At 45.8% G+C, this 70,613-nt stretch overlaps 4 protein-coding genes across 9 annotated transcripts; 3 read left to right on the forward strand and 1 right to left on the reverse strand.

Moving 5' to 3' along the window:
• Nucleotides 1-5,690: 5,690 nt before the first annotated feature.
• On the forward strand, nt 5,691-11,187 carry LOC136531571 (UDP-glucose 4-epimerase 1-like). Its single transcript, XM_066524223.1, has 9 exons — nt 5,691-6,025; nt 7,759-7,808; nt 8,884-9,019; nt 9,689-9,790; nt 9,890-10,117; nt 10,227-10,311; nt 10,433-10,515; nt 10,598-10,689; nt 10,804-11,187. Exons 1-9 carry the CDS (start codon nt 5,831-5,833, stop codon nt 10,898-10,900), a joined length of 1,068 nt encoding a protein of 355 aa, XP_066380320.1. The 5' UTR covers nt 5,691-5,830; the 3' UTR covers nt 10,901-11,187.
• A 1,889-nt stretch (nt 11,188-13,076) lies between these two features.
• LOC136531582 (UDP-glucose 4-epimerase 1-like) lies at nt 13,077-21,147 on the forward strand. Of its 4 annotated transcripts, none has more exons than XR_010778062.1 (5): nt 13,077-13,517; nt 19,558-20,095; nt 20,217-20,299; nt 20,383-20,474; nt 20,566-21,147. XR_010778062.1 is itself a non-coding variant. In XM_066524249.1 (5 exons), the coding sequence occupies exons 2-5, from the start codon at nt 20,065-20,067 to the stop codon at nt 20,609-20,611; spliced, it is 252 nt and encodes an 83-aa protein (XP_066380346.1). In that variant the 5' UTR covers nt 13,078-13,517; nt 20,011-20,064; the 3' UTR covers nt 20,612-21,046. The 4 variants fall into 4 exon arrangements, 3 of the variants coding, with proteins under 3 accessions (XP_066380346.1, XP_066380337.1, XP_066380330.1); XM_066524249.1 differs by having other exon boundaries at nt 13,078-13,517; nt 20,011-20,095; nt 20,566-21,046; XM_066524240.1 differs by having other exon boundaries at nt 13,079-19,691; nt 20,011-20,095; nt 20,566-21,044.
• Nucleotides 21,148-32,318: 11,171 nt separating this feature from the next.
• Nucleotides 32,319-34,779, forward strand: LOC136539931 (inactive beta-amylase 9-like). The gene is made up of 2 exons (XM_066531912.1): nt 32,319-33,487; nt 33,600-34,779. Exons 1-2 carry the CDS (start codon nt 32,801-32,803, stop codon nt 34,473-34,475), a joined length of 1,563 nt encoding a protein of 520 aa, XP_066388009.1. The 5' UTR covers nt 32,319-32,800; the 3' UTR covers nt 34,476-34,779.
• A 289-nt stretch (nt 34,780-35,068) lies between these two features.
• Nucleotides 35,069-40,559, reverse strand: LOC136531600 (tubby-like F-box protein 6). Of its 3 annotated transcripts, none has more exons than XM_066524268.1 (8): nt 40,392-40,559; nt 40,013-40,267; nt 39,454-39,869; nt 37,809-37,896; nt 37,597-37,726; nt 37,026-37,205; nt 36,304-36,767; nt 35,069-35,459 (listed from the first exon to the last, which is right to left on the reverse strand). In XM_066524268.1, the coding sequence occupies exons 3-7, from the start codon at nt 39,790-39,792 to the stop codon at nt 36,305-36,307; spliced, it is 1,200 nt and encodes a 399-aa protein (XP_066380365.1). In that variant the 5' UTR covers nt 39,793-39,869; nt 40,013-40,267; nt 40,392-40,559; the 3' UTR covers nt 35,069-35,459; nt 36,304. The 3 variants fall into 3 exon arrangements, with proteins under 3 accessions (XP_066380365.1, XP_066380359.1, XP_066380356.1); XM_066524262.1 differs by having other exon boundaries at nt 36,299-36,767; nt 39,454-39,891; nt 40,392-40,558; XM_066524259.1 differs by having other exon boundaries at nt 36,299-36,767; nt 40,392-40,557.
• Nucleotides 40,560-70,613: the final 30,054 nt, after the last annotated feature.

Raw genomic sequence — 70,613 nt, forward strand, 5'->3', positions numbered from 1 at the left:
TTTCATCGGCGATGGCCGGTGCATTCACCTACAAGGTCCTGGTTGGGATTAAGGGCGTTCCTGCCCATGCCCTCAGCGAGGATGTGGCTGCGCACCTCCTTGGGTCTTCCTGCACCCAGGTCGAGATCGCCACGGCCGATGCTGACGGGGTTGACGACGACGACGCGCGTGAACTATTCGTCGCTGCCTGGTGCCTTCACCCACTCTTGGTGCCGGAGCAGAATCTCCTTGTCATCCCGGAACCGCGGGAGCCACATGACCCGGGCATTCTGTTTCTCCGGGAACACGTGATCATTCACTCCGAGCTGCCCATCCTGCATTACCTCGCTCGGATGCGTGTCGTCGAATATCAGGATTGGGACCCTTCAAGCTCCTCTGATGATGGTGGCTTCCCGGGCGCTGACGACTCCGATGACTGCGGTGACAGTAATTACAATGGATATCACCCTGGTCTGGAGGATGGCCCATCGCATACTCGGCCGTTTGGCCCGGCCACCTTCCGCCCGGGTGGGAGGGACGACCCGTCGCTGGGGCGTGGCTCTGGTCCGGCGTTCTGGCCGCGATGCCATGCCACCGGAGTTGCGAACGACGTACGCGCATGCATAAGTGGTTCACAGTGGGTCCCTCATCCGCAAGGGCTTCTGCATGAGGGCCAATCGTGGCTCGGGGGCAGGGCATGGTCCTGGTGCGAGACGCGTCGCTTCGGTGCTGGTCCCCGGGTGCGCGCGATAGTGGATGTCGTGTCGCCGCGGAAGCAAGACCGAGAAAAGTTTGCAACTGTTGTTGTTGGTGCTCAGATGTCAGGCACGCCTATGGGCGCTGGCAGCCCTGACACGCGGTCATTGGTTTGGGAAGTTGACTTCCAGGCCAGGGATGCAGACAACCCCATTCACCTTGGGGTAGAGGAGGATCCGATGCTGATTGAGGCCGGGATTGTGACGAGGCCTTCTATGATGGCTTGCCATGGGTCGTTCTCTTCGCCGGAGCTGGCACCTGTGCGTCTGGCCCAGCCCATGTTGGCGAGTCGTTTTATTGCTGATCACTTCGATTGCAGCCCGGGCGTTCGCGTGGGTACCAGTGGGCTCCTTCCCTTGGTGGGGCCGGAAGATGCCGATGGCTCCGAGCAGGACGATTGCAGCTTGGGCGTTCGCGTGGGTAGCAGTGGGCTCCTTGCCTTGCTTGGGCCGGATGATGCCGACGCATCTGAGCAGGACGTCGCTGCGACTGTCGCGTCACCGGTTACCACCGCAGACAAATCCGGGCATGTCGCCTAGGCCGGGACTGCTACACCCGCCGTCGTCGATACTACTCCCCCCGCTGAACAAGCAGAGCCGTGCGTGGAGGCGGAGCCTGACGAAGCCGCCGTTCAGAAAGAGCTCGAGGACATGATCTGCGTCCCCTTGCAGTCCCCCCTCATTCGCAGCAGGCCACGCCTTCGTTGTTCCCGCACACCGATCTCCGTTGGCTCCCTGCGCCGCAGCGGCCGGCTTGCGGCAAAGCCGCGGGCGGCGAACGCCACCAGGCAAGCACAAATTGTGCTACTTAAGAAGCTCGGGGTGCATGTGGATACCAGCGCACCAGACCTGGAGATCGAGCGGAAGTTCAAGGCCACGTTCCGTGGGGGCAACATGTTGGCCAACAAGCAGCAGGCACTGCAGATCCTTTTTAACAGCGACTTCGACCCAATGGCCATGGGCCTTGACATGGCTGAGTTGGATGCTGTTGAGACGTAGTCTCCGGCGTCCTATGTTTCTACCGTCGCACAACTGTTTCTTTATGCCGTCTTTGCCCACATGCTTCGTCTGGAACGTGCGCGGACTAAACGGTCGCGCACGCCGCAATGTCGTGAGGGAATTCTTGGTCCAGGAAAGGGCCACCCTCGTCTATATCCAGGAGACGAAGATCTCCGTCATGTGTAACTCCATAGCTAATGAAACGCTAGGAACCGCCTTCGACTACGAGCCGGTTATGCAATGGTGGCTGCGTTGCAGAAAACTGGTCCCTAAGGCCGCTCGCCGTGGTTTCGACTCCCTCTTCTTTCTCATCGGATGGTTGATTTGGAAGGAGAGAAACGCAAGGACTTTCGGCAGGGATACTACATCGCCGGCAGGGCTGCAGGTGGTCATTCAGGAGGAGATACACGCCTGGTGCTTGGCTGGCTACAAGCACCTAAGGACCCTGATGGCGGCGACTTGATCCCAGAGTAGCTCTTCTTTGTCGCAAAATTCATGATTGTGTAATCACACTCGCGTGTTCTGCTTTACTTGTGTAGCTTCTGGCTTCGGTAACCTTGGATTACCGTGGCCATAAGGATCGTAACAAAACTCCTTTCTGCTTAATGAAAAACGTGCTTCGGCACGATCGCTAAAAAAAAGTTGCTACAACACACACAGAAGCTAAAATTAAAGTTGAATGGAGCTCCACCAAACAGGACATAATGCAACCGTCTTTCATTTAAATTGATTCAATCTCCTTTTAATTTTATAGAGAATTAATTATGTACTGCACTAGCATTTATTATTTAGAATTCATACGATTTAAGGTTAGATCAAGTTTAATTAAATGTAACAAAAACAATTAATTTACTATTATTGGTATGAGAACAACGTATTATATGGTATGAGCACCGTAGAACGTATTATATATTCGTTGCAGTGTATAGATATATATTTTCTATAGTATGGATATAACATTAGTAGGACCCATTCGGTCTGGCCGTCCAAGAGAGAGGAGGAAAGATTGATCCATCCATCGATGGAAGCTACGCGTGCAGGTGCAGGTCGGCGTCTACTCTCCAAAAACGAAGACCAAACCTCACACGCCTCTCTCACCCATCTCAATCCATTCCATGCCCTGCGCCTGCGGCATCGTACGAGAATATATATATGCTGAACGATGAATATTGATGATAAGGTTGAACTGAAGGCCAGGTATCTGTTTCCTTTGTTCTGTTCTGCTGTCGTCTGACGCAGCGATAGACCACCACCGGATGAGTGAGAGATACTCCTACACGGATCGCCATACCTGCTACTGGGCACGACCGGCCGGAGAGGTCAATTCCAGACATCCACATCGTCTTATCTCATTTACGCAGTACGTGTGTCACTCTAACGCTGACTCATCCGTCCACAGCGGCATGAAGTCATTTCGTTCAACGGCGGTTGCTAGCAAAAACAGTCGTACTACTTCTCTTATTCAGGGTAGCTGTCATCAGTCTAATATATACACAACGGTTTTCATAAATTTCTTAATGGTCGGCTGGGGCCGGTAACTGTGGGGTCCTTGTTTACTTACGCGGAGCAAGGCGGGTGGCCCGACGGTTGTGCGCGTGTTGTGCTGTCCGCTACTACTACTAGCGCATGCAGGAGTACTGCCAAAGCTGTAGTAATTAACCGATGATGCCGATGGGTTCGAGAGCGAGTCCGAGACCGGGACTTAGCATGCTCGCGTTGCGTCCCATTAATTCCGATCATCAGCTTATCAAAAAAATAAAGATATTCCGATCATCAGACAGCATGATCCTCCCTCCTCCCATCGCTTTCATCCGGATCCATCGACGCCGACTCCTTTCTCTCCACCCTTGATTTCTCTCGGGGTCTTCCCGGGCCCTGCTGCCTCGCCGTCCATCCAAAATCCAAAAATGGCTGATCTTATCTTGTTACTGCCCCACCCGATCCTTTGGTTTCAGTTCACCTTGAGCAGGTCACCACTGATCTGTTCGCTGATTGGTTTCTAGACTAATTTGAATTGGCTGATGCTGATTTATTATGAGAGAAAAATAATATTGACTGATTGATTTGGGCAGGTTAAAACCAAGCGAACAGGTTGGATGATGTCAAGCTAACTCAATCCGCCGCTACCTGGATGCCGGCCATGGGTTGGGGGTTAGTACTCCTACCTGTCCTATCCAGATGAACCACGTGGCCGATATCCATGCACATGCTACTCATCACGCTGTCAGGACCATGTATGTACTATGTTAGATTTTTACATTAGAGACGCGGCTAGATAATCATTAGTGACGCGAAAAAAAACTAAGTCACTTATATTACATCTCTGATGCGAAAAAAACTAAGACACTTATATTACATCTCTCATGTGAAGCCAAAAGTGTTTTTCTATCTCCCTCTAATTTATTCATACTTCGATGAAACTTTATTATTGTTGCTAGGAAAGAGGCATCTTTTCAAATAGAGACAATACGAACACACATGAATACACACCTTATATCTTTGAACGTCTTAAAGAAACTAGTTTAGTAAATCTCCATATTGGCAAAGCAATCACAAGTGTCTACGTCCTCCATTATGTAATATAGTGCATTCAGTTATTTAAAATTTGTTTTGAAATGTTAAAGGTTTCAGATAACAAAAAAATAATGTTCACTAAATAGAAATGTTTAATTCAATACTTGCCATGTTTGTGTATAAGAGAATTGAGAGTCTACCGTTTAATCATGGGGAATAGAATTGGATTTCCATAAATTAGAAAATTAAGTGAGAGATACATGCGTGTGTACCTCATTATTGACCCATAGGTGCGGTGGGATAGTTGTTTTTCTTTAGATGTACGTGAAGGTGTGATACTTGGACTATGCATGGTTCGCGATCAAAATGGTAAGTTGCTATATACATGGCTGCACTCAATTGGTAAGGGTGTGCATTTAGCAAGTGAGATGAATTTTATATAATAGGAGGTGTTATCAAATAATGCAAGGATAACAAAAAGGCCTAGTTGTTGTTGTATATATATACTAGCTAGAATAAAGCCATATTTGGACCTCATTGTAGTCGTGTAGATAGTGAAATAGAGTATGGATCTCATTAATATAATATAATGACTATTGCCATTGTATAGAGAGAATCTCCATCGTAAAGGGCTGCATAGAGAGTTGAACTCTAAAACTTCATTATAGAATCCAATGTTTGGATCTCATTACCATTTTTCCATCTTATTTTTATTTTTCTTATAGAGATCCAAAAAGGGCTAAATAATAGTGTTACGGGGGCAATTAAGGGGTGGCATTGGCAAGTTATTACACAGTGGATTTATATGTATTTGTTACTACCTTTGTTTTTTATTTACATATTATACTAGATTTAAGTCAAACATTTATATCTTTGACAATAAGTTTTTTAAAAAAAAATTATATAGGTTAATGACAAATTTATATTTTTAGATTCACTATAAAATATACTTCCATAATATATACTTTAAAATTGTTGTAAAACAATAAGGATTTTTTAAATGGATGGTCAAATATAATAATATTTGACTTAAGACATATCTAATATGACATGTAAAAAAAGAAATGGAGGGAGTAGCTGCGAAAATGAAATCCTCATAATGATATAAATTATTCATGTGTATCGTAGGTGGTAGCATTAATGAATGATTATTAATAATTAATATGGAAGCAAATCCCGTTTCCAAACGGGTGGATTGTGGTGGTGAATTGCTGGGATGATATGGCTGACTTTGATGCGGCAGCGTGGATGTACGTACGTACACTTGGACGGGTGGGATCGCCCGGGTTGGCGTGGCAGCGCGCATCGAATCGGGGGAAAATCGCGGGCGACGGGGAGAAAAATCTGCGCGGCTTGGCGGACTCCCGAATCCTCGCGCGCGGCCCTCGGCCCTCGGCCCAGGCCCTCAAGGTCCGGGCGAGCGGCTATATATGAGATGGAGACGAGCCGGGGCGGTTTGCCAAGCAAAAACACGGCAGTTCTAGTCGATCTCGATCGCAGGCGCAGGCAGTGCACACACAACTCGTTCTCTCCTCTCTCTCTCTCTCTCTTGCATCCTCGACGGGCGATCCGAAGGGGGGACGATGGTGTCCGCTGTGCTCCGGACCATCCTGGTGACGGGCGGCGCCGGGTACATCGGCAGCCACACGGTGCTGCAGCTGCTGCAGCAGGGCTTCCGCGTCGTCGTCGTCGACAACCTCGACAACGCGTCCGAGGTCTCCCTCGTCCGCGTCGCCGAGCTCGCCGGCCACAACGGCGCCAACCTCGTCTTCCACAAGGTGCGCACACTCTACGCGTGATTGATTGCTTCCTAACCTGCCGGAGTGCCAGTTTCGCTTGTTTAATTTCTTCCTACTGAGATTTTAGTTAGCCTTTTTTCTCTCTCTCCTGACTTGCTGAAGTTCCATTGTTGGGATCGTCGCCTCGATAGAAATTTTGGGGTTTGATTCTGATGATGGAATTTTATATTATTTGTTTAATCATTTTTCTTTTCCACAAACTAGTAACGGAAATTCCTCAGTCGTACTTAACTTGTTTTTTTTTTGTTTCGTTTCCATTCATTATTTTATTTCCTACTAAAATCCAAACGAATCAATGGACAAAAAGGGGCAGGTATTGATTTGTGGGGAGGTTTCTTTCCTGCTTGACATGGCCCATGCCCTCCCACGGCGGTTAAGGACCATTTCCTTCTACGTCTAGTCTATAAAGTTAGAACTACTATAGTTGTAGTAGTACCCATCTAGCTCTAGCTGTCCATGATCACACACCAGTACACCGCCCATCATCCTGTCCACGTATCAGCAAGGCGAGTCTTCAGAGGGGCATTCCATTCCCATACCCTGGAACTGGAAAACATGGTTGCTTCACCGCGTCGACGCCGTTTCCTTTGGTTCCCGTGGCAATCTGGACGGCAAAGACCATGTTTGGCGGCTCATATAAGCCAGCTTATCAGCGTACAGTATTTTTTCTCTTTTAACAAATAACCGTATAAATCAGCATAAGCAACTTTCTTGCTTCGTATCTCTTTTCCTTCGATTCCTTTCTTCTACACTCAATAAATGATGATAAACAAAACAGAACGCGTCGTCGAGCCGGCCTCGCCTCCTTCTGCTCTGCTTCTGTGCCTGTGCGGAGATCCGTTGGTCGGGTCAACCATTAGCCTACTTCCACTCCCACGGCCTGTGCGCGCAGCCAAACCTGAATTGAACCTGACCTGCCTAACTCCAATCATCCATTTCCGTTCCGTTCCATTGTTGAATGGTGCGTGATTAGCGCCGAATTATATTGACCCCAAATTTAATACACATCCCATCTCGCCTATTCTGCACCTGCATATTCATTCGTCAGATCGAAAGAGCACTGTACTATCAGCCTGTTCGGCAGCATGTATCTGACTTATAAGCCTTGGCTTGGCTTATAAGCCAGCCAACAGTATTTTTCTCTCACACCCATGACTTATAAACCAATCCAGCCAAAACGAATAGGCTAACATATGTACTACCTCCGTTTGGAAAAGAATACAATTATAGGTTGCGTGCCATAAAAAGTGGTCGATGTTTGATCAAGTTTTTATAAATAATATTCACATTTATGGCATTAAATTAAATTAATTTATTATGAAAATTCATTTCGTAATTAATCTAATTGTATTTATTTAATATCATAAATATAGATACTTTTTTACTTAAGTACTAAAACACGATACTGTGCTAGAATTATATATTTTTTAGGACGGCTTTAAATTAATTTATTATAAAAATTCATTTCGTAATTAATCTAATAATATTTATTTGGTATTATAAACCTAGATATTTTTTTACTTAAGTACGAAAACGTGATACTATACTAGAATTATATTTTCTTTTTTTTGCGATTGAATTATATATTCTTTTAGGACGGAGGTAGCGTATCCCATCTGTTTGTTTCTGCATACTTTTTTATTGTGTCTGTTCCTGCATTACGCAAGCAACTTAAACTGGCCTTCTAATTAATACTGTTTCTGCCTCTGCAGGTTGACCTTCGCGACAGGCACGCTTTGGAGGAAATCTTCTCGTCCCACAGGTAACCAACAACGCCATTCCTTTCCCTTTCCGAATCCCAAATGGTCGAACCAATCGCATGGCAGGGACCCAGTTCAATCTACCTTCACTTTATAGTACCTTGTTTGTTATACATTTTATGGGTGGCCTCTCAAATGTTCCAGCAGCATACTACACAACGACAGCTGCTAAATAAAGTACCCTCCAAACTAAACTAGTACTTAGCAGCTATGATGAGTCCAGTCGTGGTTGCCAACAATTACCACTAATGATGTGCAGTAGTACGCCTCTACTTTATTTATTCGTAGCAGATAACAATGTACCATATACCACCTCTGCTGTTTGTAGTATTATATACTATCACCATGACATGCATAACCTGTACTTTGTCGGAGCCTGCCAATCAAACTAACTGTCGATGTACCTGCCTGCCGTATCACCATGACATGCATAACCTAGGCCTTGTTTAGATGCATCCCAAATTCCAAGTTTTTTCACTCTCTCTCCATCACATCAATTTTTAGCCGCTTGCATGGAGTATTAAATGTAGGTAAAAAAAATAACTAATTACACACTTTAGTTGGAAATCACGAGATGAATCTTTTGAGCCTAGTTGGTCCACGATTGGACAATATTTGTCAAATAAGACGAAAGTGGTACTATTCATCGGGTTGAAATTTTTTCGCAATCTAAACGAGGCCCTATACTTTGTTGAAGAGGTGTCAAATGATTGGATTCAGTTCAATTGACTTGAATTGATTCCTGGCAAGCTGTTTCCGGAATCTGCCGCTCTTCTTTATTCAGTTTAATTGACTTGAATTATTGCCGAAATTGGCATGATGTTAGTTTTAATTTACTAATTCGGTTTTAATCACCGAATCTGCCGCTTTGCTTGCATTTCTAGAAAGCAAGCTGTCTCTAGTGCTTGTGCTGCATGTATATCTTGATTACCACAGCTCACCTTAGCTAAGCTGTCTGCCTATCTGTGATGTTCACTTTCTCGGCGCCGCCAGGGCGCTTGTTGTTGGTCACTAAAATATTTGACAGTTTCCCTTTGCTCCTGACTAACACACGACCACTTCGAACTGTGGCTGCAGGTTTGAGGCTGTCATTCACTTTGCTGGGCTCAAAGCTGTTGGCGAGAGCGTGCACAAGCCCCTGCTTTACTATGACAACAACCTCATCGGCACCATCACTCTTCTCGAGGTGATGGCTGCAAATGGCTGCAAGAAGGTAACAGACATACATGCCTCTTTTTTCATACGAAGCCATCTTCTCTGGCCCTGCGTGTTTGGGCACTCATGTTTGCTTGCTTTACAACTTGTTTCTGTTGGCGTCGCCTACTTTGCATTGCGCATCTGCATGCCCCCAGCTGGGGCTCACAGGATACCGGTGTCCTAGTTTGCTTCTGGACCAGGTGCCACTGTCCCTTTTTCGTTGTCTGCCAGCCAACTTGTAAATTTGTGTCACGGAGGTGCCATGCATGCTGTCCGTGACAAAATCTTCAATGCGATGGTTCCAGATTCTGCTGCTTGTGTCTCGGCCATCCATCCGTCTAGAGTTTTCTGTTCAGTAGTCCCAGCTTGCTGTGGTGATCGCTTGAGCTTATTCAGAACTACTTTTTCAACCGCCATGGAACAGTGTTTTTCTCTCACAACATTTCAGCATAAGCCAAATTTCAGCATCAGCGAACAAGGCGATTTATTCTGGTACGGTACGGGCTAGGAACTGAAAAATGACCATCCTCGGCCATCCATGCATTCTTGTTTAATATAGTACCTCAGCACTCATTTCAGCTTAGAATCCATTATCTCGCATTAATACAGCAGGAGCCCGAGTAACGTATGCATCACCATCAGTGTGTCTGGAAAGCTAACTGAACATGTTTCCTTGTCATTACAGCTGGTGTTTTCATCATCTGCAACTGTCTATGGGTGGCCCAAGGAAGTGCCATGCACCGAAGAATTCCCGCTTTGCGCCACCAATCCCTATGGGCGGACCAAGGTTCCTTTTTTTTCTTATAAAAGTTTCTTGGTCCAATACTGCCTTTTGTTCAATGATCATCTATAAATTACATAAAATGTATGATATACCGTGCTGCAGCTTGTGATCGAAGACATCTGCCGCGATGTTCACCGTTCGGACCCTGATTGGAAGATCATACTGCTCAGGTACTTCAATCCTGTTGGTGCTCATCCAAGCGGATACATCGGTGAAGATCCCTGCGGTGTCCCAAACAACCTGATGCCCTATGTTCAGCAAGTCGCTGTTGGGAGGTTACCTCACCTCACAGTATATGGAACAGACTACAACACAAAGGATGGAACTGGGGTACGTACTCTATTGCTTGTGCTGCTCTGTTATTGTCTAATGGTAGGTAGTCCAGTCCAGAAACTCAGGTCGTTACTGATCTATATGTTACTTCTAAAAAAACTGCTAGGTGCGTGATTACATCCATGTTGTTGACCTGGCTGATGGCCATATAGCAGCCCTGAGGAAGCTCTATGAAGACTCCGACAAAATAGGTTGGTTGCCTATTGTTGATTCTAAACTTCGTGGACAACTCAGCTGTCGTATATTCAAGCAATCAGCTGAAGCTGGCTAATGATGCGATGCTCATCTATTGTTTGGTTGTAATGCATGTAGGGTGTGAAGTATACAACCTGGGGACAGGGAAGGGGACATCGGTGTTGGAAATGGTGGCTGCATTCGAGAAGGTTTCTGCGAAGGTAAAATTAACTTCACTTACTTTAACCATCATGCACGCATATATCTTTGCCAACTGATTCTGACTGGCTGAATTCTGTACAGAAAATCCCTCTGGTGTTTGCCGGGCGAAGACCTGGAGACGCAGAGATCGTCTATGCCGCAACTGCCAAGGCAGAGAAAGAGCTCAAATGGAAGTAAGTATGCTGTTAGCTATGGCTTGTATGCTGCTGGTGCAGTTTGACGGATTCCGCGTGACATTCTCCCGATCCAATCCTTATTTATAACGAAAACAATATGAAAACTTGCAGGGCAAAGTACGGGATCGAGGAGATGTGCAGAGATCTGTGGAATTGGGCAAGCAAAAACCCATACGGCTATGCTGGATCAAGCGACAACGGCAAATGACTCACCCATGCATCCATCCTGCAGTAGTAGCAAGCAGCAAATTGAGCAGCAGCAGCCTATACTACCATAATTAATAACTCATCATATGTAATAGTCATCTAATTAGGGGATGCTGCGATGGGCCTCTTTTCTTCAATGTATAGAGGGAGGAGTAGGGGGTTCCATCTCATCTATCCATCTTGTTATTCTTTTTTTATCATTCCTGTACGATTATTAGGCCAGCCTGATATAACTCCATGGTTGGTTGCTAGAAAAGGAATAAACTCCAGGCATACCTAATTATTATAGATATATACACCGTGACTGTCTTAATTTATGATACTAGACTGTTGACTTGATCGGTTGATGAGACCTACACGTGCTGTGGTGCGCTCTGGTTCTGCATGATCGCTCAGCTCAGAGCTACTGTAAAACAAGACTATGGAGTGTTCGGCTTGGATTAAAAAACTGTTCATACTTGAAAACACTATTTATACTAGAATGTTGTAAGAAAAACACTGCTCCAGCTGGAAAAATAAGCCGAACAAACCGGCTTAAAGTGCAGCCGAACAAGTGAAGGATCGTGAAACTCTCCTAAACCTATATTAAGACTCAAGAATACTCGCCTAACTCCATCCTTGGAATAGAAACGAACATCTGAAACCCTAATTCGCAAATGTTTCTCCACTAAGTGGCAGTTTCATCTCATCATTCCCGTGTGTTGGAAACAGTGTAATAGATAAGTTTCATCTCAAATAAAACTCATTTCATTTGAGATTTATTTGAGTTCATCTTTCCTAAAAAAAAAACTCATTTCATTTCACGGAACTTTTATCATGTATCTCTCTTCATCGATACTATGTCACGTCATCTTATTTAATGCTCGTAAAACTCTCGTAAACCTATATTAAGACTTGCCTTATTAGTGGGCTTTGGATTTCGGTCCTAAAACAGTAGCATATTCTTCGTTTGTATTTCAGATCCTACTTTTTTTTGTTCAATTCTACTATTAGACTCTTCTTCACCAATTGAAAATGTCATTGTTCCAAACACGAGATATGCCTCTGCGTGAGGCTTTCCCCAATGTCATGCTTTTACTTGTAGCCCCAAGTGCCATATAGGATCGGATAAAAAAAAAGGTGCTCTATACTTGTCATAGTGGCTGACAGAAGCCATATGTGCTTGGGAAGAGAGAATGTGATCCATATTAAAAAAGAAGAGGGAGAGGAAATAAAGGTAATGCATGATGAAAGAAAAAAGTTTCTTTACAAACCATAAGTAGTGATAGTTTGCATTGTGTTAATAGTAGTCTTAACATTTTCCTAGTCTACGTGGATCACTTTATTTGTATACCATCACTAAGGCCCTGTTTGGTTGGGCTTTTGGCTTTGGCTTTTGGCCACAAAAGCCAAAAGCCCAACCAAAGGGGCTGTTTTTGGAGGGTGTTTTTTCAGAAGCAGCTGCTTTTCCGTAGTTCATTTTTGAAAGCTGGTTTGACCCTGCTTTTGGCTTTTGGCTTTCTGCTTTTCGAAATTGGTAGAATAAAAAGCTCTTCCATAGTTGTTTCAAGAGAAATAAAGATAAAAGGTATATTTTATACTTGTTTAACCAAACAGCTTTCAGCTTTTCTACAGCTCACGGTCCACAACAGCTTTTTCATAACTCACAGCCCACAGCAGCTTTTTCCCACAGCCACAGCTCAACCAAACAGGGCGAGTGTTAGCCTGCATTGACTTACTGCAGGGGATGATGGGCCATGGCCTAGGGAGTACTGTAGAGAGATGCTGAGTGCTGGCAGCTCTGGCCCATCAACTTTGGAGCAAGCACATGCACGCTCTCTTGCTATCATCTCGGAATGGCAAATGCTCAGCTATTAGAGTGTGTTGTTGCAGACATGAGTGAAGTGTTATTTTTTTCTTCAAATTCCGTATAAAAAAACAAATGCACATGCTTTTATTGTCCAAATTCCGTAGCATCTATGGCATGGGTCCATTGAACTAGAACCAGGAAGCTCGTTGCATTTGGGCCGAGATAAGGTCCACTGCTGCTAGACCATGAGCGGTGCTGGGCCTCGCGGAGCACGCCTCACGTCACGGGCGCAGGCAGCGGACGCGTGCAAGTGGGCCCCGCCTCCGCAGTCCGTCACCTCCTCCTCCTCCATCCTCCCAAGTCCCCAGACCCCAACCCCGCATAAAACCTCGCCGTCTCCGACCAGATTACTCGCTCACTCGTTAGTCGTTAGTTTAAGTGTGAGGCCACCGCGTGTGGACAGCGGCGGCGGCGGTGGCGCATGCGAGACGAGACCTCTGAGGACACTCTCTCCAAACCTGCCGTTCGTGCCGCTTCTTCCCACTCGCGGCGGCCCGTGACCACACCACTGAAACCCACAGCCCTGGGCACAAAGTCGGCGGCGATGAGGAAGGGCGCCGCGGTTGGCGCCGGGCCGGCTCCCGAGCGGCGGCCGTCCTCGGATCCGCGCCGCTCCGCGTCGGATTGCGGGCGGCGGGGGCTGGGGTTGGGGACCGTGGGGGCGGGGTCCGCGGCGGGTTCTGGTCGCGGGCATGGTCGGGCGACGCGGGATCTGAGCCGCCATTGATGGGTTTTCTTTCGAGCATTTGGTCGCGGATGTTTTGTTTTGGTATGCTCTCTGCCTCCTCCTGCTCGTCCTTCTCCTCCTCGGCTCCTCGCCAGTCGCCTCTCCTCGTGCTCGCCGTCATCGTGCCAAAAGGCAGAACGACTTATAATTTGGAACTGGAGCGAGTATTCTTGAGTCTTTTCCTTGTGTGCCATTATAAAAGCTCGAAATTCCATATGAGCGACTAAAAAAGTTTGCACATCCCCTGGACCCAAACCCTAGATCGGCTGTGCACGGACCATTCTCCGTTTCGGCCGTCGCTTCACACCGCCGTCACTACGGTGCCGCCTCGCCGCCGTTCCATTCCCTGGCGGGGCTGGGAACCGTGCGGTGGTGCCTGACGCGGCTTACGAGTCGGGTTTGGTCTGCTGGGGCTGCCCTCATTCGCTACTCCTGATGGATGGATAGATGGATGGATGGATGGATGGACCGTGCATAGAAACAGCGGCGGGGCCGCAGTGGTGATCTCCTTCACCTGCTGTTGCCTGTGCTGTGCTGTGCTCTCGATGTCCCCGTTCATGCCTGCCTTTTCATCTCCAGTTCACCTCGCGTGCGCTCTCTCTCTCTCTCTCTCTAGCGACATTCGCAGTGGGCCAGTGGTGAATCTGAATTGAAATGTGGTAAAAGGTGACATCTTGATCCGATTCCATGCGGAATCCGATCCGTTTCCATCCCTAGCGACGAGCACCCGCCAGGTGTGCCAACCCCTTCTCTTCCCTTCCTGCTGTGTGAAGCTGAGCACCCAAACCCTAACTTAAGCTACTCACTCCGTTCTGAATTTAGAGGCTCACTAGTTGTACAAAAGCTTTCGGGATTTACAGGCGCCCAAGCCAAACTTTGTCACTCACGCCTCCCCTATTCCTGTCTGTGCGTGGGTCTGTTTGCTTTGAAGACTGGGAATCATGCCTTGCCCAGGCACCTCACCCAGGCCGTCGATTTCCAGCGCGGATCTGATCTAATTACAAGTGTATACATGTATTATGCCTACTAAGAGCATCTCGAAGAGTTTCCAAAACCCACTCCCAATCTTGATTTTTTGGATAAATCGATCCAATCGCATGGAAATATACGATCGCGTCTCGATCGGCCAATCATGGTGGCATACTGTCATTTGGATAGGCAGTGTGAATGGAATCAGGATATGTGATGATGAGGTACAAAGAGGTGGTTTTGTGGCTTGGGTGTAAGCACCCTGTGGCCATTGCAAGTGAAATTTACTTTGGGTGATGGTGCTAGACATGGAAATGGGCCTGAACCTGTGAATCGAGTGCTGATGAAGGGCGATGATGCCTACCTTTTCGGATTGCATGCCGTTGAGCAATCAAAGCTGCTGCGAGTATCTAATTAGAGCTGACCCTCTCCCCTCTTGAAGCACATTTAATCATCCCTTTTTGTTTGTGGTTCTGCCTAGGAAGGTCATTTGGATATGTGTGACAACCAGCGCAGTGGCACTTACATTAGGATGGTAAATTGTGCAGCAAGAGAAGGTAGGGCTTGGTTTTTATGATTGAGCAAAGGTGATGCTGAGCCCTCTTTTTTTTTCCTCTTTCCGCCCTTTGCAACTATTCTCCGTTTCAAAGTTTTCCAATCAAGAAAATTTGCTTACATGCTGATGTCAGAACTTGGCATTAGGGGCATGTTGAGCAGCCAGCAGCAGCAGCCCTTCCCCAACTCCTGATGGATGGATAGATGGATGGATGGATAGACCATGCATAGAAACAGCGGCGGCGGCGCAAGTAGTGATCTCCTTCCCTTGCTGGTGCCTGTGCTGTGCTCTGGATGTTCCCGTTCATCTGTGCCTTTTCTTCTCCAGTTCACCCCAGCGTGCTCTCTCTCTCTGTGTCTGTCTGTGTGTGTGTGCGCTCAGTGTTTGTCTGTCTGTCTGTCTCTGCTCCGGTCTTCATTGGACCCTTCGCCAGGTCTTAACCGGGCAATTTGCCGGCGACGAGCATCCAGGTCTCTCTCTCTCTCTAACTTAAGCTATTTGTATTCGGATCTGATCTAATTACAAGTCTATACATGTATTATTATGCCTGCTAAGAGCATCTCCTAGAGTTCCCAAAACCCACTCCGAATCTTGATTTGTGGCTAGATTGAAAAAAAACTGCTCTCCAGCAACTCCATATCTCAACTCCCAATCTTTACGCACTCGGGTAAATCGATCCAATCGCACGGAAATATACGCGTGCGTCTCGATTGGCCAATCTTGGTGGCATTTGGAGAGGCAGTGTGAATGGGATCAGGATATGTGATGATGAGATATAAAGAGGTGGTTTTCTGTCTTGGGTGTAAGCACCCAGTGGCCATTGCAAGTGACCATGCTAGACATGGAAATGGGCCTGAAGCTGTGAATCGAGTGCTGATGAAGGGCGATGATGCCTGTCTTTTCTGATTGCTTGCCATTGAGCAATCGAAGCTGCTGCGAGTATCTAATTAGAGCTGACTCTCTCCCCTCTTGAAGCACATTTAATCATCCCTTTTTGTTTGTGGTTCTGCCTAGGACGGTCATTTGGATATGTGTGACAACTGACAACCAGCGCAGTGCCACTTACATTAGGATGGTAATTTGTGCAGCAAGAGAAGGTAGGGCTTGGTTTCTATGATTGAGCAAAGGTGATGCTGAGCCCTGTTTTTTTTTCTCTTTCCGTCTTTGCAACTATTCTCCGCTTCAAAGTTTTCCAATGAAGAAAATTTGCTTACAAGCTGATGTAAGAACTTGGCATTAGGAGCATGTTGATGTTGAAATTGAAGTTGTCTTACCACGTGGCAGCAGCCAGCAGCAGCATCAAAAAAGAATAATGATTTCCTTGTTCTAAGATTTAATCTGGTTGTCTATTAGAGTGTTGTGCGGTGCCCTGCTATGGGCCCCTTTGGGATGCGTTTTTTCCCCTGAATCCTTTGCTTTTTCATGTGAATTTGAACTGATTCATTTGTGGGTCCCTTTGGAACATCGGAATTTGATAGGGGAATACAGGAATATCGCAGAAATCAGTTCTTTTTCATAGGAGAAATGTAGGATTCAGCAAAAAAGTCCTGCATTCCAAAACAGGCCTGAAATTACTGTTAGATTCCTGTGAAATTCCTACATTTCGAAGAGGCCCTAATGCAAGCAGTCTAGGATTACTGGTCCCTGTTGGACCTGTACTTCCTGGTGCCATCCTTCCTGCTCCATCATGTTGCCTTTTATGAAGCTGAGCAGATGGGGATGCTTGGGAACCATGGAGTGGGTTTGCTGTGGCTTCTGGTTGGGGTTTGATTAGGCGATCTGGGATCTGGCCTGCGATCGATGTTTTTTTTATTGTTTGATTTGTAATTTTATATCCTCCTTTGCCCCCCTACCCCGACCTCGCTCCCTCCCTTGTGTGTATGCACACGTGCGAATTTTCCACTGTTCGTTTAAATGGATGTTTAGCCTGTTTACATACAGTTTAAATGCTACACGGTAGTATGCCGTGTCCGTTTAATCGACAGTTTATCCCATTTAGACGGCAGTTTTGTCTGTTTAAGTGGCTGTTTAGCCCAAATAATGGCTAAATGACAAGTGACCGACTGTTTACCATTTAGATCCATGGTGGAGCTGCTCCATGGTGAATCTGAGATCTAGATTCACTTTTTCAGTGGTGGAGCTCTGCCAAAAAGGCCACTAGGAATGGGTTCTAGTCTGGTGCTGATGGTGGTGATGACAGCTGCACTGTTGTCTGTTGGTACTGGTCCATCCACCTAGCCAACAGCCACCTGGGACATCCACTTCTCTAGGGCCTCCTTTTCTGTGTCATGACACATTGGCATGGAGACTCTTGAGCAGCCGCCAGTGGGTCAATGGCAGCAGCAAGGGGGTGGAAATTGAGTTGGGGGTTCATTTAGGCTATGGTTGGTGGATTGGGCTGCCAGCGTGGTGGTTTGGAGAACATATGGGGAAATCTGCGTTCCAAACAGGCCTGAAACTACATCCTCTTGTCTCCTCTCCCACAATTCTTTCTGCAAACATGTGGGACATGTTTCACTTTTTTCTGGTGTTTACCTATACAAAATATTTTTTATGGTTTATATCATGATGCCTTGTGAGTTATGACTTCCTTTTTTGTTTTGTACTACTCTTCAGTGGCTATGATGATTGAACTTTCCATTAGAGAACTTCTGCACTCTAGCATCTTCTGAGCTGGTCCCTGGGATCTTCTATTCTGTTTGTTCTAGGGGTTGTTCTTCACTTGCCTTCGTGCTGGATTTGAACCTGGGACCTGGGTCATTGTTAGTGGGACTAATAATATTCCAAGTTAGTTCCATCAAGTTCCTACCAAAGTGCTCCTCAAGAATGAAAAAAATTAAAATTATTGTCATCTCGGGCAATGATCAACAACCATGGTTGACATAAGCGCCTTTGAGCAATCAAGGCTTCTATTGGAACCAAACTGGAATCCTCTTCTTTCTCTTGGAAGCCTTTTCAATTATGTTCTAACGGTAGTGGCTTTGTCCCTGGATGGTCATGCCATTCCTCATGGGTGATAACCAGGGCAGGTTGACTTGTCAGAACAAGTTGATCTGGTGATCAGAGATGATGAGGATATGGTTGAATGAATGAGCAAAGGCGAAGCTGAGCCCCCCCACCCCACCCCCACCCACCCCCCAAAAAAAAGGACTATAAAAGGACGTTTTTCATGTTTTGTTATCTAACATGTGTATTAAAAAAGATCCTTTTTTTCCCTTTTGTTGCGTTTGTCTTAACGCTATGTATTCACATTTGAATTTTGTTGATTTGTTGGTTGAAATGTTTCCTAATTTTTGCCATTGATTCTGCTATCAGTGTTTGCATTGTCCTTGGTTTGCATGACGGATAGTTTTGGTTAACTTTGTTCATCCCAGAATATATTGCAGTAATTTCATGAGATGTTGAGATCATGTACTCCTCCAGTTGAAGCTGGATGAGTTTGAACTTAGGAGACCATTGCAACTATTATAGCCGTGCAGGGTGCAGCATTGATCCATTTTGGTAGTTCCTATACATTTCTTTGTTTTTTCTGGTGTTTTTTTTGTCGCCTGTCTATTTACCTTTCTTTCTTGTTTGGTACTGTTCTTCAGTGTCTGATGATTAGACGCCCCAACCCTATAGAGCTATTACTTTGCAACATCGTGAATTGTTTGCTTTATTATTTTGCTCAAAATGCTGCCAAACTAGGATGGGTTTGACCATAACAAGTATCCAGTTTGCAACTAATTGTTGCCATTACAGCTGTGGGGGTGGTGTAGTATATTGTATATATTTGAATGAACGTTACTACTTAGTTCATTTAGAGAGGGAGGGAGTACATGGTGCTTCTACAAGTATTGTGTTGATACTGGGGCAAATCTGAGCATTCAAAGTGACATGGTGCTGCGACAAGTATTCTGTTCTGTCATACTTTTGGTTATGATTCTCATGCTTATGTTTATGACTCTTTCCTTCATGGTATCCTGCCTTTTCTAGTGATTTCAACTTGGGACCAGGATTATATTACTAATGGGACCAACATGTCAACCTGGATTTGATGACATCTAAGATTCCTGACCTGAAGGGCGGGCCTGGTGCAAGCGGTAGAGTCTTACCGCCTGTGACCGGAAGGTCCCAGGTTCGAGTCGCGGTCTCCTCGCATTGCACAGGCGAGGGTAAGGCTTGCCACTGACACCCTTCCCTAGACCCCGCACAGAGCGGGAGCTCTCTGCACTGGGTACACCCTTTTTTTTAAGATTCCTGACCTGGGCAGCCAACCTTGGCGTTAATGGTCCTAAATCCTAATTGTGCACCATGACCTTGATGAATCTTGGTTGATCAAACAAATGGATAGACATACTAAATTACTATCATGAGTGTGGCTGTACTTTTTGGTCATGTGTGTGAAAACTTCTCGATGTGTGTGCAGTTCACATGGGAACAGGCTATTTTTTATCATGCGCAACATAGCCTGCATGTTTAGGTCATGGCTCATAAGTTTGGCCGCAAAAAGCTAAGGGTAGTTAGGAGTCAATACTATACTTTATTGGGGATATAATCATTCAACATGTGAAACAGCACAAGGTCAACTTATCAGAACCTCGCCCTCTGACCGCTGCTGCTTGTTGCTCCTCCCACTGATTGAACCACACGAGCTCTCATGAAATTGTCGCCTTGCATCCTTCTTTGGTGACCATCACCATCCTTCTCAGGTAACCATCCCAGATAGTCGCTCCTCTCTTGGTTTGCTAATTGATCTGAGCTGCTGAGTTTTGCCTCCATGAGATGTGCTCTCTATCTAGCTAAAAGTTCTAGAAGATATATTTCTGAAACAATCCAGAACCATATCTAATCTATTATCTAATAATATGTTGTTCTAATATGTGTTCAGTGTGAACATTCGGAGCAGGGTCAGGGGGTGATGTGATTTATGGAGGGTTTTTGAATAGTTTGGTCCATGTTCATTCTGTTATGTAGTCTAGAAACTCAGCTCATTACTGATATATATTTTGCTGTTAAAAAAACTGCCAGGTGTGTGATTACATCCATGTTGTTGACCTGGCTGATGGCCACATAGCAGCCCTGATGAAGCTCTATGAAGAATCCATCAAACTAGGTTGATTACCAATTATTGATTCTAAACTTCATGGACAACTCAGCTGTTGTATATTCAAGCAATCAGCTAAAGCTGGCTAATGATGCGATGCTCATCTATTGGTTGGTTGTAATGCAAGTAGGGCATGAAGTATACAACCTGGGGACAGGAAAGGGGGCATCGGTGTTGGAAATGGTGGCAGCATTCGAGAAGGTTTCTGGCAAGGTAACTTGAACCATAGTGCATGCATATATGTTCGCCAACATATGGTGTTTTGTTCATCCAACTGATTGTCTGATTCTGTACAGAAAATCCCTTTGGTGCTTACTGTGCGAAGACCTGGAGACGCAGAGATCGTCAATGCCACTACTGCCAAGGCAGAGAAAGAGCTCAAATGGAAGTAAGTATGCTTGCTAGTTGTGCTTTATATGCTGCTGGTGCTGGTCGATGTATCTCCCAATCTTTAACGAAAACAATATGAAAACTTGCAGGGCAAAGTACAGGATCGAGGAGATGTGCAGAGATCTGTGGAATTGAGCAAGCAAGAACCCATACGGATACGGCTATGCTGGATCAGGCGACAGCAAATGAATCACCCATCCATTCATCTTGCAGTAGTAGCAAGCAGCAAACTGAGCCGCGGTAGCCTATACCACCATAATTAATAACTCATCATATGTATAGTCAGTCATCTAATTATTATGGGATGCTGCGATGGGCCTCGTTTCTTCATGTACATAGAGGGAGGAGTTGGGGGTTCCATCTCATCATACATTTTGTTTTTTTTTAACATTACTGTTGATTATTAGGCCAGTCTGATATTATTCCATGGTTGATTGCTAGAAAAAGAATAAACTCCATACTACCTAATTATAGATATAGACATAAATATACATGCATACACTGTGATTGTCTGATAATATGATACGATACTTACTTGGATTGGTTGATGAGACCTACTCGTGCTGTCGTGCGCTCTGATTCTTTGCATGATCGCTTTGATTCTGCATGATTGCTCAACTCAGAGTGCAGGTTTGCCAAAAACTGTTGGTATCTCCTGGTGATAAGCCTTAAATACGGTTGTGATGCGCAGCAGGCAGTTGATACAGCCACAGATCAGCTAGGCTCTCGCTTCGTCATGAATGTGATAGTTCTAATCTGTTGGGCAGTTTGGTCAGCTAGAAATAAACTCATCTTCAGAAGGAAGCCTGCCAACTTGCTTGAATCCAAGCAACTCCTTTCAAAGAATTGTCCGTGTAGGGTCAAAAGAAGTTTAGTCGATCTCCCTTTGTTCGAGTTATGGCTTCAGCCTCTTGTGCAAAATTTTCTTTTTCTCTTATTTTTTTCTTTTTCTTTCTTTGTTTCTTGATTTTGGTGGCTGCACTTGTACTTGTACCTGCTCTCCTTGTTTAATTTAAGTTTACCAGTAGAATTGCTCTGTGCACGCTAATTCGCAAAAGTTTCCTCCACTAATGCCTTGCCAGTGGACTTTGGATTTTAGTCCTAAAACACTAGCTGATTCTTCGCTTGCATTTTTTTTTATTATTATAAGAAGGAAGCAAAGTCAGTTTAGGGCATATAAGGCTTGCGTTCCGATGTTCACTCGAACACAAAAAGTGACTCGTGAAGGCAAATCTAGTTTCCCTGTTGCTCTACTTAAAATTCCCAGCTCTTCCTTGATCAGCTCCAACATCTGGGCCGGTGTTCGCGTTGACCCTCAAAAGTTTTCTGGTTGCGTTCTTTTTAGATATCCCATGCCGAGTACATCAAGATGGCTGCCGTTCTTTTTTGCTGAGATACTGATCTCACCTGCATAGACATCTCGCACCAAACTTGCATAGGTCCTGTTCGCTTCCTTATAATCCGTATTTTTCAGCTTCTTTTTTTCAGCTAAAACAATGTTTTGGTTTATTTTTTTAGCGAAGCGAACAGGGCCATACTCTGCACCCCGTCATCGATTTCCACAGTATCTTCTCCAACCCAACTTTTAACGAGCATACTGGATTGGAAGGTCTATGTCTCGGCGCCAGTTTATCAGCCATTAGAATTTTTGTCTGCACTCATTTTTTTGTTCCGATTGTATCACCAATTGAAAATATCATTGTTCCAAACACGAGAATAGCCCCGCGCGCATGGTAAATCCTGGACTATCTGTATCAGACGGAGTATGGTTTGGCTTAGCTAGCTTTGGGACCAGATCCTGTACTATTTGTATTGGAGGGACAAGCTAACGCTGCCTCTGCCTGTGACTGTGACAGTGAGGGATGATGTGCCATCATGGCCTAGGGAGCAGGGAGTACTGTAGAGAGAGATTGACGTCCCGGCTGCATGCTGGGTAAAGATGGCAACGGGCAATATCCGCGCGGATAGTGGTTTCGCACGCCCACGCCCACGAGCAAAATCTTGTGCCCGCACCCGTGCCCGCCACCCGCCACGGGCAGCAACTTGTACCCGTGCCCGCTATCCGCGGGCAAGGCTCGCCCACGGGCATGCCCGCGTACCCGCCAAATGGGGAAGACAATGGTGGCCTGCAGGGCGGAGATGGCGTCCAGCGCGGCCGGGACGGCGGTGTTGGGGGCGCAGATGGCGGCCTGTGGGGCGGAGATGGCGGCCTGTGGGGCCAGCACTCCAGCAGTCGTTGCCCGGGAGACGTGTGGCGGTGTGGGCAGCACGGGCCTTCCTTGCGCGGCCCTCCGAGCTACGGCGAGCTCGCCGACGCGCCATCCTGCGACCGCACGCCACTCCCGCCATCGTGTGTCGCTTTGCCATGCCGAGCGCGGAGATGCAGAGGGCCGCCGGAGAGAGGGCGCAGGGAGATGGTGCGACCGAGCTTCATCCGCGAGCTCCTCGGCGACCCGGCCTCCAGATCCACGAGCTCCTGGAACCGGCGGGGAGGAGGACCACCGGTGGGTGGAGAAGGAGCGCCGGTGGGGGAGGAGGAGGAGAACCGATGGGGAGGAGGACCACCGGCGAGGAAGGATGAGGACTGAGGAGTACCGACGGGTGAGGAGGACAGGGAACGACGAGGAGGCGGTGAGAGGGACTGGAGCGAGGTTGGCTCGGGCGAACCCTGGTTGCGGCGCTGGGGTGGCCGGGTGGGGATTTTAGGGTTTCTGTCTTCCAATATATACTTGTTGGCCGTGACCCCACATGTCAGGTAGGTAAGGCGGGTTTGTGGATACGGATAGGCTATTTTCTTACCCGTTAACAAATGCCCGTTGGGTTTAAAACTCTGCCCGCACCCGTGCCCGCGGATGCACTCTGTCGCCCGTATCCACGCCCGCCGGGTTTGATATCCGCGGGTACGCGGGTATTCTATGCCCGTTGCCATCTTTAATGCTGGGCCTTGTTTAGATGACCTTCAAATTCCAAGTTTTTTCATTCTCTCTCCATCACATCAATTTTTAGCCACTTGCATGGAGCATTAAATGTAGGTAAAAAAATAACTAATTGCACAGTTTAGTTGGAAATCACGAGATGAATCTTTTGAGCTTAGTTGGTCCACGATTAAACAATATTTACCAAATAAGACGAAAGTGCTACTATTTATCGGGTTGAAATTTTTTGCAATCTAAACATGGCCTGGGTGCTGGCAGCTCTGGTCCATCAACCTTGGAGGTATCACCTTTGGAGGCTTTTATCTGTGTACCTTTAAAAAAGATGCCATACTTCTGCGTACCCCTCAAAAGTTGGTCGTCACCTACATGCCCTTGCTCGAACTTTTCTTTTCCCTCACTCCATTCCGTCGGCATTCTGTTAGGTTTTGGCCGTTTGGCGGCTCTGACATGTGGGACCGGGCTAGAAAAATATCCTCCTTGCCCTCTGGGTCACTGACATATTGGGCCGCATCTCCTTCAGTCTCACCCGAGCCTCTCTCTCAGTCTCTCCCCATTCTCGTTCCTCACTCTCTCACCCGAGCGCGGGAGGACGCGGCGGCGAACCCTAGCGGCGGCGGATCTGGAGACGGCGGTAGTCGGTGTTGGCGGCCCGCCCTCGAAATCCTAGCCCTGTGGAGCAAGAAGGTCGGGCGGAGCAGGCATGCCGTGGAACGGACCCGGCGAGAGGCCGGATTGGTTCCGGGAAGGGTCAGTACCGCTCCTCCTCCCTCCTTGACTTCGCCCCTCCTTGTATTGATGTTGATTGCATTAGTGTATTGCGCTACCGAATCGTGTTTAGGGTTTATTGATTACGTGCTCCTTGTTCATCTGTAGGATGGGCCCAAACAATAGTTACAACCTAGAAATGCGGATTGTTGGTCCCAATTGTCGTGCAAAGTGGTTTTCTATGAATGAAGTGGTGGATGCAGACAGAACTTTGTTAACTGGGCTTATGGAAGATTTGGTTGACAAGTATCCTCCTAGCTATGGTGATGTAGCCACATTGTTTTACTGGTGCATGCAGAGTAAAGTTCACATACCTGTGCGCTGAAGGGTCGACATGGCGGACTAGAGGGGGGGTGAATAGTCTTTTCTAAAACTTAATTGCGTCGGCTAACCGATACAAATGCGGAATTAAAACTATCGGTCTAACCAAGACTATACCCCACTATATATGTTCACTAACACCTTGCAAAGATAACAATTATGCAACAAAAGTGCCGGGCTAGTTAGAGCTCTCCTAAACAATTCTAGGAGCACGGTTACACAAACCTATGCCATTAGTATTTTAAGCAACAAGAGAGCTCCTACACATGCTAGTAAGCAAAAGCACAAAGCTAACAAAGCTCACTAGCAATGCTCAATAACAAGGCAACCAATGCCTAATTAGAGAGCGTAAATACTTAGCTACACAAACTAAGCAATGTGACTAATAAGGTTACTAAAACCAAATTAGCCACGCAAGGGAGCTACTTCTATGCTACACAAGCAAGAAGGTAATTAGCAAGCTACACAAGCTATCTAATTACAAGAGCAACTACACAAGCTTAATATGTATAAAAGTAATTGCAAGCTTGTGTAATGGGGATGCAAACCAACGGGAAGAACAAGGTTGACACGATGATTTTTCTCCCGAGGTTCACGTGTTTGCCAACACGCTAGTCCCCGTTGTGTCGACCGCTCACTTGGTGGTTCGGCGGCTAATTAGCATCACCCGCTAAGCCCGCACATCGGGCGCCGCAAGAACCTACCCCGGAAGTGAGGGTAGCTCAATGACATGCTTTACTAGAGTTGCTCTTCGCGGCTCCCGCGGGCGAGCACAATGCCCCTCACAAGCACTTCTCCGGAGCGCCGCACAAGCTTCTTGCGCGCTTCGACGGAGACCACCACCAAGCCGTCTAGGAGGTGGCAACCTCCAAGAGTTACAAGCACCACCGGCTTGCAACTTGATCACCTAGTGCCACTCGATGCAACCTCACGATGCAATCGCACTAGAATCGCGCACTCACACAATTGGATGATCGCTATCAAGTATGTGTGAGATGGAGGGCTCCTAAGCACTCTCAAGCATGGACACAAAGTCCCCCAAGGTGCTCCACACCAGCCATGGCCGAAGGCCACTTCTATTTATAGCCCCAAGGGCTAAACTAGCCGTTACCCCTTCACTTGGCAAAAATCGGGCCGACCGGACGCTTCGGTCGTGTTGACCGGACGCTGGACCTCAGCGTCCGGTCGTCCGCACACGGCCACGTGTCTCGATTCCAACGGTCACTTGACCTGACTGGACGCAGTAGCTTCAACTGACCGGACGCTGGACCTCAGCGTTCGGTCGTTTCTAGTAAGCTCCCTGAGGCGTATTTCTTCGACCGGACGCGTCTGGTCCACCTTGACCGGACACAGACCAACGTCCAGTGCAATACCCTCGGTACTGTGCCGACCGACCAGCTCGATCGGACGCATGCTGCCAGTGTCCGGTGCTTTTAGACCCAGCGTCTGGTCAGTAGACCGACGCCAGCGTCTTCGCTACCAACTCGTTTTCACTTCTAACTTCTTCACCCTTGCACCAATGTGCCAACCACAAGAACTTGCATCCGACGCAATAGAAAATAGGCATTCTATTTTCCCGAAAGCGCCGAATCCGAGAGGGACCCAAACCCATCTCAACCCTGCAAACACCACCACGTTTGTAAATGTGCTAACACCACTAAGTGTACACCACCATGTGTATGTGTGTTGGCTTTTCATAATTATTTCCCAAAGGATGTTAGCCACTCAACTTGCCACGCCACTCGATCCTAGCAACGATGCAAAGTTAGATCACTCGAGTGATACTAGATGACCGATATGCAAACAAGTTTACCCCTCTTGATAGTATGGCCATCTATCCTAAGCTCGGTTATAAACTTCTCTACACACCTATGACCGGTGAAATGAAATGCCCTAGGTTATACCTTTGCCTTGCGCATTCCATTCCACCTCCTCCAATGTCGATGCAACACATGCACCAATACGATCAACAATGATATGATCCACTTCATATCATTACATGATCATATTGGTTCATCGATCTTGACTCTACTTGCTCTTCACTGTTACCATCATCCATTGGCGCCAAGTCTTGCTCAAGCTTCACCGCCACGCGGTCCATCACTCCAAAGCCTTCGACTTGCCCTTCACGCTTGCAACCGGTCCATCAAGCCAAGTTTTGTCTTGATCTTCTCCACCTTGATCACATGACTCAATGTCATGTCTCATGTGCATTTAAGCTCCTTCATCATCACATGTGTGAGCTTTGCAACATTTCCAAGCCATTTTCACCTTCATGGCATATGTTGCTCACACACATGTACCTGTGGACTAATCACCTGTGTATCTCACATAAACACAATTAGTCCACTTAAGTTGTCACTCAATTACCAAAGCCAAACAAGGACCTTTCATGCGCAATGACCAAGAGATGCTAGCAATGTTTGAAAAAAATAGGGCAACCAGAACATGCTTGTTGACTGTTGCATATCATAGTCCTGGTACTCAGCCTGTGCTTCCTGATTGGGAGTCTGGTAGCCCAAGGAAATCTGTTGAGCCCCCATTCACTCCTTCAATTGTTTCTCCAAGCATAGCAGAACCAAGCCAGTCATCTATGTCTCAGCCACCCAAAGCAAGGCAGCCATTCAAGTCTCAGTCACCTAAACCAAGGCAAACATCCAAGTCTAAGCCACCCAAACCAAGCCAACTTGAGTTCCTGGCTAACCCAAATCCAATGAATGAGCATATGGGGATTGATGATGAAGGCTTGTATATTGATCTTGGTCCCAACCACCCTCCACCTTCTACCAGTTCTCAGAGCCAAGGGGGGAGTAAAGAAAGGGAAGAAGAAATAGATGAATCCTCTGATGAGGAAGTTGCTGATAGGGATGAGGAGTGTGCTGAGTCAGGTTCTGATGATGAAACCAGTGATGAGGAAGATGAGGAAGTAGAAATAGGTGAATCCTCTGATGAGGAAGTTGCTGTTGGTGATGAAACACTTTATGCTACCAGTTATATGATGGATGAGTGAACTGTTAGTTTCTTTGTCTTAATGTCATTATGAACCATGAGAAGCATTCATTCATTCATCTATTCATTCATGCATTGATTGATCCATACATCCATGAAAACTCACACACACACACACACACACACACACACACAACAGCAGCCTACTTCTTGAAAATAGCATACAAAGCAAGCACCAAGCACAAATACACAAGTTTTTCAATCCTCCTAAGCTGCTGCTGCACCCTCTTGTCCATTGGTGCATGGCCTTCAACTACAGTTGCCTGGGAACCTTCCTGCAAGATGGCCAGAGGAGGAGCTGTGGGAAAACCACCAGGTGCTACCACTGCCTGCAGTGGAATTGCTTGGATTGGTGTAGTTGTCTCCCCCATCTCATCCTCCCACTGATAGTACTGACATCCTCCAATCTGAAATCCAACATAGAGACTGAGCAAAGAGGGAAAGACAAACAATGTTGACCAAAGAGAAAAGCACAAACCACGAAATAAGGGCACTTGTGAAAGGCCCGATTGGGGTTGCCCCTGGTCATCGAGATGAAGTGATTGGCGAGCACATTGCAGTTCAGGCAAAGTACACGCCACCTTGGCGCACCACCATAGCTGCTGCTACCTTGTGACATGGCTGTCAAAGAGAGAGGGCTCAAGAGAGTGGCAACTCCCTGGCCTTTGGCGCCAATATATAGGAGGAGAAGGGCAGGCTCTTTGGCGCCAAATCCCTGTCCTTTGGCGCCAACAGCGACGTCTCTGGCGCCAAAGCCAATTGGCCTGGCAATGGCACAGGGGAAACGAAAAAGTTCAGACACCCATACAAGCCTAAGGGCAACTGAGTCATTCTCCAGAGCCGTTACCCACCGTTAGGAGCAAATGCCGACGGAATGGCGTGAGGGAAAAGAAAAGTTCGAGCGAGGGCATGTAGGTGACGACCAACTTTTGAGGGGTACGCAGAAGTGTGGCATCTTTTTAAGGGTACACAGGTAAAAGCCTCTCAGCTCTTGCTCTCATCTTGGAATGGCATGCTCAGCTATTAGATGGTGTTGTTACAGACATAAGTGAAGTGTCATTTTTTTTTCAAATATGTAGAAACAAATGCACATGTTTTTTTAGAAAAAATGCACATGTTTTGTTGCATCTATCATATGGGCCCATCGAACCAGGAAGCTGGTACATTTGGGCCGAGATTAGGTTCACTGCTGCTAGGCCATGAGCAGCGCTGGGCCTCGCGGAGCACGCCTCACATCGCGGGCGCTCGCATACGAGTGGGGCCCGCCTCCGCAGTTCGTCACCTCCTCCATCTCCATCCTCCCAGGTCCCCAACCTGGCATAAAACCTCGCTGTCTCCGACCACATTACTCACTCACTCGTTAGTTTTAAGTGTGAGGCCACCGCGTGTGGACAGCGGTGGCGCATGCGAGGCGAACCCTCTGAGGCTACTCCCTCCAAATCCGCCATTGCTGCCGCTTGTTCCCACTCACGGCGGCCCGTGACCGCACCACTGAAACCCATAGCCCTTGGGAACAAAGACGGCGGCGATGAGGAAGGGCGGTTGGCCGTCCTCGGATCCGCGGCTTTGCGGGGCCACCCCTCTCCCCTCTCCGCCGTGCAACGTCGTATTGGAAAAGGAATCGGTATCCTATTCGGGCTCGTTTTCTAGTATTATCATATATTATTGAAATAGGTTTTGTTTAACAGAACTCATGTGCTAAGGATGAAAACGAACGGAAACGAAGAGAAAATACCTCTGCCATTTTCGTTTTCATATTTTTTGACGGAAACGAGAGTGGGAGCCGGATAGCCAGGAGCGGAAACGGTAGCGGGATAAACGGTAATACGAAAACAGGTAAATAGATCGAAAAATAGATGGAAACGGATGGTAAGCGGGAACTTACACCGGGATTACGTGCCACATGAACCCTCACACATATTAAAGTTAATAAACAATTCCTTTGCAAAAGGAGTGAATAAATAAATAAGTTAAGACACCTCAGAAATCACGGACTAATCTGCTCATTAGCTTGCTTACCGTTGGTGCGTGTGCTGCTGATACTAGGCGCGTCAGCGCCTGTACTGCTACCTGTGTGATGTACGCCTACACGGCAGGGCTGCATGCCACATGGGCCACGGCCACACACCAGCAATTAATACGTTTTTTTTTTGAAACACAATAACACAACATGGAAAAGTTCGCACTAGCAGTAGCAGGCTTCCTAAGGGTGCAGGATACGGAAGTTAGGCTTAAAAATTTTCACCCTAAATTATTATATCGAATCTTACGGTACATGCATAGAGTATTAAATATAGACGAAAAAAAACTAATTGCACAGTTTGATTGGAAATCACGAGACGAATGTTTTAAGGCTAATTAGTCCATGATTAGCCATAAGTGCTACAGTAACTAGCATGCGTTACCGATGGATTAATTAGGTTTAATAAATTCGTCTCGCTGTTTCCAGACAAGCTATGTAATTAATTTTTTTTATTAGTATCCGAAAATCTCTTCCAACATCCCTGAAATATCCAATATGACGTTCAAAAATTTTCATTTCGCGAACACCCATAGATGAATATAGATAGGCCGAACCAGGCCTCATGTTTATGAAGCAGGCCAGCAGGTTATCACGATAAGCTGTAAACGGGATGAAAACGGGATTATCCTGATCAAAAACGGTATTCCGTAAATATGGACGGAAAAAACCCTCATCCTGTTTTTTTATCCCGGTCTCGGTGCATCCCGTCCGTTTCTAGTCCCGTTTCTGTATTTTCCCGAAAAAATGAAAACGGTCGGAATAAAATGGTAAACGGTTGCGGACGGAACTGGATCCATCCCGTCCGTTTTCAACCTTAGTCCTAGGCTCCTAGCTGTATTCACGTAGGCATAGACTCGTCTGAAATCCAAATTACTGGATGTCGCACCAATAATAACTTCGGCTGTCCGTTTTCTATCCCTATAGTTTTTTTTGCAAGGAGAAATACAAAGCCAAAACGTGTTCGTATAGGACACGTGGGGCCTTAGTTTCCAAAACAAACATAAAAGGAATCCGATCGGAACATCTTGTATTTGATTAGGATTCATAGTTATATTCAGCTTATTTGTATATGACATGTGGGGCCTTAGTTTCCAAAACAAACATAAAAGAAATCCGATCAGAACATCTTGTATTTTGATTATGATTCATAGTTATATTCAGCTTATATGAAGATGACATACATATATGTCATATATACATACAAGAAGAGAGACAATTTCCATATTCACAGAGTTAGTTAGGGGAAGATGGATTAGAAAAATAGATGGACAAAAAAAAATGACCGAAAATTTTGTCTTATTTATTATTAGGTATAGAGGTATAGATATATCAGCATGTTCGCTTGTTAGTTTCAGTTAGGACTTATCAGTCATGGTACAGTATTTTTCTCTCACAACAAACCAGCACCAGTCGGGCTTATCAGTCCAGAAACCAACCAGCGAACAGGCTGATAGATTGAAGTGTTTCCTGGCTTTTTACTGTGCATATCGTTCTGAACCTTACAAATTGTTACCAGCCAGCCATCTAATCAATGCCTTAGCCATGAAAGAGTAAATCTTACAAGTTTATTTAGAAATGCTTTTCATTTTGCAGCAGTGTAGGCCACGGATTTTTTTTTTTTTGGTAAAGTTCTCACAATCTCTGGTAGCAGTTTCAGAAATGGAGAGCTACTTTTGTAAAATTAGTTTAATTTTGCTTTGATGACAGGACAAATTCGAGCCAATTCTGTAATTCAAGAAGGCTTTTTGCACATTTTGTTCGCATTATTTTGGCACCGGAAATGTTGTATACTGTATAAATTTGATCTAAAGTTGATTAATACTACATTATTTTGGCACTGGAATTGTTTGTGGAAAAATAATATTTCTTGCTATTGTAGTGTTAAAATAAGTCACCAAGTTTTGCAAGAACACATATTGCTAGGTTTTATGTTTATATAGGGTGTGTTTCTTGCCAGAGCCTGGACAGCATGATAAGCCTGACTAATCAAGCTTGCACGCCCGGGATAATAGGAGAAAGCCATTTGTTTGGTTTGCCTGGCCATCTAAGAGCAACTCAAAAGCTCTCCAACTGAGCTCCTATTCAGCCTGACGAGGAGTTCTCATTTTTCTCTCTGAGCCTCTAGACGTAAGGCACTTAAATGAGGCTGATGACAAAGATGTACTCCCTCCATTCTAAATTATAATTCGTTTGACTTTTTTTACCTTAAATTTGACCGTTCGTCTTATTTAAAAAAATTACATAAATTTTTGAATAAGACGAGTTATCAAACTTTGGGTAAAAAAAGTCAAATGAACTATAATTTAGAACGGATTTAGTAACAATTTAAGTGTGGCTAACAAAGATGTAAGGCACTTAAATCTTTGTGTTAGCACTTGTAGCCAAGTGCGGCCAATATAACGAAGATGTAAGGCACTTGCTAGCCAAGTGCGGCCAATATAACGAAGATGTAAGGCACTTGCTAGCCAAGTGCGGCCAACTGGAAACACCCGCCCCTTGTGTTTTCACGGAGCCGGCTTGATGAGCGTGGTCAGTGCAGTGCATTCACGAAGCCAGGCTACATGCACGATCACGGTCACCACGGAGCCATGGACGACCGGCTGCTCCTTCGTCAGCATCGGGCGACGGCTGTGCACGTTAAGCTACCTATCACAGTAATGTGCAAAACTAAAACGTCACACTTTACAGGTTGGAGACGGTTTCTTGTTCATTTATACAGCACATTTCAAGTTTTTGACATAAAAAGAGTTCGTGTCGACCACATCTTCCAGCATGGATTCCCCAGATCGGTTGGTGCTGGATCGATATCCAAAACCAGCCTCGCATGCCTCGGAGGCATGGCGCAGAAAGCCATCGCCGTGCGAACCGCAGGAAGCCCGGAAAACGCATCCCGCCCCAAATCGGCGGCGAGGCGCGGTGAACCGGTAGCCACAAACGCGGCGCGGGCCAGCGATTCGGCGCCGCCCAGCCACACCCTGCACCACGTTCCACTTCCACGCCGCCGCGTCAGCGACGCGCGGCACGCGCCCCACTCCGTACCCCAATCCGCGACCTTTGGCCTCGCCGGCGTCGACGTGGCGCCTCCGCGTTCCTACGTGCCACCCTTATCCACAAGTACTTTACCCCAAATGACGGAAACGCCCTCTCACCGTCCCCACGTTCCGAGGACGGAGTGTCGGATCCACCTGGGCCCACGCTCGTCTTTTCCAAGCCCACTCCCACCCACCTCGTGCAGGAAAAAACCGGCGATAAACTTGAGCACCTGACCTGATGCAGCAGGCGGCGGCGGCGACAACGCCGGCGAGGTGGCGGTGCGTGGGGGACTCGTCGCTGGCAGGCCACGGCCAGCAGCACCTAGCCGGCGTCGTCCGGCTCGGCGTGGCGCGGCGTGCGTCCATTGGGGCTGTCTGGACTAGCAGGCTGGGTCCAGTGCGAGCTCTCGTCTCCGAGGCCGCCGGCGAGCGGGCGGCGGAGGGCGAGGAAGAGGGTGCCGCGGTGAGGCTGTTCGTGGGCCTCCCCGCGGACGCGGTGGTCTCGGACGGCCGCGGCGTGAGCCGCCCCAGGGCCGTCTCGGCGGCGCTGCGCGCGCTCAAGCTGCTCGGCGTTGACGGCGTGGAGCTGCCGGTGTCCTGGGCCGTCGTGCAGCCCGGGTCCGGGGGCTGGTTCGAGTGGGCCGGGTACCGCGCCGTCGCCACCATGGTCCGCGACGCCGGGCTCGACCTCCGCGTCTCGCTCCGCACCGACGGCGACGCGCTCCCCGAGTGGGTGGCCGATGCCGCGGACGCCGACCCCGATATCCTCTTCACCGACCGGTCCGGGCACCGCCGCGTGGGCTGCCTCTCCTTCGCCGTCGACGAGCTCCCTGTGCTCGTCGGCAAGTCGCCGCTCCAGGCCTACGAGGCCTTCTTCCGCAGCTTCGCTGACGAGTTCGAGGACTTCTTGGGGTCAACAGTTACGGTAAGAGAGATCCAAGAACACAGCACACTTCATCTCATTTCTTTCTTTTCTTTCTCTCTTTATTGTAAAAGGCTCTTCCTTGATTACTTTTCTTGGTTCATTCATGGTATAGGATGTGACTGTGAGCCTGGGTCCTAACGGCGAGCTCCAGTACCCGTCATACCCGCCGGGGAACCAGGGCTCCCATGGCTACGCCGGCATCGGCGAGTTCCAGTGCTACGACAAGTACATGCTGGCCCGGCTGAAGCGCCACGCCGAGTCGTCGGGGCAGCCACTGTGGGGCCTGTCAGGCCCACACGACGGGCCGCGGTACGACGAGTCGCCGGAGTCGTCCGCCTTCTTCAGGGAGTCGGGGGGCTCGTGGAGGTCCGCGTACGGGGAGTTCTTCCTGTCCTGGTACGCCGGGGAGCTCCTGGCGCACGGCGACCGCGTCCTGGCTGCGGCGTCCAGGGCGTTCGGCGGCAAGCCCGTGGCGCTGTCCGCCAAGGTGCCGCTCCTGCGCGGTTCGAGCCCCGTCGACGCCACCGCGGGGCTCCACGGCGGGTACGGCCCGGTCGCGGAGATGTTCGTGCGGCACGGGTGCGCGGTGATCGCGTCGGGCGTGGAGGCGCGGCCGGACGCCACGGCGGAGGAGAGCCTGGCCCGGGTCAAGGTCGCCTGCGCGGAGCACGGCGCGCGTCTCGCGGCGGAGAGCGCGCCTCTCGCCGTGGCGCGCGACGGCGCCGGCTCCGGGGGCGGCATCTGGCTGTCCGCCGGGCGCACCCGGCCGTTCCAGTTCACGTACCAGCGGATGGGCGCGGAGTTCTTCTCGCCGGCGCACTGGCCGCTGTTCGTGCGGTTCGTGCGCGCGCTGGAGTGCCCCGAGGAGGCCCATGAGGACGACCTGCCGGCCAGCGCTGACGGCGGCGAGCGGCTCACCGTGCCGTCCGCATCCGCGTCCGCGGCCGACCCGCTGGGCGAAGCCGCAAGGGAGGTGCAGACCGTGTGAATGGCAAGGCAAGGCTTTTGTCGCGTATTTCTTGATGTATAGTAAGAGTAGGCTGGGCAGTAAATAAATTTGAGCTGCTGTGAGATGATGAGCTGATACTTTTATCAGTGGGAAGTGGGAACCATGAGCGGGAGTGTATCACTACGTACTGATGCATTGGTATATCTTTTCAACGTGCTAACGATGTATTGTTCTTGTTGTTGCGTTGAGAAATTGTGCATCGTGGTGTTCCCTGAAGGATCACAAGATGAGATATTTCTGCTCCAATGATTATGGTTATGGCATATCATTTTGTCATGTTGGTGGCGCAACCAGAATGCCATACTGTTGGTGCGGGTGCGTGGTGGTGGCGTCCGCACGAAGAATATGGTTGACGTGCGTGGAAATTGTCCTCTGAACGCCTACGTTGAACAAAGGAAATCATGATTTCCTTGTGGCTATATAACCTATCTAAATTAAATATTTTGCTACTAGTTCATGTTTAAATATTACTCCAAAAGTTTTGGAGGAAAAAAAGTCAAAACCGTCGACTGAACGAGACGTTTTATCACAATGCCGCTTCAACAGTTCAAACCGTGGACGTTTTCAAGCCGTTAAGATTAAGAATCTGCATGATGAACTTGTAGACAAAACACACTGACTAAACATTAAAACTCAAAAACTCGTACAGCGTAATCACGCCTGCATCACACTATCACTGGAAGCCTCTATTCTCACGAACTCATCAGCTCACCGATGGCCACACAAGCACAAGCCATTTTCCACACACTAGACTTTGCCAACACCGGCAAAGAATTGCATATATATTGAAATTCAGAGGAAAAATAAACTAGGCGGCGGAACAAGCAGGGACCAACTAGTTGTAGTATTCACACCGCAGCTCATAATCATTTTATATGACTTCTTCTGGTGGTATGGTAGTTTCCAGCCCTCCTTCTCCAGGCCATCATGAATGCTATCCTGCTATCAGCCTTGGCCATGCTTCTGCAGATAGACGAGGCCAAAAGCATAGTTAGAAATAAAGGTGGAGAGGGCAAATGTTTGCTTGCCAAAGCAAATCTGCCATGCTTATCAGCTATGATACAGTGTTTTTCTCTCACAACAAAACAACATCAGCCGGCTTATAAGCCACAGAAACGATTAAGCGAACGTGGTGTATTTTTCTGTCTTCAAAGTTCAAACGGGAAAGAAGGGAATTCTTAGTTATGAATGTGTTTAGCCTAATAGGATGCTCAGAAATGGCAACTGTGGAGACTGAGGAGCTTCATCCTTAACATTGGAAATTGAATGTTCAACAGAATTTTATTGATGACTCAACAGATGTATACAGTAATGAAGATCATTAGAGGGACAAATGCAATGGCCTATTTGCTTTTGAATCTAAAAACATCTACAGAAAACATCAATAGGATATGCACAGACCCAAGACAGTCAGATATCCCTAAGGTTTGGTGAAGGTTTACTATCACCATCGTAATGGTCAGAGAGTTCTGCAGCTGAGACCACTTTGAAGAGCGCCAGCTGCTAACAGCTTCCATAGCACATACCAATGAGACTAAGAGCCTATTCGCTGGTTGGTTTCTGGACTGATAAGCCCGGCTGGTGCTGGTTTGTTGTGAGAGGAAAACACTGTACCATGGCTGATAAGCCCTGGCTGAAACCAACAAGCGGACAGACTGTAAGAACACCGAGAAAGAAAACTAGACATTCAGTATGAAGTAAGAAAAGGAGGATCTTGGGCCTTAAATTATGGTCTTATGGACCAAATGCGTGTCCATAATATATTAATATAAGCAAGGGGAATAGAGAAGGAGAAAAATCACCTTGCCTCATTCGCAGGCAATTTTTGTATCAAAACTGCTCAGACAAATTGCAAAAGCTTGAAATGCCGATATTGGATAACGGTAGTCCATGGTGAACAAGTCTTTCCCAATCTTTCCAAATTGGAGAATGACCTTGTCATTCTCTTGGTTCCCTGGTCCATTGTCATCAGAAGCCACCAACTGAAAGTTTTTAACCGAGGCAACAGTGACCCGCCCACAGAAATTCAGGCACCAACACTGCAGTTGTTCATGCCACCTAGGAGACTTGTTCTTCAGCACCAACCTATCCGAGCTGGATGACTGCGATGTTGAACTGTCTATCCGAGCTGATTTAGATCTGAAGAATAGAATTGATGGGAAAGAGTCAAGGCTGCTAAGTGGAAATTCAGTCTGTGTAGGAGCTTTCCCTCCTTCCTCAACAGCTGATGCAGGGATGGAATCCATAACACAGTTCATCCTTCTTGGACCTCTGCAACAAGCAAGCAACAGGACAGTTTCATGTTGTCAACTCATGTACTAAAATCTAAGCACCTCCTTCAACTGTTACACATGAACAGTTTAAGTGAGGCCATTGACCTACCAATGCATTTGCAATTATCACCACCAAATTCTTTGCACCCAAGATTCACATATAAAGAGCTTATTCCTAGTAAAGGGTAGGCAACTATGTTTACCAAAACAAAAGTCCAGATTTAATTTGTCGTAGCAAGACAGTCAATGACCATACCTGGAGCCCAGAACATTCAGCTCGTAAGAAATATGTGAAACAGGATAATTCCCAGCAGGAACTCTAGGGGAGACCTGGTTCAAACCAACCACACGTGCAGAGTGACTCTTTGAGACCACAGCTCCATCATATGGTGGATGAGCATCATAGACAGTGAACTTTGTTCCAAGGAAGTTTGATCTGTTCAAAAGAAAGTTTGTTAGTAGACCTTTTAGCTATACCTTGATCCATGAAAACAATTCAAGCAATTTAGTCTGAAGTACATACTAATATAGAGGACGTCTATAGCAGCAAGAAAGATGAAGACAGCAAAGTGTGTATTATTTGACATAATGTTTAAGAACAGTTGACGATAGGGATTTGCGCAACGCAAAAGAAAAAAAGTAGTTCTCATATATTCCACAGACTGAAATGTGACAAAAGAAAAAAAAGAAAACAATGCTGTTGACAGTTGACACTTTAACTGAAACAACCTGTAGTGTAACTAAGGGTATTGGCTATGTGTATTGTATTAAAAGCTAGCAAAAATAATAGCTTTAACGTATTCCAACATCATATCCCAAAAGCTGACCTTAGCTTGCCAATATAGGTGCTACTTCCCTTTGACATATCAACCTTATCAAGAGAAATTAGGTAGTCCGTGCACGTGGGCTTACGACACTTGCGTGCAGCAAGTAGGAACTTTCCATCATCAGCCAATGCTGCAACAGAATTATTCCAAACTTAGTAAATAATCCATACTATGTGGGTGTAGTTCTAGTAGACAGATAAAAAAAAGCATACCTTCTGTCAATCCAATATACAGATAATATGTCTGAGTAGTTCGATTCCTCCTGATGAAACATTTAAGAGTGCCATCCCTTGGGCCAGGCTGAAAGTCATGTGATAACAGTACAAGTACTATTAAGTCAGAATAATTTGTCTTCAAACATTAATTATAAGCAAAATGTAACCGTACAAGTACTATTAAGTCAAAATGTGAAGAATTCTTAATGAAATGGAAAAAACAAAATATAATACATTTAAAATGGCCTTTCATGCTGAACTTGTCAATGACTGCAATAACAAGGAAATGGGCCATCCAGTATAATCATCTGATTTTTCACGTCATTGATACATAACGTGTTATGACCAAGTTTGTTTTCTCAACAACCCTCCCTAATCTCAAAGCACATAATTCATGTAAGTAAGATCGTGATTTGTGTAGCCATCCAACCAGGGGGGGGGGCAGTGACCCCTCCCTATTATGGGGAGTCGGGGCCAGTGCCCCCTCCCTAACTGGCTGCCTAGGGCTTCCCCAATGCAGTGGCTATAGAAGTAGCCCTAAAATCCATGTAGGATTGAATGCCATGTTAGTAGATGCTCTAGAGGTGTCATAGTGACCCGCAGAAGCTACATATGCTTATAGAGAGAGAAGGTGGTCCATACGAGAAAAGAAGAGGGAGATAAAATAAAAATGACACATGATAAAAGAAAAAAAACTTTTGAAGTAGTGATAGTTTGTATTGTGTGAATAGTAGTCTCAATATTTTATAGTCTCTGTGGACTACTTTATTTGTACTAAAACCACTAAGAGTATTACCCTCCATTGCTCGTGCCCTAACACTCCCCCCCTTAAAAAGGAGTCTACTTTTTTGGGGGGGAAAGTACTGTGCCTCGCACCCCCCCCCCCCCCCCCCCCCCCCCCACACACACACACACAAAAGAAAAGAAAAGAAAAGCTAGCATTTCTAGCACCGCCTCTGCATCCAACATTAGGAGCTTCTCAGCGTCAGATGATTCAAAACCACCCATAATATGATCACTGAGGCTTCCTGTGAAACAGATTGGCCATTCCTTAAGAGCACAGTATACAGACATCCAAAAACGTGAATGATTCAAAAAGGCATAGAGCACCCAGGGCACTCCCATTGCACGAAACTATTAGCAGTTTCTATAGCATAGGACATCGCACCAAGAAACTATCCTTCCCAGTGCAAGATTTTCTACGGGAGAGGCCATAAGTAGTGATAAAAACCATATTCACTCTCCCAATGGGCTACGAGTAGTTTCTTATCCATCGATAACCGTGAAAACCCAGTTTCTTAGTTAGACCTGGTTTCTTAGAAAATTTCTCTCTCTCCTCCTTAAATCACTTGCCACATCAGCAAATTGCCTACGTGGCAGTGCAATTAATACCTATAGAAACTACCATAGCTTTTGCATTATGAGTGCCCTCGTGAAGCACAAGCAATGATTCAACGAAGGCATGAAGGACCATTCATGAAGCTCAAGCAATGATTCAACAAAGGCATGATTTTTCCTTAACCGCTTCACCAAACTAATAATTCATACAATAACTGAGTACTGTACTAAGCAGTAAGCATCATCAACAATCAAGATGGTAATAGAACAATTTGTACAATGAGGATGGCCGAAGAGCACAGACCTGCTTAAGCGAGATGGGGAACGTGAGCTTCCCTGACACCTCCGGGACGCGCACGGCCTCCTTCATGATGCCCCTCCAGGTCCGGCAGACGCCGGCGCATGACACCACGTCCTTGCGCGCTGGCCACCAGCTCTCAGACGCCTCGATCCTTACCAGCACCTCCCGCAGGAGCTCGGGGGGCAGCTGCGACCAGCAGCTCTGGTCCATCGCCTCCGACGGCCCCGCGGCCGCCGCCCGCGACGCGTTCCCGGCGGAGCGGTGAGACCGGGACCGCAGGCTGTGCCGCGAGATGCTCCCGAACTCGTCCCTCATGTCCTGAATCAGGCTCCTGAACGACATCTTTCTGCTGCACTGTCCTCACCAAATCAGCACCAGCCTCCAGTTCCAGGGATGACACGCCAAGAATCTCCCACCAACTGACACCACCAAATCTCACATCTATGAGCAGCAGTAATGGCAAATTTGATAGTAAAATCCATGTCGTCAACATTTCGAATAAATCTCCAGAAAGGAAAGTGGGTTAACCATAAGATTCACCACACGCAGAGGAGGAACCAACCTGTGCCTAGAGCGTGCTGTCCCCCATGGCGTCGTCCATCCAGGAATCCTTCTATTTAACGCAACAAGGCACGGAATTGACCAGGAGCTAGGCCCAATTCCTCGCCTTGGCGCCTGCAACAAGCAAGAATCACGGGGCACCAGAATCCAGCTCGATAAAATACTGCCTGGAGCAAGAGGCACCCGAATTCAACTCGCCCAAGAAAGCGCTTGCAGCAAGAAAACACAGACCACCCTTCCCTCGTCTCCAATTGGCCTAAAAAAAGGCACCGACCGAAATGAAATGACCCGCGAATAACCGGTGAAGAGATTCTTGGTCTGTGGAGAAGAGAGGAAGAAGCAAGAAATAATTCCAATAAAAAGGAACAGAAAGGAGTCACCTTTCGCAGATTGGAACGGGGGAGTAGGTGCCTGGAATTTTTTTATTAGGTGGTGGTAGCGTAGGAACAGGTGGGGAAATGGCAAGCTGTCATGGATGGAGAAATGGAATTGGGGGAGCTGATGGGATGAGCATGAGGTGAAGGGCTTCCCCTCTTTTCTGCTGGCTGCCTTTGTCTGGGTCTCGCGTCTCGGCGGCTGAAAATGATGGGTGGGCATCCATGTACTACCTACCGACCCATCCATTCTAGGCCCCCCGTTTCATTCACATGATCACATCCAATGATCATTAGCACACTAATAAAAGTAAAGGAGGGAATTAGTAGGAGGCAAGGACAGACGGATTAATACTTTGGCTGTTTGGCATGCATGACACTCTGTCCCATGTCACTGTCACACTCATCAGAGACCTTTGTCAGCAAGGCCAGGGAACGAGGGTGCGTTTGGTTGGGTTTTTGCCTTTGGCTTTTGGCCCTAAAAATCAAAAGCCTAATTAAAGGGGCTGTTTTTGGATGCTGCTTTTTTTTAGAAGCAGCTGCTTTTCTGTAGTACATTTTTAAAAGTTGGTTTGACCTTGCTTTTGGCTTTCTGCTTTTCGAAATTGGTGGAATAAAAAGCTCTTCCATAGTTGTTTCAAGAGAGATAAAGATAGAAGGTATATTTTATACTTGTTTAACCAAACAGTTTTCAGTTTTTCTACAGCTCACAGCCTACAGCAGTTTTTCTATAGCTCACAGCCCACAACAGCTTTTTCTTACAGCCACAGCACAACCAAATACACCCTGAGTCATCTCCATCATAGGACTATTGCCATTGCCCCCAATCTTTCCCCTAGTGAATAGAGTGGGATTGAAGCACAAGAAAAGAAACTTGTAAAGATTTTGCAACCGGTTCGGCTGCTCCACATTTGGCTGATGTCGGCTGGGCTGCTCCTACTGCTACAGGAACCGAAATCAACCGAGCAAGCAGCCCATCAGCCAGCAGCAGCCGAAGCAGTTAATCCAATTCAAATTTCTGACAGCAACCAATTCAATTCAAATTCCGGCGGGAATCAACAAATGACGCCACAACTTGTGTGCAGATATCAAACTGATAAAAGAAAACTGACATCTGCAATCTTCTTCTAGCCAACTACCCATTACAATGGTTAATTAGTCATCACCAAATATTTCCAAATGTCTACAGTCCTCTACATCTACAGTAGCCATTACAACAACATTGCAACAGTCTACAGTCTACAACCTCTCAAATACCACAACATTACAACACATTGAGTACTCTACTAATGGCACAACTACAATATATTACAAATTGGCATAAATGGAGACTTTACAAAATTTGTAGCCCGACATCACGAAGGCAGCCAGACATGCATTCCAAAGATAGCAGCAGTGAACAACAGCAGCAATCAAATGCATGCAAAGTCTCCAGGACGTAGAAGAGGCTCACCTCTCTAGGCATCAAGGATTTTGGGATGACCCTGCAGTCAAGAAAAGAGGGGAAACGGAAAGGCACATCAGTTTATTTGTAGCATAAGCAGTCGAGCAGGTGAAAACAGCAGACCATGGCCTTTCCCATTGCAGGAAACTGGGAAGCCAGGGATAGCTCAGGCTAGGCACGCCACAGCAAGAGCCTCAGGCTATCCGCACTCATCGACCTCTATTTTCATCTCTAAAAAGGAATATTCTATTCTAGTCATCGAGATTCTCTACTCTATATCTATTTCTCCCGCACCCGTGTTATCTCTATCCCATACTCTATACCCACTATTCCCTATTTTATTTCCCTCACTCCCCTTTTCTCTCTCTCCCTAACTCTCTTTCTTTCTCTTGCTACAGTGTTTAGCGCCGTACGGACTGGCCGCTGCCTGCAGCGGTGCGCTGTGCGGCCGGAACGCGCGACAGCGTTTGCAGGCGCGTTTGCAGGGCTGCGGTGCGGCTGTCCAGGCGCGCGCGCGCGTTTGCAGACGCTTTTACCGCTCTGCGGTGCGGATAGCCTCAGGCCCTCTAGAGAGAAGCAGACTAGGAATTCATGGTAGATATATTTCCCAGCCCGATCTGTAACTATGCTGAGCTACATAGGCAAACTGACTATCTCCGCTGAAAAAATAAAGCTTTTGTTTTAATTCTACCAAGAATACGCTTCTGCTACAGTCGTTACTTGTTTTAACAAGAGCTAGATCTACGAGTTTTAGATGTGTGCTAACAGACACTTAGTTTGCCCATATTATTAACAACAAAGAAATGGTATTGCGGTTACCTGCAACCAAAAGAAAAGCCCACGCAAAAGAGCGAATTGCTCAGCAAGATCCGAAATTCAACAAACAAAGAGGTGTCAGCTAGTACTGTAATCACATGCGTGCGTCTCAGGCCACTTGGAGACAACATAGCATAACAGGTAAGTTAAAACAAACCGATTGAGAAGCCAACACAACTCATCATCGATATAATTGGTACAGCAGCCTCAGTGTACATACATGTGCACTACATAGCCCATAGTCCCATGGCGATCTAATCTCGCACTTCTGACATGTCTTCACTTTCAACTGATGACGCCCATGTTGAGAGGTTGTAATCTACACCCCTATGAATATTCCTCACCACAACCCTTCGTTCGTTTTCGCCCTCCACAAAATTGTATAGAGCAAAACATGCAATTACCACCTTCACTTGCTTAGGTCTCACATAATTTAGGACTTCAGACAGAATGTGCCACCGAGCTTTCAGCTTCCCGAACGACTGTTCCACAACATTGCAAAGCCTTGAATGCTGGTAGTTGAATTTCTCCATATATCCATCCGCCTCTCTCGCTCTGAAGTCATCCAGATGGTATCTTGTATTCTGATATGGCCCCAAAGATCCTGCGCGCACGGCGTATCCAGAGTCCACCAGGTAGTATCTTCCTGCAATTCATCAAGTCATTTCACCCATTACTCACAAAGGTACTCTTACAAACTGACAACGTAGTCAACGATAATGCAATATTGCCTGTTGTGGGATACGGGTAATCTGGTCGTCCCATATAATACGTCAGAACCGACATGTCATGAGAAGACCTCGCTGATCCCGAACCAACATATGTGAAAAGCCCGTCCATGTCCACTATTAAAAGGTCCTTGTGTGGTTTTGGTAATTAAGTGACAACCTAGGTGGACTAATTATGTTTATGTGAGATACACAGGTGATTAGTTGAAAGGTCCTAATATGGCTAGAGGGGGGGTGAATAGCCTATTTAAAAACTACAAATCAACTAGAGCAATTTGATTAGTAAGACAAATAGCGAAATGCAAACTTGCTCTAGCTCTACAAGGGTTGCAAGCAACCTATCCAACAATTCTAGTTGCAATGATCTATTGGCACACAATCTACTTGACCACTACTCACTAAGAGCTCTCACAAATGCTACACTAAAGAGCTCCACTAGATATGTTTAAAGCACAAGGCAAGCTCTCAATTCTAATTACACTAAAGAGCTTGCTATATCTAGTTTGCGGAAATGTAAATGAGTAAGTGAGACGATTATACCGCCGGGTCGTGGAGTGAACCAATTACACGATGAATATATAGCCAATCACCGGGGGAATGCGAATGACAAGAGACAACCGATTTTTCTCCCGAGATTCACGTGCTTGCCAACACGCTAGTCCCCGTTGTGTCGACCAACACTTGGTGGTTCGGCGGCTAAGAGGTATTTCACAAACCTCGTCCACACGATAGGACACCGCAAGAACCGACCCACAAGTGAGGTAACTCAATGACACGAGCAATTTACTAGAGTTACCTTTCGGCACTCCGCCGGGGAAGGTACAACTCCCCTCACAATCACAGAAGGCGGCCACGAACAATCACCAACTCGTGCCGATCCTTCACCGCTGCTCCAACCGTCTAGGTGGTGGCAACCACCAAGAGAAACGAGCGAAATCCGCAGCGCAACACGAATACCAAGTGCCTCTAGATGCAATCACTCAAGCAATGCACTTGGATTCTCTCCCAATCTCACAATGATGATGGATCAATGATGGAGATGAGTGGGAGGGCTTTGGCTAAGCTCATAAGGTTGCTATGTCAATGAAAATGTGCAAGAGAGCTCCCTTGAGCCGGCTATGGGGCTATATATAGAGCCCCCATCAAATAGAGCCGTTATACCCCTTCACTGGGCAAAACGCGCTCTGACCGGACGCTGGCCCTCAGCATCCGGTCGTCCGATGGACGCCACGCGTCACCAGCTTCAAACGTTGTTCGTCAGATTTCAACGGCTACGAAGCTGACCGGACGCTCCGGTCAAAACTGACCAGACGCTGAAGCCCCAGCGTCCGGTCGTTTCCAGTAAGCTCCCCGAGGCATATTTTTCCGACCGGACGCGTCCGGTCCACCTTGACCGGACGCAGCTAGCGTCCGGTGCTCAACCCTTAGCCACTGTGCAGACATGTCAGTTTGACCGGACGCAGAAACCAGCGTCTGGTGCATCTCAGGTCCAGCGTCCGGTGCAACACCGAAACTGGCGACCTCTCTGCCAGCTCGACCGGACGCAGCCTTTCAGCGTCCGGTCGCTAAGTGACCCAGCGTCCGGTCAGTAGACCGACGCCAGCATCATTTCGACCAACTCCATTTCAACTCTAACTTCTTCACCCTTGCTCAAGTGTGCCAACCACCAAGAATTTTGCATCCGGCGCAATAGAAAATAGACATTTCATTTTCCCGAAAGCGCCGAATCCATCTCAACCCTGCAAACACCTTGCGCACATGTGTTAGCCTTTTTTCACAAATATTTTCAAGGGTGTTAGCACTCCACTAGATCCTAAATGCATATGCAATGAGTTAGAGCATCTAGTGGCACTTTGATAACCGCATTCCGATACGAGTTTTACTCCTCTTAATAGTACGGCTATCTATCCTAAATGTGATCACACTCACTAAGTGTCTTGATCACTAAAACAAAATGGCTCCTATATTTTATACCTTTGCCTTGAGCCTTTTGTTTTTCTCTTTCTTCTTTTCCAAGTTCAAGCATTTGATCATCACCATGCTATCACCATTGTCATGATCTTCGTCATTGCTTCATCACTTGGAGTAGTGCTACCTATCTCATAATCACTTTGATAAACTAGGTTAGCACTTAGGGTTTCATCAATTAACTAAAACCAAACTAGAGCTTTCATTAGTCCACAAGTACATGTGTGTGAGCAACATATGCCATGAAGGTGAAAATGGCTTGGAGATGTTGCAAAGCTCACACATGTGATGATGAAGGAGCTCATTGCACATGAGACATGACATTGAGTCATGTGATCAAGGTGGAGAAGATCAAGACAAGACTTGGCTTGATGGATCGGTTGCAAGCGTGAAGGGCAAGTCGGAGGCTTTGGAGCGATGGACCGCGTGGCGGTGAAGCTTGAGCAAGACTTGGCACCGATGGACGAATGCAATGGTGAAAAGCAAGTGAAGTCAAGATCGATGAACCAATATGATCACATGATGATATGAAGTGGATTATATCATTGTTGATCATGTTGGTGCATGTGTTGCATCAACATTGAAGGAGATGGAATGGAATGCGCAAGGCAAAGGTATAACCTAGGGCATTTCATTTCACCGGTCATAGGTGTGTAGAGAAGTTTATGACCCGGTTTAGGATAGATGGCCGTACTATCAAGAGGGGCAAACTTATTTGCATATTGGTCATCTAGTGCCACTCGAGTGATCTAACTTTATATCATCGCTAGGATCGAGTGGCGTGGCAAGTTGAGTGGCTAACACCCTTAAAAATATTTGTGAAAATATGCTAACACATGTGCATAAGGTGATACACTTAGGGGTTGGCACATTTGAGCAAGGGTGAAGAAGTTAGAGGTGAAAAGGAGGTAGTCGCGCTGGTTACAGAGCTACCGGACGTGTCCGGTATGGTGACCGGACACGTCCGGTATTCGGCGACGTACTCAACGACCGGACGCGTCCGGTCGCCACACCGGACGCATCCGGTGTGAATCAGCAAAGACGGTGTTCGGTGGAACAGTTGATTGGATGCTGGCAGCGTCCGGTCGTCCGTGGGTACTCACTATACTCGACCGGATGCTGAGGCTCAGTGTCCGGTCAGTTTCTAACAGACGCGTCCGGTCGGCCATGGAGGCTTACTAGACTCGATCGGACGCAGCGGCTGAGCGTTCGGTCGTTTTGTGCTGAGCGTCCGGTCGTCATGTCAGAGAGCCGTTGGAGGCAACGGTTGGACACGTGGCGGTCTGGCAGCTACCAGACACGTCCGGTATAGCGACCGGACACGTCCGGTATTCGTGTTCGGTGCATCCGGTGCAGCGTCCGGTGCTGCGTCCGGTCGTCCCGATTTTTGCCCAGTGAAGGGATAACGGCTAGTTTAGCCCTTAGGGCTATAAATAGAAGTGGTGTTCGACCATGGCCGGTGCTGAGCACACTAGAGCCTTGGTGGCTTGTGTGGTAGTGCTTGGGAGCCCTCCATCTCACACATACTTGATAGTGATCATCCGATTGTGTGAGTGAGCGATTCTAGTGCGATTGCATCGTGAGGTTGCATCGAGTGGTACTAGGTGATCGAGTTGTAAGCCAGTGGTGCTTGTTACTCTTGGAGGTTGCCACCTCCTAGATGGCTTGGTGGTGGTCTCCGTCGAAGCCCGCAAGAAGCTTGTACGGCGCTCCGGAGAAGTGCTTTGTGAGGGGCATTGTGCTCGCCCCGCGGGAGCCACGAAGAGCAACTTTAGTAAAGCGTGTCATTGAGCTACCCTCACTTCCGGGGTAGGTTCTTGTGGCGCCCGATGTGCGGGCTTGGCGGGTGATGCCAATTAGCCGCCGAACCACCAAGTGAGCGGTCGACATAACGGGTACTAGCGTGTTGGCAAACATGTGAACCTCGGGAGAAAAATCATTGTGTCAACCTTGTTCTTCCCGTTGGTTTGCATCCCCGTTACACAAGCTTGTGATTACTTTCATATACATTGAGCTTGTGTTGTTGCTTTTGTAATTATTTAGCTTGTGTAGCTTACTAGTTACCTTCTTGCTTGTGTAGCATAGAAGTAGCTCCCTTGCATGGCTAATTTAGTTTGTGTAACCTTGTTAGTCACATTGCTTAGTTTGTGTAGCTAAGTATTTGCGCTCTCTAATTTGGCATTGGTTGCCTTGTTATTGAACATTGCTAGTGAGCATTAGGTGACTTTGTGCTTTTGCTTACTAGCATGTGTAGGAGCTCCCTTGTTGCTTAAAGTACTAGTGGCATAGGTTTGTGTGACCTTGCTCCTAGAATTGGTTAGGTGAGCTTTAGCTAGCCTGGCACCTTTGTTACATGATTAGTATCTTTGAAAGGTGCTAGAGAACATAGATAGAGGAGTGCAGTCTTGGCTAGACCGATAGTTATAATTCCGCACTTGTTTCGGTTAGCTGACGCAATTAATTTTAGAAAGGACTATTCACCCCCCTCTAGTCACCATCTCGACCCTTTCAATTAGTATCAGAGCTAGGTCTCTCATTTATGGTCTTCACCGACCTGAGAGGATGACGTCTAATGGGCTAGATGTTTGTGAGGCACATATTTTTGATGGCACAAACTTTGCACTTTAGAAAAATCACATGCTTGATCATTTTCGTGCAAAGGGACCTAAATTTTGGTGGGTTGTCATAAGTGGCCTCACCCATGTCTTGGACTATAGAAATCTCGCCAAAGCTTAAAGAGTTCTCTATGAATTTGATACACATGCTTGTTATTTTCTAATGGATGCTTTAAGCTTTGATTTGATGAAACAAGTAAACATCAAGGGAACCACTCGTGAGATATGGGAGTCCATCAAGGAAACCTTCGGTGATTCCTCCACATGGGATGATGGAAAATTCAAGAAGGAGGATGAGCCCAAGAAGGAGGTGCATGAGTGTGTTGAGCATAACCACAATTTGGTGATTATGGAAGATTGCTCCATCTCATGGTCAAGTGATGATGATGATCGATCTACCACAAGTTCACTTGACAAGGTTGATGATGATGCCACAAGTGTTGCAAGTGATGATGCTACCCCATGCACACTTGATGGTGATGATGGTTCATGCTCAAGCCATGATGAAAATGCCACTATAAGCTCTCCAACTACATCACCACATTGCTTCATGTCACAAGGTGACACCAAGGTATCAAATGATAATGTGGTTGATCATGTTAATTCATATGATGAGCTTGTTAGTAGACTTACTAGCATGACCATGTCTTTAGAAAATGAGAAAGCTAAAACATTGAACTTAGAAAATGAAAACTCATTTCTAAAGAACTCTTGTGAAGAATATAAGAAATTACTTGATGCTTATAAATCTTCACATGATGAGCTTAAATTAAATCATGAGATACTACTTGCATCTCATGATGAATTATTAGAACAACATGCTTCTCTCATTAAAATGTTTACCAAGAAACTTAAAAATAATGAGAGTTCATCACATGGGTCAATTGATCAGTCACATATTATTGCTAACCCTTGTGATGTAGGCAAGAAGCATGTATCTACCTCTTGTGATGATTTATTAGATATGCCATGCTCTTCACATATAGATGCTTGTTCTACTTCTATGTCTTGTGAGACTAACCTTTTGAAGGAGAACAATGAGCTAAATGAACAAGTGAAGAAATTGAGCAACAAGTTAGAGAGGTGCTACAACTCTCAAGTCACCTTTGAGCATATATTGAAGACTCAAAGAAACTTTTGTGACAAGAGTGGAGTCGGCTTCAAGACTAGCAAAGTCAATCATCAAGAAAGCCGCAATGACATAAGTGGCATTGGCTTCAACAAGAGCAAGATCAAGGGCAAAAGATGGGGCAAGAGAAGATATGAAAGAGAGATGAAGAAGCAAGAACAAGAGAAGCTCTCTCATTTCATGTGCTTCAAGTGCCATGAAGTGGGATATCTTGCAAATGGTTGCCCCAATAAAGAAAAGCTCAAGTTGAAGAAAGAAGAAGAGAGGCTAAGGCATGTGAAGTGCTTCAAGTGCCGCACTTAGGGTCATCTTACCTCAATGTGCCCAACCAAGCAATTGGTGAAGCAACAAGTGAAGCCTCAACCAAAGCCACAAGTTGAGCAAGAGAAGACACCCCAAGTTCAAATCAAGATCAACCATGAAGATGATGGTGATTTGATGATAAAGAAGAAGAAAACAAGAAGGGGTGGAAAGGCAAGGCATCCAATGTAAACTCAAGATGCCAAGATGATGAGCGAGAATAAAGATGAGAAGAAATATCATGCTCATATCAAGTGCTTCAAGTGTGGAAGTGTGGGACACTTTGCCTCTAAGTGTCCTACCAAACTTGAGAAGAAGGCTCAAGCAATCCATGAGAGGCAAGGCAATGAGAAGCATCACATGAGCAAAGAAGAGAAGGCTTAAGCAAAGAGAAAGTGCTATTTATGCCGAGAAAGGGGACACATGGCATATTCATGTCCCCTAGGTGATATTTCTAAGCCTATTTCAATTGTTGATAATAATATGTTTAGAAAGGATGGTAATGGTACCTCTATGGTTGCTATTGCAAAACATCCCACTATTCATACTAAGGCGTTGCCTAAGTATGTTGTACCTAACTTGAGAGGACTCAAGATTATTTGGGTGCCATCAAAAAGTGGATGATTGATTATAGGTACCATCGGCATTGGAGACTTGATTCAATTGATCTCACATTATTCATCATACGTTGAATTAAGTTATAAAGCTTAGTGCACATCCGAACCTAATGCCAAGAGAAAATTGAGTGAAGTCCAAGCGCTACAACATACAAGTGTCATATTCAAGTTGTGATGATTCATTGGATTATTTGATGGCTTGCAAATATTTGAGTTGAAGCTTGCTAGTTGGATGATCATGAGCTAACCAAGGTATATCTTTTGTTGATCATTTCATTTGGGTGCATATGAGTTGATTGAATTGGATAAATATGCAATGTTGCTTGCTATGAGATGTTTGAATGGATAATTGCTTAGTAATCAAGTTTGGATTGATTTGTGTTGGATAAGTTCATAAGATGACATTTAGTAAGTGGTTTGAATGGATATATATCTTATGGAAGTATTCAAACAAGTTAGCTTCAAGTTTAATTCATATTTGATGAAGTATAGCTTAATTGTTGAAATCTGTCCTATAATTGAGAATCTAAGCTAGCTGTGATCTTAGCCACGTTTGAGTGATCAAAACTTATTGGATTGGCATAAAAATTGGTGTACATACTCTAGACTTATGGTATAAGATGCTGTACAATTTTTATGAGAATTGGATAGGAAATGCTTCGGTTTTGGAGTGGATCTTGTCAGCTATAGTGCAGCTGTTTTTAGCATGTAGCAGTGGTGGAAGAATTGAAATCTGGTAGCAATACAGAAGTCAAATGAAGCTAAAATTTTTACAGCTGCTAGGTAACTTAGTATTGCACACCTCCACCAAATTTAGTGGTATTTGGATTTGTACTTTAGGAGATATGCTTATTTTTTTGAAGGGTATAAAATCTGTCAGAAAAGTGACAAATATTGGATTGATCTAGAGTCACTTTGATTGAAAGGTCCTCAAATTGGAAACATGTTTATAAGTAATTGAGGTACCTAAGTTTGGTTTTGAGATGATCTAGAAGCATGACAAGCAAAGAGTACAAGGCTATTTGATTGTGGAGTGTACTTTGCACACCTTTGGCACTCAAGATAAAGATCAAGATCAAACTCAAGTTGAAGTTAAAGTTTAAGTTCTAGTGACTATTGGAAATCATTTGGTAGAAAGAAAATGACTTAAAAAAGAAGAAAGAAAATGACTTAAAGAAGGAATCAAGGTTACTCACCAAGTTAAATCCACCACTTGGATCAATCAATCAAGTTATTTCAAGTGAGTATCAAGAATGATTCTTGGAGAGAGGTCATTTCTCCCTAGTGTAGGGGCTTGCCGCCTATGTGTAGGTGAACCAAGTGTGGTACTTGGAAGGCTAACATGGAAGTGGTGATCCGAGGAATATTTGAGATGCTTAGTTGAAGCAATCAAAAGGGTTGATCAAGAAAAGCAAGCAACACCCAAAAGAGAGCTAATCATGATATTTAAAGTGGTATTCTCAAATTGATACTCTTATGCAAGCAAAGATCAAAAGATAAAGCAAGCCAACCACTACAAGAAAGTGCACTTGATCATAAGTGGTATTCATTTCATATGGGTGAAGAATGAAATTCAACATGGTATCTATTGGTCTTCACCAAGCTTATAATTGGACTTCACATTGCTATTGGAGTAATAAATTAGAATCTATGTGACTATCCTCTACTCCAACATAGCAAAGGTATCATTGTAATGTGCATGATCATTTTATCCCTTACTAGTATGCGGTTAGTGCATATAGTACATTCTTCATAGGATCATGCATAACAAATGAAATGTTTAAATTCATAGCCTACCACTATTGTTTGAATGATTACTTGATCTAGTGGTTAGTACATGAATTTGTTCATGAGCTAGTGAACCCAAGTACTTGACTCAATTTGGATTGCTAACAAGTGACAAGTACAACATTGGCAAGATAACCCTTGCAAGAGGTGTGAAGAAGCTTGTCATTGGTTCAAACCGGACTTGGAAGCTTAGGCAAATCAATTTAGTTCAAGTCAATCATAGAAGCTCATGATAGTGATAAGAGTACAAGCACAAGACAACAATGCAAATGGATATCTAGGTTGTATGTTTCAAGTGGTATCTAGACTCAAGCATTTCATCAAGATTTCATAAGTGATGTCTAGATCAACTCACAAGTGATATCCTATAAGTGGTACTCATAAAGATAGCAAATGTTCAAGAAATGGTCTTTATTGATAAATCCAACAAGTGGTTCCAAACTAGAAGATTCTTTCAAGTGGTATCTACTTCATACAAGTGGTATTACATCTATATATGATATCAACCATGAAAGACGATGGTTCCACAAGTGATCCTCAACTCTAAGTGATCATCAAATAAAGAATACATCTCTCACCTACAAGAGCTCAAGTGTATCAAATGGATGACCCATGCTATCACATAGGGGGTGTCTCACAAATTGGTATCAAGATCAAAAATCTTATGTGTGGTATCTCAAGAAGCCCTACACAAGATACAAGTGGTACAAGTTACAAGGGGTATCTACAAATGGTGTCATTCCAACAATCAAGTGATGTCCATAAAAAATGCAAATTCAAGCCTCAACCATCTACCACAAACGTATACCTTTGCATCAATGAGAAGCACACCTTTTATGGAAATTGATGACAAAGGGGGAGAGATTGTACAAAGATATGAAAAGCTTTGAGATTGAGATTGTACAAGGGGGAGAGATAAGATATAAAAGCTCAAAGAAGTAGAGGTTGGACATGGACATGGACAAAGAGGGAGCAACATTAAAGAAAAGAGATGAATCAAAATTCTTGGACAAGAGAAGCACACAAGTAGGGGGAGCAAGCTCATGAACTTTGATTGATTGCATTTGATATGTGCATATTCATGTGCTTGCTTGCATTGCATAAGCTTTCAAATTCAATATGCATGCTTGTGTGGTGTATGCTAGTTGTAGAATTTGTTTGATGATTTGATAACTAGAATGCATAGGATGATAGCTAAACACTTGGTATGCTTTTCAAGTAATGCTAGTACCTTGCTTTTAATGTTGATCTCACAAGGTATCTAGTGCTTTTATTTCCAAGTGATATATAGCTAACCATAGTGCTAAGGATGAACTTAAAGGTGCAACTCCGATTGGTACACGCTTCAAATGTTTATTCTATACACCTTAGCATCATTTTGTAGTAATTACTCTCCCACAATTTTAATCTATGCATATGTGCGACCTTCAAATCAAACACTCTAGCACATATATAGGGGGAGCTAATACTACCATCTCAGGTTTGTGGTACTTGTCCAAAATTATTTTCACATGGTAAAATTGCTTGGGCAAGCAACATGAATCCAAAAGAGCTTAATTTCCATATCTTTGTAGAGTTGTCATCAATTACCAAAAATAGGGAGATTGAAAGGTCCATGTGTGGTTTTGGTAATTGAGTGACAACCTAGGTGGACTAATTGTGTTTATGTGAGATACATAGGTGATTAGTCCACAAGTACATGTGTGTGAGCAACATATGCCATGAAGGTGAAAATGGCTTGGAGATGTTGCAAAGCTCACACATGTGATGATGAAGGAGCTCATTGCACATGAGACATGACATTGAGTCATGTGATCAAGGTGGAGAAGATCAAGACAAGACTTGGCTTGATGGACCGGTTGCAAGCGTGAAGGGCAAGTCGGAGGCTTTGGAGCGATGGACCGTGTGGCGGTGAAGCTTGAGCAAGACTTGGCACCGATGGACGAAGGCAATGGTGAAAAGCAAGTGAAGTTAAGATCGATGAACCAATATGATCATGTGATGATATGAAGTGGATTATATCATTGTTGATCGTGTTGGTGCATGTGTTGCATCAACATTGGAGGAGATGGAATGGAATGCGCAAGGCAAAGGTATAACCTAGGGCATTTCATTTCACCGGTCATAGGTGTGTAGAGAAGTTTATGACCGGGTTTAGGATAGATGGCCATACTATCAAGAGGGGAAAACTTGTTTGCATATCGGTCATCTAGTGCCACTTGAGTGATCTAACTTTGTATCGTCACTAGGATCGAGTGGCGTGGCAAGTTGAGTGGCTAACACCCTTGAAAATGTTTGTGAAAATATGCTAACACATGTGCACAAGGTGATACACTTGGGGGTTGGCACATTTGAGCAAGGGTGAAGAAGTTAGAGGTGAAAAGGAGGTAGTTGCGCTGGTTACAGAGCTATCGGACGCGTCCGGAATGGTGACCGGACACGTCCGGTATTCGACGACGTACTTAGCGACCGGACACGTCCGGTCGCCACACCGGATGCGTCCGTTGTGAATCAGCAAAGACGATGTTCGGTGGAATAGTTGATCGGATGCTGGCTGCATCCGGTCATCCATGGGTACTCACTGTACTCGACCGGATGCTGAGGCTCAGCATCCGGTCAGTTTCTAACAGACGCGTCCGATCGGCCATGGAGGCTTACTAGACTCGATCGGACGCAGTGGCTAAGCGTCTGGTCGTTTCATGCTGAGCGTCCGGTCATCATGTTGGAGAGCTGTTGGAGGCAATGGTTGGACACGTGGCGGTCTGGCAGCTACCAGACATGTCCGGTATTCGCGTCCGATGCGTCCGGTGCTGCGTCCGGTCGTCCCGATTTTTACCCAGTGAAGGGGTAATGACTAGTTTAGCCCTTGGGGCTATAAATAGAAGTGGCGTTCGGCCATGGCCAGTGCTGAGCATACTAGAGCCTTGGTGGCTTGTGTGGTAGTGCTTGGGAGCCCTCCATCTCACACATACTTGATAGTGATCATTCGATTGTGTGAGTGAGCGATTCTAGTGCGATTGCATCATGAGGTTGCATCGAGTGGTACTAGGTGATCGAGTTGCAAGCTGGTGGTGCTTGTTACTCTTGGAGGTTGCCACCTCCTAGACGGCTTGGTGGTGGTCTCCGTCGAATCCCGCAAGAAGCTTGTGCGGCACTCCGGAGAAGTGCTTTGTGAGGGGCATTGTGCTCGCCCCGCGGGAGCCATGAAGAGCAACTTTAGTAAAGCATGTCATTGAGCTACCCTCACTTCCAAGGTAGGTTCTTGCGGCGCCCGATGTGCGGGCTTGGTGGGTGATGCCAATTAGCCACCGAACCACCAAGTGAGCGGTCGACACAACGGGGACTAGCGTGTTGGCAAACATGTGAACCTCGGGAGAAAAATCATCGTGTCAACCTTGTTCTTCCCGTTGGTTTGCATCCCCGTTACACAAGCTTGTGATTACTTTCATATACATTGAGCTTGTATTGTTGCTTTTGTAATTAGTTAGCTTGTGTAGCTTACTAGTTATCTTCTTGCTTGTGTAGCATAGAAGTAGCTCCCTTGCGTGGCTAATTTGGTTTGTGTAACCTTGTTAGTCACATTGCTTAGTTTGTGTAGCTAAGTATTTGCACTCTCTAATTTGACATTGGTTGCCTTGTTATTGAGCATTGCTAGTGAGCATTAGGTGGCTTTGTGCTTTTGTTTACTAGCATGTGTAGGAGCTCCCTTATTGCTTAAAGTACTAGTGTCATAGGTTTGTGTGACCTTACTCCTAGAATTGGTTAGGTGAGCTTTAGCTAGCCCAGCACCTTTGTTGCATGATTAGTATCTTTGGAATGTGCTAGAGAACATAGATAGAGGAGTGTAGTCTTGGCTAGACCGATAGTTATAATTCCGCACTTGTTTCGGTTAGCCGACGCAATTAATTTTAGAAAGGACTATTCACCCCCCCCCTCTAGTCGCCATCTCGACCCTTTCAACTATCCCTAACACATTCATGGTTACTTCTCCTTTTCTATTCATGAAGTCCAACCGTGACTTGCGACTAACTTGCACTTTGATGTGTGTTCCATCTAAGCCCCTATGCACGCATAAAAGTAGGGTCTAAATTCATCGAACCTAGGATGGATTCTTCTATACTTCGAATCCTTTACCGCAACAACCGTCTAGGCAAAGGAGTACATGGCGTCTACAACCTCACCCATCTTCTGACTAACTGTGCCCATACCCCTCCTAAATCTTTGGGTTATCTATCTAGTTGCCTGCTTTGTCGCACACACCCACAGGAACATAGCTAGTGACTCATACGACTCCATGTCTTGTGAACTACCCAGCCCATGATACTGCACTAACTCATTGTGCAACTTCATGAAAGAGTGAGGATACATCCGAAAGTTGTCGAAGCACTTACGTTCGTTCTACAAATTTGCTTCCACCCATTGTCGCCCGGTCATGTCTTCGAATGGGCACTAAGGATTCAGCATAGGACTTTGCCTAGAACAAGCCACAGCAGCAAGCGCAGCTCCAAGACCCACCAACTTGACTATTTTTGCCTTGAGTTTCTTCTTGGGGCCATCACTGGATGTTGTGCTCTCGCTGAACTGTTCATCGGAATGTTCAGTGCTGCTCATTCTATAAGACATTTATGCAACATCAGTCACCGACACTAATAACATTACTATCATAATATGTCTGCTACAGCCGAAATTATTCCAGTGCAAGCAATTCAAACTTAGAACACATAAAATCATTCCCTACCAAAGTGAATGCTTCCTGATTTCCCCATGTATGAACATATGGTTTATGCCTTGTCCCACAGTCACCATGGGATCAGGTAAAAATCGAACAAATTGTGAAGCAGCAGATAGGTGGAGTGAAATAAAATGAATATTTAAAAAACAAGAAATCATCAATAGGTGAACTGCATAAAGAACCAATAATTAACATATAACCAACATAATATATGGGTGAATCGACTAGGCTTACTCATTCATTTTATGCCAACATGAAGATTTTAGGGCCTAGCTTTGAAAGAATATAAAATGCTAAGGAGCTATTTGGCTATTAGCTAGACATGTGGTGGGATGCCTCATGGTTGCAATGACATTGGGCTTCCCTCAAACAGCACAAATCCTCATATGTGAAACACTCAAAAGGACAATCACAAAACTGAAGCAATTTCAAGAAGACAAAAAACGTACCCTGTAATTGGTACTACAACTTCCTTAAGAGTCTTCTTGCTTGTTACATCAATTAACTCTCCTAAACCTTCAGCTGCCTGCTCCTTTGTTTCGGCCGACCCACTTATAAATGAAAATTAAAAAATGAATACCTGCTGAAATATAGGAAGAAAAGGCTACAGTGCTTTAGGAAGACATAAGCCAGGCACAAGGATGGGCACACCTTGAAAATAGAAACAGAAGTTTTAGTCTAGGACTCAAAGATTTTAGGTTACATATTAGTGGATACTTTAGTAACAGCAACAACACATGCATAGCACAAAATTTAGTGGTTTAGTAACAACAACAACACCAGAGAGATTCAGCTATGTCAAGACAAAGAGCAGAACAGCAACAACACATGCATAGCACAAAATTTAGTGGTTTAGTAACAACAACAACACCAGAGAGATTCAGCTATGTCAAGACAAAGAGCAGATGACAAATTAATCGAAAGCAAGACTTGATTACAAATTTACAGTTCAATACTTGACAACCTCCAACTCACTGGATAGTCAAATTAAGTCTTGCCACCCTTCTCAGGCTTCTTCACCTAGAATAGATTAAGATAAAACATACAGATCAAGAAAATAGCATGACACTTGAGAAGGAACAAATGAACAATCCTCTGTTGTTGCCTTTTTACGCAAAATGAGTAAATAAATAACATAAAAGAAGGAAACCGGGCAGAAGTTTATTATGATGCAGTACACAAAGAACAAAGAGTTCATGCCAAATGCTCACGGTACATGAAACGAATTAGAACAAGCAAACACACATCAATTGAAACATTTGAACACTCATGCAAAGAAATTAAATGAAGGATGCCTAAACATCAGCGTTGCTGCAGTTCCATTTGTCTACTTGTTTTCCCAGTTGAAGGTGATCCAAGACAGTCGGCCACCGTGTGTTTTCATGGTTAGGAATGTCCTACGGTTGAGTTTCTTCCTGCATAGGTACATGGCTCTCAAGAACTAACCATCTTGTTCTAAAATCTAACGCACTTGGTCCATCTCCTTTTCCTCTCGGCTGAGTTGTTGACTCCCTGATGCCATCTCTTTCATGGTGTCTGAGATGTCTCTCACGTAGTCCTCCAAGCTGGCACTCTTCTTTTTCTATGGGCTGTCCACCACCTGGTCCCTAGTGCGTCTTTTGGATGACTGGCCAACACAGGATCTAGCTATGAAGTCCTATGACATAGCTGCTGGAGTGGCTTCGGTCATCCGTGGCGGTGTCCTCTCATGGTGCCCACCGGTACTGAGCATTGTGCCCCTATCTCTGGTTTGGTGCCCATACAGAGTGGTTAGTTCGTCAAGGAAATCTGGTAGAGCCTCGGGATCCACACCTTCCTCAATATTGTCCTACAGGTGAACAAGTTAGTATTCGAACAGTACATGCCATTGCATGAGTAGACCCAAAGAATAGATGAAAGGAGTTACCTCTTCCTCTTCCTAGAACAAGCTGGGATCAGCTGTGACACCTCCAGTTTGGGGGTCACGTTCGAGTCCTGTATGGGTGATACGATCGTGCCAGGCGAAGTAGTGTCGCCGCATGGCCGATAGCTTGTTGTGCAGCTTCTTATTGGCCAACTGAAGGCCAGTTTCTGAGGCGAATCCATGGTACATATTTCTCCATCCCAGTTTAGTTAAGCTAGTCTGGTTGAAGTTCATTTTGTTCTTCTTAGCAATACAAAGGTCTAGGAAAATTTTCGTCTCCTCATAGCCCCAATGGGCTCGGTCGCTGGACGTCTATCCATGATTCCTCGACATCTGTACCCAGGTGTAGTTACTATGGTGTTGTACTTATTGAAAGGTCCTAATGGCTAGAGGGGGGTGAATAGCCTAATAAAAATTTCTACAACAATACTTAGCAAACCAGTTAGACAATTATGAGGCGAAGCAAGTGTTGCGCTAGTCTACTAAAAATGCAAGCCACCAACCACAATTCTAGTTGATATAGTTTCTATCCACACAATAGCTATGTCACTATACTAAGTTAATGTGCTCTCAAAGGCTAACTAAAGAGCCACACTAACCAAACTAACAAGCTCTCACAACTAGCTACACTAAAGAGCTTGACAACTAGTTTGTGGCAATATAAAGAGAGTGAGCAAGAAGGTTATACTGCCGTGTCGAGAAAGGAGCCAATCAATCACAAAAATGAATAACAATGAAGACCAATCACCTCGGAATCAAATGATGAACACAATGATTTTTAACCGAGGTTCACTTGCTTGCCGGCAAGCTACTCCTCATTGTGGCGATTCACTCACTTGGAGGTTCACGCGCTAATTGGCATCACACGCCAAACCCTCGATAGGGTGCCGCACAACCAATATAAGATGAGGATCACATAAGCCATGAGCAATCCACTAGAGTACCTTTTGGCTCTCCACCGGGGAAAGGTCAAGAACCCCTCACAATCACCACGATCGGAGTCGAAGACAATCACCACTCTCCGCTCGACGATCCTCGCTGATCCAAGCCATCTAGGTGGCGGCAACCACCAAGAGTAACAAGTGAATCCCACAGCAAAACACGAACACCAAGTGCCTCTAGATGCAAACATTCAAGCAATGCACTTAGATTCTCTCCCAATCTCACAAGGATGATGAATCAATGATGGAGATGAGTGGGAGGGCTTTGGCTAAGCTCACAAGGTTGCTATGTCAATGCAAATGGCCAAGGGAGTGAGCTTGAGCCAGCCATGGGACTTAAATAGAAGCCCCCATGAAATAGAGCCATTGTACTCCTTCACTGGGCACAACACGGGGTGACCGGATGCTCTAGTCAAATCGACCGGACGCTGGACCTCAGCGTTCGGTCACGCGATGCATGCCACGTGTCCCCTCTCTTCAAATGTTGATCGCCCAATTTCAACAGTCAAGTGACGACCGGACGCGCTGCTGCGAAGTGACCGGACGCTGGACCTCAACATTCGGTCGTTTCCAGTAAGCATCTAGAAATGATTTTCACGACCGGACGCATCCGGTCTTGCTCGACCAAACTCACCCAGTGTTTAGTCACATGGCGACTCCCCTGTGCATGACCATGTCAGTGTGACCGGACACAGCCAGTCAGCGTCCGGTCGTTTCAGCGCCAGCGTCCGGTCGACGACCGACGCTGCGCTTCTTCTGCTGCTACTAACCGGACACGTCGATCCTTCAGAGATCAGCGTCCGGTCACTTTCAGTGACCTCCGTCTTTTCTGTCTAGGGTGCTGGTGGCACCATCAGACTGTCTGCACTCTACGAGCGGACACTCCACCGGTGAAGTTCCTAACCCTTGCTCAAATATGCCAACCACCAAGTGTATCACCTTGTGCACATGTGTTAGCAATTTTCACAAACATTTTCAAGGGTGTTAGCACTCCACTAGATCCTAAATGCATATGTAATGAGTTAGAGCATCTAGTGGCACTTTGATAACCACATTCCGATACGAGTTTCACCCCTCTTAATAGTACGACTATCAAACCTAAATTTGATCACACTCTCTAAGTGTCTTGACCACCAAAACAAAATAGCTCCTACTATTTATACCTTTGCCTTGAGCCTTTTGTTTTTCTCTTTCTTCTTTTTAAGTCCAAGCACTTGATCATCACCATGGTATCACCATTATCATGTTATGATCTTCATTTGCTTCGCCACTTGGAATGTGCTACCTATCTCATGATCACTTGATAAACTAGGTTAGCACTTAAGGTTTCATTAATTCACCAAAACCAAACTAGAGCTCTCAATCTCCCCCTTTTTGGTAATTGATGACAACCCTTACACAAAGATATGAATTGAAATTCAATTGAATCCATATTGCTTGCCCAAGCATTTTTAACATTTGTAAAATGATATGGACAAGTTTCATGAACCCCAAATGGTAGCAATTGCTCCCCCTACATATGTGCTAAGAGTTTGGATTATAGCTTGCACATATGCTTAGATAGGAAATATAGGAGACAATGTCTACCAAATGATGCTAAGGTGTAAAAGATGGACCTTTGAAGCATGATACCAATTGGAGTGCACCAATATACCATCCTTAGCACCATGGTTAGCTCGATACCACTTGGAAACAATTGGAAATGAAATCACTAGATAGACTTATGCATGCTAGATTTCCATTTCATCATTCAAACCTACAACTAGCATACACCACACATGCATGAATATTAAAATTTAAAACTTGTGCCATACAAGCAAACATATGAAATGCACATTCAAATGCACCATACAAGTTCATGAGCTTGCTCCCCTACTTGTGTGCTCAAAATTTTAATTGATCCCTTTCCTTTGTCATATCTCTCCCCTTATGTCAAGTTTTCCCTTTTGTTGTCTTTTCACTATCTTTGTACACTATTTCTCCTCCTTTGTCATCAATGACCACAAAGGTTCAAAATATAGATAGGTTGAGATTATCAATGTCAATCAATGGGGTGAGGATCATTTTCCTAAATTTGGTCCTATCTAGATCATTTACCAAAGATATTTAACTCGGTTTGATCCAAGGACAAGCTTCTTCACACCTCCAAATAAGGGTTATCTTGTACCATGTTGAGTTGAACACTTAGAGCTCATTTTCTAGATTAAACACTAGGTTTACAAGCCCATAAACATGTCATATGCTATCACTAGATCAAAAATAAGCATAGTAGCAATAGTGGTATCATATAATCATCAAATTCATTTGTTTTTCATGAATGAGCCTATTAAATGTGAAAGATGTCTAGATGCACTAAACATGTCCTTAGCAAGGATGTATGCCATGCCAATCAACTTTTACCTTGGATTGCTCAAAGGAGAGGCATGTCATATGAGTGGGGGTGCATCAACACATATTTGAGAAATCCAATATGTTCAACTCATTCCTTAGCTTGCAAAACCTTTTCTCATCCAATGGCTTGGTGAATATATCGGCAAGTTGATCTTCGGTGCCAACACTCTCAATGCAAATATCCCATTTTTGTTGGTGATCTCTTATGAAATGGTGGTGGACGTCAATATGCTTTGTTCTTGCATGTTGAACCGGATTGTTGGTCAACTTGATTGCACTCTCATTGTCACATAGCAATGGCACTTTCTTGAACTTGATTCCAAAATCACTCAAAGTGGCCTTTATCCAAAGTACTTGTGCACAACAACTACCGGCGGATATGTATTCGGCTTTGGCGGTTGATAATGCAACACTATTTTGCTTCTTTGATGACCATGAAACAAGTGATCTTCCTAACAATTGACATGTGCCCGAGGTGCTCTTTCTTTCAACCTTGCATCCCGCATAATCCGAGTCGGAGTAACCAACTAGCTCAAACTTTGCTCCTTTGGGATACCACAAACCAACATTTGGTGTATGCTTCAAGTACCTCAATATTCTCTTTGTAGCCTTCAAATGACTTTCTCTCGGTGAGGCTTAAAATCTTGCACACATGCATACACTAAACATGACATCTGGCCTTGATGCAGTCACATAGAGTAAGCTTCTAATCATAGACTGATACAATTTTTCCACCATATTTCCACTTGCATCACTATCCAAGTTGCCATGTGTTCCCATTGGTGTGCTAATGACTTTACTATCACTCATGTCAAACTTCTTGATCATATCCTTGATATACTTGCCTTGACTCACAAATGTACCATTCTTCAATTGATTGATTTGAAGACCAAGGAAGTAACTCAACTCTCCAATCATGGACATCTCAAACTCATTAGCCATCATCTTTCCAAACTCATCATAAAAGTCTTGATTTGTTGATCTAAATATGATGCCATCAACATAAATTTGCAACACACAAAATAGAGCCGTTGTACCCCTTCACTGGGTACAACACGGGGTGACTGGACGCTCCGGTCAAATCGACCGGACGCTGGACCTCAGCGTCCAGTCACACGATGCATGCCACGTGCCCCCTCTCTTTAAATGTTGATCGCCCGATCTCAATGGTCGAGTGACGACCGAACGCGCTGCTGCGAAGTGACCGGACGCTGGACCTCAGCGTCCGGTCATTTCTAGTAAGCATCTTGAAACGATTTTTCACGACCGGACGCGTCCGGTCATGCTCGACTGAACTCACCCAGCGTCCGATCACACGGTGACTCCCCTATGCATGACCATGTCAGTGTGACCGGACGCAGCCAGCCAGCATCTGGTCGTTTCAGCGCCAGCGTCCGGTCGACGACCGACGCTGCGCTTCTTCTGCTGCTACTGACCAGACGCGTCGTTCCTTCAGAGACCAGCGTCCGGTCACTTTTAGTGACCTCCGTCTTTTCTGTCTAGGGTGCCGGTGGCATAGTCGGACTGTCCACACTCTACGGGCGGACACCCTACCGGTGAAGTTCCTAACCCTTGCTCAAATGTGCCAACCACCAAGTGTATCACCTTGTGCACATGTGTTAGCAATTTTCACAAATATTTTCAAGGGTGTTAGCGTTCCACTAGATCCTAAATGCATATGCAATGAGTTAGAGCATCTAGTGGCACTTTGGTAACCGCATTCCGATACGAGTTTCACCCCTCTTAATAGTACGGCTATAGAACCTAAATGTGATCACACTCTCTAAGTGTTTTGACCACCAAAACAAAATAGATCCTACTATTTATACCTTTGCCTTAAGCCTTTTGTTTTTCTCTTTCTTCTTTTTAAGTCTAAGCACTTGATCATCACCATGGCATCACCATCATCATGTTATGATCTTTATTTGCTTCGCCACTTGAAATGTGCTACCTATCTCATGATCACTTGATAAACTAGGTTAGCACTTAAAGTTTCATCAATTCACCAAAACCAAAATAGAGCTTTCACTTACGCTAGATGTATGTGGGGATACAGTAATGAAATGGGCATGATGCACGAAACATACAGGCGAGATAAGTAAGGAATAAACATGAGTACACTAATCTCTTAAGTCCTGCTAGTTTTGAAGGAACTAATGTCCTATTTTTTTAGTTTTGTATCTATTACAGTTTGCATTTATATTTCTTGTATAACATTTTGAAAGCATAATCTGTCTACGACAGGGATGTTGGATATGTGCAGGTTTGTGTTGAGTCCAGTGACCTAATTTTTGGATACAAAGATCTCTCTTGAATAATATTCTGTTGTTTATACAATTCATTTAACAGGGAATGGGATTTATAGCTGGGCTGCTTCTTCTTTATATGAGTGAGGAGGATGCATTCTAGTTATTAGTCGCATTGCTGAAGGGATCTATCCATGCACCAATGGTAGGCTTGTATCAGGTAATCGTTATTATCTTGGGATTACATTTGGATTTACAGTTGTTATAATTTGAGGGCTTCATAATGCTTGTTTCATGGCTGTTTTTATTGTCTATCCTATCTGACATATACAAATTTTAAACTACTAAGTAGTAAGTAAAATATTTTCCTGGCTACTCGTATTCCATCAGTGTTCATCTTCAGTTTTGAGTGATTAGTAATGCTGGAGATGCAAAATTGTAAAAGTTCTTCTTTTCTTGAGTAAACTTACATACTATAAACTTCTACTGATCTGTTTTTACCTTTGGAATAGGCTGGTTTGCCGCTCGTGCATCAATATCTGTCTCAGTTTGAGAAATTAGTTATGGAGCTCATGCCAAAATTGGGACAACACTTTGTCGAAGAAATGATAAACCCAAGCATGTATGGAAGCCAATGGTTTATCACAGTTTTCACATGTTCCTTCCCATTTCATCTAACTCTTAGAGTTTGGGATGTGTTTCTTTATGAGGTTAGAATCTTATCCTGCCATATGTGTATTTCGTGTTTAGATTGCATCTTGGTTTATTGGACTTTTCTTTAGGCATTAGTGCTTCATAAATAGTATACTCTCTTATATCTGTACAACTCCTTTCATTAGGAAACCCCACTGGTTTACGTAAAGAGTTTTGACTTAAAGTACTTACGCTAGATGTATGTGGGGATAGAGTAAATAAATGGGCATGATGCACGAAACATACAGGCAAGATAAGTAAGGAATAAACATGAGTACACTTGCCTTGTCAAGCAACTTCGCGCGTTTGGAACGCCGGTAGTAATGCCTGGCTTCAGGTGGCGAGCACGACAAAGAGGACGACTGTGCCAGTGTGGACAACGTTGCACGGTAGCCGTTGAAAACTTGAATAAACCGCTGAGAGGGGATTCGTGGAGGCCGAAGGCGATAACGACGAGCTACAAGGCGGAGCCGTAGGCGCCGACGGAGAACACCCGGATCTGCCCACGAGGCGGTCAGAACCGGACATGGGGAAGAAGGTGGGCTCGGATCCGGCGGCGGAGTGGGGCGGTACTACGCAGCTGCCTACGGCGGCTGGCGGTGTGGCGACGAGGAGAAGGGGCGACAGCGATGGGGAATGACGTTGAGCGAGGGGAGGATGACGCCGTTGGATCCGGCAGCGGAGTGGGGCGGGGGGGTGCCGTTGGCGGTCGCGGCGGCTGGTGCCGGGAGGAGAAGACAGGGCCAAAGCGACCCCAAACCCTAGGCGCGGCGCGATGGGAAAGATATTGAGTGAGGGGGGGGGGGGGGATGCCGGCGTTGGATCCGTCGGCGGAGTGTGGCGGGGGTGCGCCGCTGACGGCCACTGCGGCTGGCGTCGCGAGGAGAAGACAGGGCGAGAGCATCGCACAAACCCTAGGTGCGGTGGGATGAGGAATGAAATAAGGGAGGGCGTGCGCAGGTGTGGTCCTCCGCTTGTGGGTCAACCGAACAGCTAGGGGAGCTAGCTGCTTTCGGTTCCTGTAGCAGCAGGAGCAGCCCAGCCGACATCAGCCAAATGTGGAGCAGCCGATCGGGTTGATGATCTTTCTGGGTCCTCCTTTGCCAGAATAGGCAGCGTGAGGAAACTGTTGCTGACTTGCTGCATCACCCGTGTACCTGATGGGAAAAGAAAATACGAGTACGTACTCGTACAAAGTCTTGCCTGGTCAGGTGAGAGGTTGCTGTCAGTCACCCTGCATCACACACACCTGATCAAATGATGATAATACTGGTCATCAGGTGAGAACCACAACGCGCTGCGTTATCTTTCCCAGATGGTTTAATTTCACTGTTGCTGAATGCCTGAAGCTATGTTGGTGGTGCTTTAATTAGCGGGCCACGCTAAACAACCGGGAGTGGATGGGAGCATCATGCGTCCTCACAGGTGTTGTTGGGCGCTTTGTTGGCTCACACCACTCTTCCACTCCAAGAAACATGCAGTGCCTGTCGTTCTCTCCGTTTCTGTTTTCTCTGAAATGGAGCCAGTGAAATGATTGCCTAGACTTGTAGTGGCGGCTAAAAATGCCATCAGGGAGGGAAGATGTATTTTCTCAAGCTTTTTTTTAATTGCTCATGTTGTAACAACCAGGTTCAAAACAAATGAACGGAACAAGGCAATCAATCATTGGCAAACACGGGCAAAGAAGGGATTCCTTGAGAAATTAAAGATTATTATTAATTACTCGTGGTAGTTAACTAACTAGTAAAAAGGAACAAGGAAACGAGTCCTTTGCTTATAATCATGGCTAACAGAAGCCGATCCACTGCAAGATGAGAATCTTTTTGCACGGTTTCTAAAATTCAGCAAGCAATATGGCGGCGGGCGCCTTTCAGGTAAACTGCTCGCCCAAATTAATCCGCACATGGCGCTTCAAGTTTGCGCCTTTCAGGTAAAGCTAGCTGCTCCACGGAAATGGCCACATGCATGCACGTACCAGTATCTTCAAGTTTTCCTTGTTGGCAATGGTACGCCGCACGTAGGACGAAGAAAGAACATGTGAGTGTTGCAGGACAAGAGGAGGGAGAAGGGCGGACCGCACTGCTGCAGGGTGCAGGCAAGAGACAAGAGACAGGCGGCCAACACTGTCTTGTGCGGTCAGCGATTGCGGGCGCCGCCCAGTGAGGACCATGCGCAGGCAACAGGCAAGACTGTCCCATTGAACAATCCAGTGGCTGCCGCCAACTCGGATCAGCACAAACCACAAACCAGACACAGAGCAGGCGAGCAGCGATGACACTCCCTCCGTGTCTGCCAATGGTCCTAATCTGATCTGGATCCTATTCGGCCATATTCGTCTGGTATTAAAGCCCGATTGATAAGTCAGCTGAAACTGTTTTGTTTTAAGAGAAAAATACTATAGATTCTAGCTGATAAGCCAGCTGATAAATTCAAGCGAACATGCCCTATCATTCTAAAATAAATGTACTTTTAAAGTTTAGTTAAAGAAATTAAGGTTAGTGGAAAATTATATATATGTCTTTATAAAGATGTAATCATTGCATATCAGAAAGAGAGAGAGAGTAAAAAATACACGAGTAAAGTTAGTTTGTCTTATATCTAAAGATGTATTTATTTTAGAATAAATTTTAAACTCTAAAAGTGTACTTATTATGAGACGGAGGAAATACGTAGTATAGTATTCCATGTGTCGGCAGTTTTTGGGTCTAATGGACGTGCATCATACTACTACCAGAATACCAGATTGGCATATCATAATCTGCCAGCACGGATCTTCCAGCGGGTGCGGCGGTGACGTGCTGCCGGAGCTAGCCTCCACTGGAGTCGTCTGGAGGCCACGGCGTCGGCCGGCCGAGCTTGCAGTTGCAGTACGTCGTTTTCGGTACAGCCGGCCTTTCGACGGTGGCGTGCTGCCTACGTGCGCGTCCAGCTCATCCAGGACCCGACCACTGCTACTCAAAGAGGATAACTATTATATATATATATATATATATATATATATATATATATATATATATATATATACCTAAAAGAAAATGACTAAGCATGTTCCTGACGTCCTATTCTTTGTCCCAAAAATATAACAACTCTGGGTATGAATCTATTTGTCTGGATTCATATCTAAACTTGCATTTTTTTAAGAACAGATAGACTATTATGAAATCATTATAAAACCTTGAACAAACTACAAAGTAAAGGGCTAGAGGAGAAAACTACCTGTATAGCGCGAAGACCGTCTAATATAAATGCCTCTCCTTTTTTTTTACATGTAGAGACAAGATGATGATGCTATTCGGAGCCTTTGTTATCACTCCACCCGATCGAGCTATGGTCCAGTTTGGATCTCCTAAAAAATAATAATGGGTAGAAATTTGAGAATGAAATCTAAACATTTGGATTATAGAATGAGATTGATGAAGTCACCAGTAACACCCTGCTAAAATAAGTTTAGAAAATTAGGGCGCCCACGTTAATGCGGATTTTGTTTCCTGTTTTCTATGTTTTCTCTATGAAAAATGATAGCTCTTGTAATCACTAGGCTACAGTAGGCCCTTTCGCGTATGAAAAATTATTTAATTCCTATGAAATTCGAGCATGATTTATGTGAAATTTCTATGTTCTAAAAGGAGTCTAAGTTGGCAATTTTAACCTAAAGGAGACTAAGATGAAAAACAAATACTAGCACAAGGAATATAGCTCGAGTCAATTCTGCTCTCTTTCAAAGGTGTGGCATCACGGCACTAAGAACTTATCCTGTTATCCAACTGCAGGGTCTTTAAGAGCTCGAGTATCATCACAAAGGTAGTAGGAGATTTCGGCTTCCAGCGTTCTTTGATTATTTCTACAACTAGGGTTATAAGCGGGTTTATCCGTGAACCCGTAATAGGTTAAATTTTATCGGGCTTGGTATCCCTATCTACAACCATTGCTCCTTGCTTTTTTTTAATTTATTAAATCAGCCCTTTTTTTAAGGGTGGAGATCATGAACAATTTGACCGGGGCAGAGAGGGAGAAGCTTCATGACTTTATGAGCATAAATAATGCACCTTTGCCGCTGCATTTTCCACACTTGTGGATCAGAATTTAGAAGGGGCACATTGGTTAGGAGTTAGGACAGGAGCTGCTTGCAGATATGCAAGCGTGTGCTCATGAAGTCATGATAGGCCAGATGGGTGCCGGGATCTCAGACCACTGGCCCCGTGCCGACAGTGGCCCAAGTGAAAAGGGAGAGCTCTGGCGTCCTGCTGCTGGGCTGGGCATCCACGCGGCTGCGGCCAGTGCTAATGGGTAATGGCCCACAGAGCAGAAGGGGAGGGAGGAGGAGTTGAGGACGACCGGGACATGGACTCGGCCCGATTCAAAGAGGAACACAGGCCGAAAACACCCAGTGCCCAGGCAAACGAAATAAAAGACTTATTATTATACTTTTCTCTCTTTCCTTTGAGGACCGCAGAACTCTAAATAAATTTAGATATATCATTTTCGACGAACATGTAGAAAGTAAATGAACGGCATGAATGCATCAAATATATAGACTCATTTTTTTTAGTTTAGAAAAATCTTTACTGCACCAAGTATTAATGAGAGCCACCAGCGCTGGACAAATTTAAAACTATAATATAAGAAAAATGTTGAATTAATTTGTACTTCATATTTAAATCCAAAAAATTATTATTTTTTGGGTTGTGACAACGGCGCAATGGAGAGAGAAAGAAAAACATAGTTGACTATTGCAGAGGTTTTCAAACGTAAGGGCTCCCAATACGCTATATTCGTCCTGTTTTTCAGCTGCACTTTTCAGCGAAAGAATAGTATTTTTCTTTCATAACAAATCAGCATCAGCAGCAGACTAATTTCAACAAAATGAACAGAGCCACTATAGTGCGCATTTTCAATAGGGTTTCTCCCCTATCTCAACATCAACTAGCAATATACTCCATATGTCCTTCAATAAATAGATTTCTAAAGTTGTCTGAAGTTAAACTTTGACCGAATTTGTAGAAAAAATATGAGTGAAATACACTAGCAGGCCTTAAACTTGTGGCTATATGCCACTTAGGTCCACGAACTCTCAAAATCGAAATCTGCCTCCCTAAACTTGTTAAAGTGTGTCACTTAGGTCCATACCCCCTTCAGAGGACGATGACTAGGTTAAATTTTTACAAAACCACCCTATCTATATCTACCTAGTCATCTTCTATCCCTAGCGCTCCTTTCCTCGGCCCACGGTGCCGGCGTCGCCCGAGTCGGTCTCCACCTCCGGGCGAGCACGCCTCCCCATCGCCGATTCGTCACCCCACACCCCGGCCCACTTCCCGGCGTCCTCGCCTGCCAGCGCACGCATAGGCAACGGTGGCAAGGCAGCCTTGTGCGCCTAGGACCTCTTGGCGCCGCCGTGGCTACCATTGAGCGCGCGGATGGCCAGCGTCTTGGCGTCAGCAGGGAGGAGTAGGATGTCTAGGGACGTGGGTGTGCGGGGGCAGGAGGTGACGGTGATGGGTTGGCTGCCTCTACATCGGGGGGGGGGCCGCCGCATGTGTGGTGAGGCACGAGCGGCGGCTGCACGCAGAGCGGTCGAGCAGCGGTGGCTCGAGTGCGTAAGGCGAGCATCAGGGTGCTTGCTTGTGGTGCAGCCACGGGTGAGCTAGCCTTCTCCAGGTTAGAGCAGCAGAGCTTGTGGACAACTATGGCTTGCTCGTCTGCGAGGGACCGTCGTTCGCTACCGCAACTAGTAGCTCACCGAAGGGGAGCTCCACCTGCGACGCCAGGGCAATGCCGCCGAGGTGCTTGTCGTATAGTAGCAGGATCCCCTGTCACCATCACCCGGAGGCGGCGCACACCATGTGTCCCATGGGCAGCAGTAGGACGTTGAGGAGCGCGTGCGTGGCTGCGTGCATGCGGCCGTGGACCCTAGCCT

This window comes from Miscanthus floridulus, chromosome 2 (genome assembly GCF_019320115.1).
Source record: "Miscanthus floridulus cultivar M001 chromosome 2, ASM1932011v1, whole genome shotgun sequence".
NCBI lineage: Eukaryota > Viridiplantae > Streptophyta > Magnoliopsida > Poales > Poaceae > Miscanthus > Miscanthus floridulus.

What these genes read in the sequence shown, in the direction of transcription:
- LOC136531582 (XM_066524249.1), top strand. Translation starts at nt 20,065, where the DNA reads ATGAAGCTCTATGAAGAATCCATCAAACTAG. An exon ending in TCGAGAAGGTTTCTGGCAAG is followed by an intron (nt 20,300 to 20,382) that starts GTAACTTGAACC and finishes GATTCTGTACAG; the next exon opens with AAAATCCCTTTGGTGCTTAC. An exon ending in GAGAAAGAGCTCAAATGGAA is followed by an intron (nt 20,475 to 20,565) that starts GTAAGTATGCTT and finishes GAAAACTTGCAG; the next exon opens with GGCAAAGTACAGGATCGAGG.
- LOC136539931 (XM_066531912.1), top strand. Translation starts at nt 32,801, where the DNA reads ATGCAGCAGGCGGCGGCGGCGACAACGCCGGCGAGGTGGCGGTGCGTG. An exon ending in TCTTGGGGTCAACAGTTACG is followed by an intron (nt 33,488 to 33,599) that starts GTAAGAGAGATC and finishes TTCATGGTATAG; the next exon opens with GATGTGACTGTGAGCCTGGG.
- LOC136531571 (XM_066524223.1), top strand. Translation starts at nt 5,831, where the DNA reads ATGGTGTCCGCTGTGCTCCGGACCATCCTGGTGACGGGCGGCGCCGGG. An exon ending in ATCCCTATGGGCGGACCAAG is followed by an intron (nt 9,791 to 9,889) that starts GTTCCTTTTTTT and finishes ACCGTGCTGCAG; the next exon opens with CTTGTGATCGAAGACATCTG. An exon ending in GAGAAAGAGCTCAAATGGAA is followed by an intron (nt 10,690 to 10,803) that starts GTAAGTATGCTG and finishes GAAAACTTGCAG; the next exon opens with GGCAAAGTACGGGATCGAGG.
- LOC136531600 (XM_066524268.1), bottom strand. Translation starts at nt 39,792, where the DNA reads ATGTCGTTCAGGAGCCTGATTCAGGACATGAGGGACGAGTTCGGGAGC. An exon ending in ACCTATATTGGCAAGCTAAG is followed by an intron (nt 37,206 to 37,596) that starts GTCAGCTTTTGG and finishes TCTTTTGAACAG; the next exon opens with ATCAAACTTCCTTGGAACAA. An exon ending in CTGAATGTTCTGGGCTCCAG is followed by an intron (nt 36,768 to 37,025) that starts GTATGGTCATTG and finishes TGCTTGTTGCAG; the next exon opens with AGGTCCAAGAAGGATGAACT.